This window comes from Leptonychotes weddellii, chromosome 13 (genome assembly GCF_054177405.1).
Source record: "Leptonychotes weddellii isolate Sample4059 chromosome 13, ASM5417740v2, whole genome shotgun sequence".
NCBI lineage: Eukaryota > Metazoa > Chordata > Mammalia > Carnivora > Phocidae > Leptonychotes > Leptonychotes weddellii.
The window spans coordinates 26,473,491-26,545,579 of record NC_138381.1 but is presented as its reverse complement, the minus strand read 5'-3'; positions in this window follow the sequence as shown (position 1 = coordinate 26,545,579).

Genomic DNA, 72,089 nt, shown 5'->3' with positions numbered 1-72,089 from the left:
CACTTTATCTCATGAATGCTGAAGTAGGGTTAAAATTTTAGGAGATGTAATCAGTGTTGTGAAAAGCAAAAAGCCAAGTCACAGGGCAAAATGTGTATCTGCAGAATCTAGAGAATAGCATCAAGGGCTGAGGATAAAAGATTAAGGCAGGAGAGTTCAGTGGAACCTACAGTATGTCACAGCAGCAAAGAGAGGTTCATGGAGCCATTGATCCTTCAGTAACTTCCTAAAGCAAAAAGCCAAACTAATGAGATTGCCTTGACAGGCCCTTACTTCTTACTAAACATAGCTGGTCTACAATCAGGCAAATTCAGCCTCAATATTCATATATGAAGAGGCAAAATATCTCAGAAGGAGTAAGGGCATATTATTAACCAAATTCTCAGAATAGTATCCATCTCTTCAGACAGTTGAATGGATACATGGGTTATAGTGAATATGGCCTTACTGAGTAGGATACAGAAGTGTACTTCCTGGTGATGGTGTCCAAAGAGAAGCCACTAGCACTGGGGAGACAAAACACGGGTACTTCATACAGTTAGGGAATAATACCAATGAGTATCTGAAGCTAATCCAAAATGAGAGACATGATTAGTCAATAATGGGAAAGTTCAGAAACTCAGAGAGGAGGAGGCCAGGTAAGTATGATCAGAAAAGTCTTCAGAGAGAAGGCAGGACTTGAGATAAGAAATGTATTGATACATTGTTTCCATATCTTGGCTATTGTAAATAATGTTGCAATGAACATAGGGGTGCATGTATCTTTGCAAATTTGTATTTCTGTATCTGTGGATAAATACCCAAAGGTGGAATAGCTGGACATAGGATAGTTCTATTCTTAATTTTTTGAGGACTCTCCATACTGTTTTCCACAGTGGCTGCACCAATTTACAATCCTAACAACAGTGTTTGAGGGTTCCCTTTCTTCCACAACCTCTCCAACACTTGTTATTTCTTTTAATTTTTTTCAGTATAGTTGACACACAATGTTACATTAGTCGCAGGTATACAACATAGTGACTTAACTTCTCTAAATGTTATGCTATGCTCACAAGTGTAGCTACCATCTGTCATCCTAAGACCCTATTACAATATCATTGACTATATTCCCTACGCTGTACCTTTTATTCCTGTGACTAATTCATTCCATATCTGGAAGCCTATATCTCCCACTCCCTTTCACCCATTTTTCCTATTTCTCCAACTCCTCTTCTCTCTGGCAATCATCATTTTGTTTTTTCTGTACTGATAGGTCTGACAACCTAAATGTCCATCGATGGATGAATGGATAAAGACACACACACACACACACACAAGTGGAATATTACTCAGCCACAAGAATGAAATCTTGCCATTTGCAACAACACGGAAGGAATTTGAGGATATTATGTTATGAGAAATAGGTTCAGAAGGATAAAAAGAAATACCATATAATTTCCCTTATATGTGGAACCTAAAAAACAAAAACAAATTAACAAACAAAACAAACCCCAAACAAACTCATAGATACAGAGAATAGATTGACAGTTACTAGAGGAGAAGCAGGTTGGGAGGTGGGTAAAAGGGCTAACAGGGTCAATTGTAGGGTGATAGATGGCAACTAGACTTTTGGGAGTCATCACATTGTAGTGTATACAGATGTTGAGTTATAATGTTGTACACCTGAAACATATAAAACAAAAACAATGAGAATAAAAGAAATGGATTGATAAAGTCTTCATTGATTCATTAATCCAACAAATGTTTATGAGATACTAGATATGGCTCTAGACATTGGAAATCTAATAAGGAAGAAAAAATGTCCTCATGGAGTTTCTATTCCAGTGTAGAAAAATAAACAATAAACAAGTTGACAAATAATTTCAGGCAGTTATTAATGCTGCAAAGAAAATTTTAAGACAGCTCTAGGATATGAAGGGACTGGTATGGTATTGAAATCTAGGCACTTCTGAGGCATCTATAACATAAGTGATGGAAAGAATCAGTCAGGTGAAGGTATCAGAAGAAAGCATCTCCGGAAGAAAGAATAGCAGGTGTAAGGAGCAAATGAGCTTCGTGTGTTCAAAAAAGGTTGTGGGAGGAGGGTAGGGCTATGAGATGAGATCAGAGTGGTCACCAAGGAGGGTCCTGAAGCATTTAAAGGCATAGTAAGGATTTGAGTTTTGTCCTATTTTTTTAAGTGGATAGCCATTAGAGTGCTATAGGCAGGAAAGCGATATGATATGAACAATATTTTTAAAAGATCGCACTGCCAGTTATATGGAAAAATGACCTTAAGGACAAAGGATAGATGTAGATAGATCTATCAAAAGATAAACGCAGTATAGCAGGCAAAAGAGTAAAGGAGCTTGAGTTGTGTTTTGATAGTAATGAGTTGCTATAAGATGGGACCATGAAATACAAAATTCTGAATGCCAGCCTCGGGAATTAATTCAATCCCTAAGGAGAGGTTGAGGTTCCTGACCACAGGATTAGTATGATAGCTGAGCAATAATCCATTTGCTTGTTTATTACCTCTTTCCCTCTACTAGAACATAAACTTCATGAGGTATTTTGTCTTATTTTCCAGCACCCCCTCACCATCACTACCATCAACACAAAACTGTAAGCACCTTGAAGGCAGACACCATGCTAATCTGAATTTGAACATAGTTATTAGCACATAGTAGACTCTCAATAAGTGATTAATGAATGCAATGAATGAATAAATGATAGAAGGATGTATTAAACATAACAAACTGGATTTCATGGAGAGATATGGAGATGAGGCAATGAGGTTGCTACAATAATACAGATTTGATGAGTTAAGGCATAAAACTGAGAAAAGAAAAAAAATGGGGTAGAGGACAAGAAAACCATCTATATTTTGAGGAGAATCAACAGAACTTGGTTGGTGGTGACCTGCTGATCATAAAGGATAAACTTAAACAAGAAGTTGCAGAAGACTGTAACAGATATGGCAGATTAGATGTCATATCCATTCCATACATCCCTGCTCCATTCCCTATCCAGTTTGCTATCCTGGTCTACAGAAATGGGAAAACTGAAAGCCACCTTTCCTAGGGACTAGGATTATGGGTGTGATATAGACTTGGCCAATTAGATTCATTTCCATAATATCTGAATGGAGAATTGGAGGCCACATTGTCTGCTTTTGCTATTTTGTTGGCAAGCACAGCCATAAAGGCATTTGTGGGTTTTGTGTCCACATTTAGCAGGGAGATTTCAGAGTCCAGTCACAGCTTCATGTGTGTCTAGATAGTCAGGGAACAGGGCTTCCATTCTGATGTACATTATACCAGGTTCAATTGTGGTCCTAGGGGTGAAAGAGTAATAGCTTCTGAATTATAGCAGTTTGCTGATGATGGCCACTTCCAGGACATGTCAGCATCCAGATTATGGTAGAATTGGCTACTGTGAGGAATCAGCAGCTCCCTCAGTGGGCAGACACAGTATGGTGGCCCTGGGGGCTCTTCCTAAGAGCTTGGCATAGATTTTGTTTCTTCAGCCCTTAGAGGGATTCTGTAAGTCACTCTCATAATAAGACCCTTATTTCTTAAATTAGCTAGAGTGGATTCAGTTTTCTGTAACTGAACTTCAATAAATACAATGACTATTTCTGGATCTGAACCTGGGACACAAGAAAGGAAAAGTCAGGAAGATGAGAAGAGGGTGGAGATAGAAAGGGAAAGAAAGACATTCTCTTGCCTTGGAGGAGTGGAAATAGGCAATAGGACAAGAGAGAAACTGAGCCACAACAGGATAGAAAACCTTGAGCACAGCCACAAAGCAACAAGCAAGGATGAACAAACAAACATCCTGGGAACTGAACACAGGAGTTCTGAGTAGCCCCCACCATCAAGGAGGAGATCTGAAGGCAGGTAGCACCATGCTAGGGGGCAAGAATTTCCAACAGGGTCACTGAAAACAGACTCTTTGGAAAGCCTTTCCATAACTGTTTAGAGGAATTCAAATGGCCTGTGTATATATTTTGAATATTGTCACAAAGAGGAAACATGGGATTGAGCCACTGGATACAGTGCCTGCCTTGCTTGTGAGCCAGGGTCCCAGCGGCTGATGCCAGTGTAATGCAGCAGAAATGCACAGCACACTAGGTACCAACAAAACACAGGTCATCCTGGAGGCTGCCTTTAGATAATAGAAGGATGAAAATCCCTTCCCAACAGAATGTGAATGGTCTAGGGAAATCCCACAGAATGAGCTATTGGAAATTGTTTTCTCAGTGGAACATCAGAATGATTTACAGAGTTATGGAACTCTGGGTTTAGCAACGCCTTGGGTTTCCAGGCTGCTCTTGCCAACTTTTGACCAAGGATTCAACAGGGAAGGATAGGATGGATGTAGAATAGAAGAAAGGCAGAGATGGATATAACTGTGAATATGTGAATGTGTTTTATAAGTGTTCAAGTTTTTTCCTTGTATTAATTTGTTCATGCTTCTGTTGCTGTGTTTTTACCCTGACCCATGTTGCAAAGGACTTAAAGAATTGTGTGACATATTTAGTACTTTTTATACTTTTATTTTTAAAAGTATGTGTTGGTAATCATTATCTTGATAATACGTAGAATCTGTGTCTCCAATCCTGCATCTTTGTCCATTCTCTCTCGGCTGAATTGTAAAGAACTTCTAATAAAAGCAAAAAAAATATGAAAACGTCAACATGATTAACACTCATAGGCATCGTTCTCATATGGAAAATTATTTAAATCACCTATTCCAACATGCTCATTGTGGCAATCATACCACCTCCATAAATGGTATTATAAAAGAGAACACACACACACATACATAGTTGATGTTCCCACTTCCAGTGACTCACAGGCAAAATACAGGCTACAATTTGCTGTCATCTGTTAGGCTCTGAATCTGTTGGGTGGGTTGATTTCACTTGTCCTTTCTAAAGTTGCTGTCTCTGGCATCTTGGGGCTATAGGGACTTCTAAATAGGGGATAACTACAATGCTCTAGAAAGCAAGGGGTGGGGGTGGAGGAGAGAGATGAACTCTTAAAGCTTTCCAATGCATCTTAGCATAAAACCCCAATAGTTCTAACGAGATTTTCAGTTTGGGTGTTATGACACCAAGCCCATAAGCTTCATGTGAACCCTTCCACACTGTGCATCACAGTATTCTATACCATGTGGGTGCTGGTCACCTTATCATAGAAGTTCAGAGCTAAAAGGGACAATAAATGCTTGATAAGGTGTTAACAATCCAGATCTCCACATTTCCTACTTGTGTGGCTCGCCATCAGCATTTCCAAGAAGTAGCTTTTATCTTTCAAAATAAGTCAGCGATGACAAAGGCAGTATGATGGGCTGGTCCATGTCACAATGGAGATCCTATGATTCTCTTCCCTCAGAACCAGAGAGGTCTCCTCAAACCTAGACTCTAGGAGTTAAAGCATCTCTGCAAATCCACTTCTTGCAAAGATGATGATAATGTTATAGGTTGAATTGTACCCACCCCCTAAAATCTGTATGTTAAAGTCCTAACCCTTAGTACCTCACAATGAAACCTTATTTGAAAATAAGATTGTTGGAGATATAATTAGTTAAATTAAGATGATGTCATACTGGAATAGGGTGGGCCCCTAATCCGATATAACTCATATCCTTATAAAAGGAGGAAATTTGAACACACACATGCACACACACAGAGAACATCATATAAAGATGGAGACAAAGATCTACAAGTTAAGGAATACCAAAGATCACCAGCAAGCCAGCCAAAGTTAGGAAAGAAAAATGGTGCAGATTCTCTCTCACAGCCCTCAGAAAGAACCGACCCTGCTGGTTCCTGCATCGTAGACTCCAAGCCTCCAGAACTGTGACACAATAAATTGTTGTTGTTTAAACCCCTAAGTCTGTGGTACTTTGTTATGACAAATATAGGAAACCAATCCAGGAAAGAAGTTAATTATAACCATAAACATCTAATAACATTAACATCATTGTATAGCATTTTGAAGGTTCTTTCTCCAAGTCAAAGAAGAAGCTAGGAGACGTTTTTGTTTTAACTAAACTGATGGAAGTAACAGGACTTTCCCCCAGCTTACATCAAAAGGTCATGGAAGAGCAGAGAACTAAAATTATGAGTTTTCATAACTGACCTTCTAAGGTTCCGTGACCACTGGTAGCCCGACCTATGTTGAGGGAAAGAAGGCAAGGAGGGGAAAAATACAACACCCAGATACCCACTGTTCTCTCAGGTCTACTTTCTAAGGGTAGCTGTTAATCTTCAACAAGAAAATGTTGTAGGAGGTGGATTCTATAAACTCAGAGCTGAGTGGGAACATGGGAGGTGAGCTAACACTGACAATAATATAATAACTCACTGCACAGGTTGAAAAGCACCAGAATAGGAGATTCTTATGGGCCCTCTGGCTTTAGGATTCCATGGATAAACTGGAGACCTGGGGGCTTTGGTCTCCCCAGGGCTCTTGGGCTACACAACATGCCTCTCACACGGGGCTGGCTCTGTCCTGGCTCCTGATGACAGCAGGCCAGAGTTCAAGATCTGCAAGGGGAGTGAGTGCATCACTACAAACTGCAAATGTCAGAACACACTCCAGCTGCCCCATCTTCCCTGGAAATCCCTTCTGGTTTTGTCACCCAGGCATTTATCTAATCTTTCAAAGATTCTTTTACAGTGTTATTGCATATCCTCTCTGGGAATAATAAGCAAAGCAAATTTACTTTTCACTATGTTAAATGTAATGACTATTGATTTATTCTAAAATTGCCTCTTTAGACCATTCCATTTTGCCATCTCAAAGTAATCCCTCTATTTCTTGCATCCCAGATTTGGTGAAAAGTCCTTCTTCCCCATTCCCTAAATGAGTTTGTAATTTGTACCCTTCTTCTGTCAAACTACCCTTCAATACCACAACTACTTGGTCTCTCAATTCTGTTGGCTCGTTAATTCACCAATCAAGTATTGAATACTTTCCTTATGTAAGTCCCTGGCCAAGCCCTGGTGGCACAAAGATAAACAAAACACTATCTGTTCTCAAGTAGTTCACTCTCTAGGGGCAGAATTACAATGGAATGGGAGGCTGAGTGGGCCTGAGCCAAGCCAACCAGAATGTGATTTGGGCTCTAGGAGAACAAGCAGAGCATGTGGGTTTCACTCAAAGGAGGACCTTGTATTGATCAGAGTTCTCTGCAAACAGCAGAAGAAAATTCTGGCTTTTTTAAGCACAGGAGGGAGGGGTTGGATTATTGGAATGGCTTTGGGAAGCTTCGAGAGATCAAAAACAGGCCTCAGAAAACTGGGAGCAAAGTCTGTTCCTGGTATTTGAGGAGCAGGAGTTGTTCTCAGAGTGACTGCTCAGTTATTCCTGGTCCTTGGATCATTCCACTTTAAGACACAGATTCCAAAGAGTCTTGTTTGCTGGACCTCAGTTCACCTCTTTTCCAGTAAGACCAGACCACCTTACAGGCTGGTCCATTAGGGGATAGACAGTTCCTTAAAAATTAAAAAAAAAAAAATCAGGGGGCTGACATTAAAGCAAGAAATCACTGCCAAAAGGGAACATAACAGATGTCCACAAGAGGAACTAGAATAGGCTGGGAGGGTGGAGAAGACTCCTCGGAGGAAATGGACAAGAGCAAAATTTTAAAGAAAAGTAAGAGTGTGGTAGATGTAAGAGAAAAGCGGAAAGGAAGGTGCTCTTAACAGCAGGGATCAAAGCACAAACCAAGCCTTGAGGATAAGCTGGAATACTTTACTGAATGACAAGAAAACAGTGGGGAGGAAAGGGGGGGGAGTATAGTTGGGAGCCAGATTGTGGAAGGGACCCCTTGCCTTTGATGCAATGGCACAGGGCATAGGAAAGATGAGAGAAAACCACACGAAATTAAACATAAGACTCTGTGTGTCAGCAACGTAAGAGGCAGGCAAGAAATAAGGCAGGGGGGATAATAAGCATAAAATGATGTACAGTGCCAAGCACATGATTAATGCTTAATAAGTATTAGTCCCATTATCATGACAATCCGTAAAATGGGATATATCAGTACCTTCTTCATAGGTCTGTCTGAGAACTCAGGGAGCTAGGGATGTGAAGCGGATGACATAGAGCAAGTATGTTTCATTTGTTCCCTACCTCCATTTCCATTCTTGCAGTCATCTCAGTCAAAATGATTGAAAATAGCCACATGACCTAAGGTGATTGTGCTTAGAAAGAAGCAAAGAGAATGGGGGACTAAGGGGAGCAGTTAGCGTAGGGCATGAGAACGGAAGGAGTCTAAAACTCTCCAGGGGTCTGAGGTGGGAGACTGATTAGATACTGGCATTATTCACCAAGACAGGAAAGGTGAAGGCAAGGAGACATGCTTGGTTTGGCATTTGGAGGGTAAACTATGTCAGCTTTGGGTTTCAGATGGCAGAGAACTTCCGTGGGTGGTGGTCCTGCGTGGCTCTGGCCTCTCCTCCGCTACCAGTGTGCATGGAAAGTGAATGGCCAGGGTAGAAACTATTGTACAGGGCACGGAACTTCAAACTCACAATGACGGTACCAAGTTCTGTGACCTGATCTGATATAAACCATGTTTAGCCTTATCCTCAAATCCTTTTATGACACTGCACTTCCGAGGCACGCCATCTCCTCTTCATTTAAATTCCTCTGGAAATCTCCCATTTGATGGTGTCTCTAATAAATAAACTCTTTCCAAAAGGAAAAGAGGAGGAAATTAAAACAAAAACAAACTCAGAGATCTTTTATGTCTAAAAAGAATTTCCCCCTGAATACCTGGGGTTTCTAGTATATAGTTTCCAGTTTCCAAGTCCCTTAAAACTAGTCAGGAGGACCTGGATCCTTCTGTGGCTACAGAACCATGTCCAATCTCAGCATTTGACACACAGTGATGAATCAAAGAATGGAGGGGGAGACAGATTGGAACTGTTACTAAGCCCAAGGAGTAGGTTTTTGTTTTGTGTGTGTGTGTGTGTGTGTGTGTGTGTGTGTGTGTGTGTGTTTAACTTACGATATGTTTCAGATTATACAACATCTGCCTGTTTAAATTTCAGCTGGGGAAATTTTTTTCCTGCTCAAAAGATTTCCTGATTTGTTATAATAGTAACTGATGTTTCCCTGTGCATTCTAACTTTTTTTCCCTGACTAACTTTACATTTGAAACTGGGTGTTACAGAGGCTGAGTGATTTGCCCAAGGACACAGGATGATTGCACAAGTTAGAAGGGACTAAACGCTGGGGCTCTTGACTCCTAGTGCAGTGTGCCTTCCCAAAGCTCTCTTCCCTGTATTTGGTTGGAGCCTTTCCTTCTCAAAGGACAGACCCTCATCAGAGCACACACTCTGCTAACAGGCAGCACAATCAGTGAGGAGGCTCTTCACATCCACCTGCTCACTCATCCAGAGAATATACTGAGCTGTTCAGGCAGTGCTGATTACAAAGGTCAGTAGTCGACACGTGGCTGGAGAGCTTTGCAGAGCGATAATCAGGTGCAGGCTCTTTCTTCCCTCTGAGAACTTCCCAGTTTGATCAGGGTAACACGTTCAAGGGTGTGAGTTGACCTCTTAGAGTACTATAGTTTTGTGTTCACGATATTCATCTTTTAGAAGTATCTGAGAGCCAGAGATAGAGCAAGTGATAGAATTAGAGAGGTTTAGCATTGCAAGATAGCAGAGAAAGAAAGGGGGGAAAAGCAAATCATTTCAATTTATAAGTAAGGACACTTGGATTTAGGCCAATGAAGCTGCAGAGCTGAACAGAGGCAGGTTTGGTAGTAGAATGCAAGCCTCTTGACTCCCTGACCAGTGGTGTTTCCTCACATCGTATGGCATATGGTTGCAAAGGATAAACCAAGTCACTGCATTCATTTCTCACTAATCAAGTCAACAGGAAAACTTAGGTTTAACAAATAACACATTGGAAACAGCCCCTCAAGGCACCACTCCAAAGCTGGTCTGAGAGTCTAGGAGGCTGTGATCCCAAGTTCTGAGTCAAAGCCATCCCGATGACTCACATTTCAATGCTGATCCTCCTGGGCATCTCCTCGTATTTGTAGGAACCATGCCAAACAAACATATGGGCAGGCTCAGTGCAGACCATAAACTAGAAAGCCTGCTTCCGTCAAGCTTATCTGGGGCCTCGGAGAGTAGTTGCCTGTCACAACTGATTAATATATATAAATATGGCCCTTCTATTCACCTGTACCTGCTTTAGAACAAGGCTGAGTAGGCAATTGCCTATCATGGTGTGACTTAAAGAATATACATTCTTGCCCTAACACACACACCCCCACCAGTATCAAATCAAAGTATATCAAAGTTCAAATTAGAAATGTGGTTTCTTTTATTCTTAAAAGGTCTTTGTCTTTTAAGAACCACCTGATGAACAGAGAAGGGAAATAAGATGCATCTAGCAGAGTAGAGGCTTCTGGGCAAAGGGTAGATAGCAATGCAAAGGGACATAGATGAGTACCAAAAACCACATTCATAGGTTTCAACTGTTACTAATTTTTATTAAGCACTTAATATATGCCAGATGCCAAGCTAGCTGCAGGGAAAACAAACATAAATAATGTATAGTCTCCGCTTTCAAGGCTAAAATTCTCACAGCTAAACAGAGGGGAAAGTTGTAAACCTAATAAAGTGTTTTAATGGTTATAAGCTCATAGTGCTACTCAGAGAAAATACATGAGGGCCGCCTAAAAATGCCCAAAGAACAGTTTGTACCTGAGGAAGGGATGCTTGAACTGAGTTTTTTACAAATGAGGAGAAGCTCACCCCAAAACAAGACCAAGAGCACATTTGAGGCTGAAGGAGCAACCTGCACAAAGGCCCAGAGTCAAACTATACACTATATCTTCAGGAATAGCAAGCAATTCTGAATAAGTATAATGACAACATCACACTCATTTTTAGGGTGTTGAATAATCTGGTTTGCCCTGGACTGTGGGAAATCTTGGAGAATGAGACTTTTAGTGCTACAACCAGGAAAGTCCCTGCTAAGCTAGAATAAGTTAGTCACCTTACAGATGATCATGAGAAGAAGGATTCACATGTTGGGGGAAAAGTAGCAAAGCAAATTGCATTGACCAGGAGCCAGAAGCCCTGAGATCAGCCTTGACTCTGCCACTACTAGAAGCCTTCCTGAAATCAGTTTTCTAACCTGAACTGTGGCAAAGGTGCTGTGATATAGTTCAAAAGCTCCATCATTCTGAAAGTCTGAGGAAGTTCCCAAAGAGCAAAGTTAGGTGAGTTCTGTGAGGGCAAACCTACACAGATCCCATGAAGCCTTCTCCGGGAGCAAAAAGAGCCCTCAGGAGATAAAAATCTGAGAGAGAGACCACCTACTGCTACATGGCAACCCATGGTGGCCATGACGATGACTGTCTTCATGCCTCTTGTTCAAAAGTAGCCTCTTGAGGTACTAGTCACTGGTTTGTAGCCACCCATCAAAATGATTTAAAAAGTCATCAGTCCCTGTTTGTCATGACTATTTACGTGTATATTAAATTGTAACGACCTGCAGCTGCCAATCTCCATTGCACTGAATCTTGCCACAAACTTTGTTTATTCACTCATCCATTAAACTAACAGATTATAACACATTTGTTGTTTAGAAAAGAAAATTGCAGTACCTGAGCTATTACCTCATTTAGATGATTAGGTGACTTAGGTGATTACCTCATAGAATTACAAAACTAACCTAAAAACTAGTATTACTTTTGTAGTTTTTATAGACCAGGGCTAGAATTACTGAATAAGCTGCAGACTTCAGTGCAGTTGTACAGACCCTTTATCCATATTAACCCCAAAATTCCAAGAATGAGTTATATCTATACCACAGCTTGACTATAGACAAAACATAAAAAGAGTGACCAAATTCAGTCAGAGAAAAATAAAAACTGTCACTCCTTGGGAGGGTTAGAAGAAGATCCATGGAGTGGAATCATGGGAGCACAATAACTGGCTGGCTAACTAAATTTAGTGCTTCAGGGTCTTATCCAGACAATCTTCTTCTATGTGAATATTAGGAATCCAAAACATAATGTGAGCTTCTAAAACTGCATTTTGTATTTTCTGGATTTTTAAGTTTCTCATATACTTCCACAGTTGGGAGATCAGCCCTGCAATCCTTGCACAAGTTCTAAAAAAATAATCAGTTCCATTTCCAACCCCAATGATTGTTCTCAGCTTCACAGCTTGTAGTCTCTGCCAGGAAACGAAGCAAACGTTTCCTCTTTCAAAGCAGGTGCAGCAGCCTGACAATAATCCAATAAAAAACCTATTAGCTGGGTCTCCATGACACTCCTGGTATCCATGGGACCCACAATATCTTTAATGTAGATAATAAATCCAGACCATTTCCTTCCACAATTGCTCCCAATATGGCTCCACTCCTAGGACTGTTCCACTAACCTTTTGTTTCTATGTTTTCTCATGAATGCTGAATCACTCTCTAATCTTTGCCATGAAACACGTGCAGTCCCACTCAGTGAAACAGATCAATCTGCTTGTGTTAGCCAATTGCAATTGCCTACTGGGCCATATCTGTAGATTGCAAACAGCAGGCCTAATACTGACCAAGTTGTAAATTATCAGTCATGGCTTGGCGGTTAAGTGATGATGGGTAAAGAGAGAACACAGGGGAGGTTTGTGGCCCTTGGAGTCTCTGCATATATCCCTGAGTAACCCCACACATGTAAACTCCAGAACACATCATTATGCTAAATAAAAATTCAAGAAAAAGATGTTCCAATTCATCCCACATAATGCCTTTCCTTCAATATTCCTGTTATCTTATCTCATGTCCATTCAGAAATCTTCTATAGCAGGCTATACTAAAAGACCAAAACTTTCCTCCACTTGGGATTCAAGACTTTCATCCTTAGGACCCTTTCATATATCCAATACCATCTCTTATTGCCTCCATATAAACACTGTTTAAAGAGGCAATGTGCCTCACTGTTGAATATGCATGATGCTTATGGTCTTCTCCCTTCATTTGCTAGACTTAATCTCCATCAAGACAGGAGGCAAGTTTGTCTTGCTAACTCTCATATCCTTAACACCTAGCACAGTTACTGGTATCTAGTACACATTTAGTAAATATTTATTGATACGATAAATTAATTTGCTAATGAGCTTTTTCTCTAAAATAAATGTTCTGTTCCTTATCAATATTAATTTTTCTAGTCCCTAAGACCCTGCTCAAATCTCGACCCCTCCTGAAAGATTATCCTAGGCTATCTTGACTATACTGACCTATTTTCATCAAAGTCCAATTATGCTGCAGAAATCATGTTTAACTCTTGACTTGGAAAATGTTCGAAATTTAGTATTTCCATGGACCAACACTTCATTTTTTATAAATGAGAAATTTAAAGTCCAAGAGAATGCATCACTTGTACAAATTTACATAGTACATCACAATCAAGACATTAATCAGGCATGTGTTTTTGCACAATCTCAACTCTGATCTTGTCTGTACCAGGAGGCCATTATTCCTCAGAGGCTTATTAAGTGTTGACCCCTCCCTGTGCACAGCTGTGGTAGTTTTCATTCAATATATGATAAATATTGTTAAATGGCATATTTGTTCTCAAATATAAAATTGTGAGCTCTAAACAATAGAAGAGTGTGAGGTCAACCCTGGATAATATAAAAAGTTGTTGAGTTTGTCTTTGTTTCATGTTTAATGAAAAATTAAAGTCACCTCAGATTTGTGATGACTTATCTTAAACCAACAAAAACATCTGGGTAGGTATTACATGTCTTGCAAGCTATATCAAATCAACGGCCTCTCAGAATCAATAGTTCTCCTGGGAGACCATGTCCATTCACCAACTCTTCTTCAAAATGTAACTGAAGTATTGTAATAAAAACCTGAATAATGAGGAAGAAGGGAGGAAGGAAAAGGGGGTTCCATTTTATGAGATGAGAAAAACAACCTTCAAAAAACTCTACTGCGCATATCATCTAACCTACTGTTCCCTGGAGGAAGGTGTCAAAAGAGACATAGGAGGTCTTGTCCTCCTCAGTGCATGTTCTCATGGAAAAAGTACTACATAATAAGACTGTGTACCAAATCCTAAACCTAGCTCCATGATAAACAGGTTGGTGGGTAGCCTTATAATGATCTTAGCATTACTGAATGTTTCTGATAAATACAGAAAAGATGGTGGCTGTGCCTATTAACAGCTCACCACTATCCATTTCCTCTCCTCCTGAGGAGGCAGGTAAATTATGTTTCTGAACCTACCTTGCATTTATTAGTGGTAAATTTGACTGAGTTCTATGCCCATGAAATGGAAATAATCTTTGCTACCTCCTATCTAAAATCTAGTCATTGAAAACTGCTTTACATATTCTCTTCTATACTCTTCCCCTCCCGACTGATGGTAACACCAGACCAATCTTAGAAGCTATGGGCTGAAGATGGCAGAGTTGACATTAACCTGAGTCCCTGAATGACAGTGTAGAAAAGAATCACCCTGACAACCTAAACATAGCCTTTAGACAATTATTATTTAATCCACTGAAACTTAGGGGGGCTATTTGTTACTGAAGGTTACTATACCCTAACCAATTAAAAAAAAATCATTCCCATGTTACAAGATTGATGTGAAGCACAAATTTACTTTGAAAATCACACAACTAGGATATACAGATCAGATGGGGTAATTTGTCAAAACTACACATAAATTGTCCTTTACCCTGACTTTGCATGATTTTCAAAAGAAAAAGAAAGGATACCAGTATATTTCTATATTTCTATACTTGCATTACTGTAAAACTCCTTACACTGATACGCAGGAATAGAACTTTTTTAAAAAACATCTAAAAGGTCTTAATGTTAACTATACTGGTATTAAAATAAAAAACTTCATTGAAAAATCTAAAATGTCTCAGGCAGTGCATATAAAATCTTTCATTTCTTAAAAATGACTTCAGGAATAAATCAGATTTTTAAACTGGAATTATATAAGAATTTCTCCAATCTTTATTCTGATTGTCTAGTTTAAATCTGGCCAAAAGAAAGAACTAGGCTGCAAAGATCTAATCAAAGAGTTTGTGCATATAAATGCTTCAAGAAATCATCACCATTCTCTATAGCCACTAGACTTTGACAAGGGAGAAAGAATTCTCAGTTCTTCAGAGAATGTGAGTGCATGAAATAAGACTGACAATATTTTTTTTTCAGTTTATACCCTTACTTGTAAATGAATGATGCATTCCTAATCAGATCCTTCTAGAAGGATCTAGAAGAATAATTTACCAGGCAACACAATGATAGCTCATAGTCTAAAAAACATTCTCAAGTTTTCCGTTTCAGTCAGTGGGCATCACATCACTATCAGGCTTAAAATTTCAATCTAAATCTTGCCAGGCGTTCCTAGCTCTACACTATCTCTGAGTTCCATCATTTATCTTCCATTTTCAATATCCAACACCCCAGATAAACCATTTAAACTCCATTTCTGAATTCCTAAAACTAAATATTCTTATTTGCTCTTAGCTCAAATACTTTCTCTCTAATCCATCTACCAAAGCAGGTGCCCTAAAATACTGTTGTATCATATAAAAAGAGTAAGAATGGGGCACCTGGATGGCTCAGCGGGTTAAGCGTCAGACTTGATTTCAGCTCAGGTCTTGATCTTAAGGTCATGAGTTCAAGCCCCACCCAGTGTGGAGCCCACTTAAAACAATAACTATCTTTTATTAAACACTGAGCACTGGAATCTATGCTAAATACTGTACATGTATTACTTTATCCCTGCAACTACTCTATGTGGGTTATTTTTCATTCCACATAAAAAATGAGGAGACTGTCTTGGAGAGGTTAAGTAACTTGTCTTTCCTTGTAGCCTTTAGTGGTAGGGACAAAATTCAGACCCTGACTTGTCTGACTTGAGAGTCTGAAATTTTGGCCATTATATTATAATGCCTTTAGAATAATAATAAAAAGTCCCTTAATCCACTTGTTGGTCTTTAAGTAAAAACTTCTCTCTCAACTCCATCCTTTCCTGTCTCAGGGAATTCAAAAGAATTCTCTACTATGTGTGGAAACATATTCTCATTCTTTAGCAAAATTCAAACCTGCCCATAGTATGCCCCACAGACATCTCTTTGGTTACACTAAATAGTCATTTCAACGCAACTTTACTACTTTACTATGTGAGTGGGTGGGTGGGCAGATAAGCGGATAGATGGATAACTATTCCCTTATATCCCATACAGCAAGGTTGATCACCTCATGATCTCCTTGTCCAACAATCTTCCTTTTTTTCCTGTCCTTGCAATTTTCTTTCTCCATTCTGCTCAGACCTCAGATTCACACATATACACACTTGCCTGCAAGAGTCCAAAAATATTTATTGAACATCTATCACCTACTATGAGGCAGGGTCTCTTCTAAGCTCTGGAAAAACAGGTGTGGACAAAGCTGAAAGAGTTCCTCCCCCAATGAGCTTTCATTCTGGTAGGACTAACCAGTATCTTGATGTTATTCATAGATAACTTGAAGCTCAGAGAATTTATGTAGTATCTAAAGTAATGGAAATCAAAACCGAAAGATAAGAATATTAGTGATGATTCAAAGACATGTGTATGAGAATTAGCCTTGGATAGGAGGGTACAAGAGAAACTAAAAATCCTTGTAAGCTTTTAATTCTTTGATATTAGAAATTGGGGAGTTGCCATTTATGGGTGAGAGCTAACACTAGTAAAGTAGAGTCTATTCTCCCTTTATTTATTATACATCCTAGATTAATTTTCTGGTGAACTACCATTCTAATAATATTCTTTCTATGCTCAACAAACTTAATTTTACTATATTTTTCTCCAGATGATCATTGTCTGTGTATATCCAATGTACCCTCCAAAAACAATAATTTGCCACTACTGAGAGTAAATTATTGTCTTTTTTCTTTTCTAGTTGAATATTCATGGAGAGTTTGGCTAGCAAACTCAAGTTACAAAATTTTAGTATACATAATTTAGTACAAGGAACAAAAAGAATTATAGGCATTGCCCAGAGTTTGTAAGATTATTGTTGCTGTTTCTATTGTTTTGCAAAAGTGATTACAAGTTTAGAGATTAACTTGTAGCTCATTCTTATTATCATTTTTAAAAACTTTTTGTTTTTGTATACATTTCAGTTTGTAGCATAAATCTGGGCACCTAGTATGTGCTTAATAAGTACTCATCACTGTTGTTTTGGAGAATCTTTACTTCAGTTTATAAATGCAATATTACTTCTTCCTCAAGAAGGGTCGAAGCTTCTTAATAACCACTCTCACTTTACAAACAGAAAATGTGAAAATAATCAATGTACGGTTGGAAACAAATGCACTTTACTGTGTCTCAAATATGTAGTTAAGAATGGAAGATGAAAATCTTGTTATTTTACTCCTATCCACCCACCCTCTAAACCACTTCTTCCTTCGTGGCCCAGAAAGAAAATAAATGCTTCTAGTTGTTTCATGCTTTGTCCAGTTGAGGTTAAATTTCCCTTAAGCATGTATAGTGTTTCATGTGTTCCTATATGGTTTCTTACCTATGACCACATTTTGCTCTTACAGTAGCCCCAGGAGATAAGTAGGCAAGTATTTCTATCCCCATCATGCACAGATAAGTTCCAAGTTCAAGGACCTTGCCCAAAAGCACACAACTGGGTATTGGCAAATCAGGTCTCCGGATATACTACTCATCCATCTTCTTTCTCCTAAACCAGGTAACCTCTGAGGCTGGACTAACATTTTTCTCAATTAAAGCTATCTATATTAATTACAGCTGTTTTCCAAGTACGTGGATGGGATAGTGAACAGCTGTTCTTAACCTTAAAGAGGAACAAGAGCACAACCACGGAGAAGGACAACAGGAAGCATCTTTCAGGCAAATTACAACTTGAGGCCAGGCCTGCATCTGCTGTGACAAATAGAATAGGGGATTGGGTGATTACCTATGATGTTAATCCCTGTAGATGGCCTCTCTCCCTAATCCCCTCAAATCATTTTGTCCTTAAGAACATTTCTTTCCTTCTCTTACCCTCACATTTTCTGGCTAATTATATGGTAAATACTGTGAGGGCAGGGACAGGGTCTTCTATGTCGCACATAACTAGACTGACTGGCTCAATTGGTGCTAATGAGCATAAGGGTGTCATTCAGGGTCACAGAAGGGGAAGAAACCATCGTGGGGCTCTACTGGAATCTGTCCAGGGTTCTGTTTACAAGTGCTACTGGGTAGGTGTGGATGGTCCTTAACATCTTTTCTCAATTTCCTAACAGGCCACATTCAGTCTGTTTTTCAAGGTTCTACTTTCCACCTTCTCCATGAAGTTTTTCCTGAATATGCCAAGTCAATTTCCCACTTTAATTGAATCTCTTAGACTATGAATGACTTTTTAGCTTTAATTCAGATCCTACCCCTTTGCAATGCTAAAGGAAGTCAGGGAAGGTGCTGAGCAATGTGGATTTGAGAAGCCAGACAAGGCCTCATGGCTCACTGGGGACCTGCCATAGACTTTAGTGGATGAGTAAAAGATGCAGAAAGGAGGAGGGAGGAGAATATCATGGAGGACCACTCAAGCAAAGATATTGACCCGACCTCTGTTAGGCATCAACAAAGGGGTTGAGGTCTATTCCACCATCACTACCCTAAATAAATCCAGATAATGTTTATGAACAATCAAGAAATGGTATTCATTTGGTAAAAGTGTTTCAAAGTAAGGATTCCCAGGTCCTCAAGAGCAATGCTGAATGTGATACTAAGTTATGTGGCTTTGGAAAATCAGTTAAACTTTCTAGGCCTCAATTTCATCTTCAAAATTGAAATAATGATGCTTCTCTTTCTGCTTTCTTAGGATGAAGTTGAAGACAAAGGCCAGATGAGGTAATATATGTGAAATACTGCGAAAAAGCACTGGAGCAAATGTAAGGAATTATCTAATTTGGCTACTACATTGAAAGAGGACATAGCTCTCTGAAGATATGTGTGCCATCCATGTGAGTCACTGTTTTCAACCCTCCTTCACCCAGAGCAAAGCTTCTGCATGTAAAATCACCAGGTAGGTGTAATCAGGCATGACTGCAGATGGTTCTCTTCCCCCTTTCTTTCTCTTTCACCTTCTAGGATTTTGTATCTAAGTAATGCTCAGAAGAACCAACTTGAAAATATCTACTTGGAGCCACTCTGTATCTCTTTTCTGATATAAGAAATACATTTTAATTTTCATTGTTTCTCAGTGTCTAACACAGAAAGAAGTGCTGTTTAATAAAATTTGATGAATGAATGAAGTTGCAAACCAGCAAAGACTTAGGATTTATTCATTAATTAATTTGGTAATTTATACCAAGAATGTATCCAGGTCATTTAGGAAATGGCTCCTCTTTCTTGTGATTTAGATCCACTAGTTAATTGGTTTCTCTGCCTGGCTGATTGTCAGCCAACACGCCTACATTGCTTATAACCAGCATGTCCATAAACAGAGCAAAGTTATTAATTTAATCTGCTTCAGTTGGTGGGCAATGTGAGGGAACCAGCCTGTGTGTACACAGTTCCCTTGGGTTGGTTTGTTTGCTGGATTACCACCTCAGAGAAAGCCAGGCTGTGTCTGTCTACACAACACCCACATGACTGTGCTATTTAGGCTATGTAGCCAAACAACTCATTGATTCAGTGGCAAGTATCAATTGCTTGACTGAATTTCTGGTTGTCTAATGGAATGGAATGGTTAATGAACTTCGATTGGTTGATCTAATAATGGTATGGAGACAGATTCTTTTAGTATTTTTGTACAGAAAAAAAATATTTCTCTACTTGAAAAGACTAATGATGTTTTATTCACCTTCACACAAATAATTGGCCAAGGATGATATAAAAATACATTGGCTTAGCAGGCAAGAAATCTGTACTGTCACTGTCCTACATCTACCATTACCTGTTTGACCTTAAATGTATTTCAACCTCATACCTCACCTCCTCTCCTCATCACCATACTCTAACTCACCTCTCACTTCTAGGTTCAATGTTACCTTTTGTGAATAAAAAGCTTAAGTCAGTATGTTTACATTTGGGTTTAATGAACTTCTGATGATATACCCATATTGGCCTTCATCATTACAGAATCTTTGCTTCTGTAGCCTTCAAGTATCTAACTACTTGTGACTTGTCTCGATTATACACTCAATCTATTATGAGATGATCCTATCTCAGAGAAGTGAAAAACACAGGTAACACTTCCCAATGATGTTGACACCTAAGCTTTATATTAGACCCTGGGCAGATATTAGACTGGTGAAGAAGTAGAGGAAAAAGGGGAAGGTTTCAGATAGAGACAGAATTATGAGCAAAGGCATAAAGATGAGTGAAATCAGAATGCTTCCATAGAAGTGGGTGCTGTTCAACTTACCTTAAGTGTAAACTGAGAGATGTGGCAATAGTTAGATCATTAGGCAGTGCCCATGGAGTGGTGGCTCTCATATTTAGTCAACAAATAATAAGTTTTACTATTTTTCAAGACTGTTTTAAGTAATGACAAAGACCCTTACATTCACAAGCCTAGAAGTTCCTGATGACTCTAGGACACGGAATTGGTGCCAATGTGCAATGTGGTTAGAAGGGAAAAGAGGTTTGTGTTAAAGCAGGAATACTAGTTGGGAAGCTGTCATAGGTATCTAGGTGAGAAATGATGAGGGCCTACACTAAAAGGCAGTGAGGGATTATTTTGCTTGGCATAGCCATTACCAGAGAAATCACGGACAAGAACCTCCACCACTCTTTCCACAGGGCGGCACAGTTCGCCCGTGCTAATTTAGGATTGTGGTAACTTAGGGTATATTTTATATTATTTATTTTTTAACCTAGCAGTTACAAAAACATGTCAGAGCTGCACACCAATTAATGAACCCCTGCAGGCTGGGCTGAAGTTTTATTAGAGGCTATAGGAGATCTGATGGCATGGCAGCCAAAGGGAGGCCTCTGGTCCCACAGTGGAGTCCTCAGTGGTCAATGTCCTTGGCAAGCTACTTCCCTTGTTAACACAAGCACGGATCTCAGCTGTGTGTTCCAAGAACTGTCAAGCTGGGGCTGTTCCCCTGGCTTTTACCAGCCATCTACGTGTGTTCTCAAGAGAACCTTCTCAACATGGTACAAAGTCAACAGCAGATCTGGAGGGAGGCAACTTCTGTTTGAGCCTCTCCTGCTCACTGACCAGCCCTATGATGGTGGGTAAAGCCTGGAATCTTTTTACACCTCAGGTCCTTCCTCTATAATACGTATGAAACTCCCACAGCTACTCTACAGAGTTGGAAAATAAAGTTTTCTTCTGGATCTGGGCAAACAAGATTGCATGTGAAAAACCTATTCCAACGATAAAACATTCTACACATGCTCACTTGTAGTATTGTTATATAAGTGCTACACGATGTTTTAGTTCTCTGTTTCTGAACAGACCACCCCAGAATTTAGAGGCTTATACCAACAAAGATTTAGTATCTCTTTCAAATCTGTAGGTTGGCAACCTAGATGATTTTACTTTTGCTGGTTGCGATCAGTTACATGGCTACAATATCTGATGGCTTGTCTGCAAGTTGGTGCCAGGTGCCATCTATCATGCCTCTTCCATCAGACTTCTCACCCTGCAGTAGGAAGGGTTATTCAGAACATGGGGATTTTAGGGCCCCAAGAGGGAAACTGGAAGCTGTGAGGTCTCTTAAGGTTTAGCCTCAGAAGTCATACAACATTACTATGCCATATTCTATTTATCAGTCAAGGCAAAACACAAGGTCAGCCCAGTTTTAAAAGGGAGGGAAAATATATTCTACCTCTCAATGGGAGGAGTGGCAAAGTCATGTTGCAAAGGATCATGGGAAGAACTGCTATAGGCATCTTTGAAAATAATCTACCACATAGGATAAAAGGAACAACATGTTATGGCCAGGACCAAACACACGGCTCAGGGGCAATCACAATCTCAGCCTAGCACCTCATTTTCGGCTTCTTCTTATGACTCTTCAGATCTACAAACACCTAGATTACAAGCCCTCTCCACAAGTCCTTCCAGAAATCCCAGAGTCCTAGATTGGCATTATTTTTTCATCTTTTTAAGATTTTATTTATTTGACAGAGAGAGCGAGAGAGCACAAGCAGGGGGAGCAGTAGAAGGAGAGGGAGAAGCAGGCTCTCAGCTGAGCAGGGAGCCTGATGTGGGGTTCGATCCCAGGACGCTGGAATCATGACCTGAGCTGAAGGCAGACGCTTAACCATCTGAACCACCCAGGCGCCCCACATTTTTTCATCTTACCTAGGAATTTTTAAAGCATAATTTAAATAGAAAAGAACATATAATACAATGGTCTGTCCCCTTGTTTCCATTTCTGACACTACTGAAAATTAATATGAGAACCAGTCAAAGGCATCAAACTTGCCCAAGCTTGAAGTCTTACCCAGAAAATTAAAACTATAATGCCTAAATCAAGAAGAAATCTTTAGGTAATAGTAAAAATAAACTTCCCCTTCTGATCACCAGCCCCAGGAGAATCCTTGACATGCCCATAAGACAACAAGTGCTAAGCTGATTCCCCAAACTCTGCTTGGGTTATTAGTGGGTATCTCCCCTGAGCATACTCCCTCCATCCTCTGCAAACTTCCAAGGTGTCACTCTATGCCTCTCCACTACCCTCCCAGGCACATCTACTGTTGATAGAGAACTCAACTAAATTCAGATATTCCTGGCAAGCCCTTTCAACCCTAACCTCCCACACTATAAAACCTCAGAAAAATGTTATGGTGTGAATGTTCTTGTCCTTTTTCTTCTGGCCTCCTAGCTTTTCAGCTTGTCTTCTATCCCTGGCTGTAGCTAATCTAATAAACTAACCTAGATTAAGAAGTTCCTGGACGATACTAGCTGCAGAAAGCTAGCCTCCTCCAATAGCATTTACTTTTTTTTACTTAGCAGGCTTCAAAGCTCTAAATCAAAGAATGACAGGGACAGAGATTGGGACATCATTGCAGCTGGGATGGGAAGTATTTTGGAGGAAGACACTGTGAACTTTGGTTTATACTTTTTAAACACAAGGAATGCATGGTTTAAAAAAAAAAAGTGTGCTATCCATATAAGAAAAGCATCTTATAAAATATTTTTTGTAGAAGCTAAGACATTTTGCTCTTAATGTTGATATCAGTCAACTTCCTTATAATGAAAACTCAGCTAACCGAAGGCCTCCATGCTCTATAGGAACAGCCACTGAATTCAAACTTAGCACCACACCATTTAAGCCTGACTCAGGATCTGTTGCCATGGATTTGGGCACCTATTAGTTAGCTTTCTGTGAAAGAAGCTAAAGACTAGAAGAGCCACTGGCCTTACCCACATAGGGAGTTTAGTATGTGATGGAGAAGGGAAAGGGAAGGGTGGTGCTCTTCACTTAAGACTTCTTCCACCAACTGCATGCCTCAAAGCCTGTAAACCCTACCACTCAAGATTCATTCTGTTGAGTTTTTAAATTCACTATTTCTCTATTAAAAGGAACCAGGTAGGGGCACCTGGGTGGCTCAGTTGGTTAAGCAGCTGCCTTCGGCTCAGGTCATGATCTCAAAGTCCTGGGATCAAGCCCGCATCAGGCTCCCTGCTCAGTGGGGAGTCTGCTTCTCCCTCTGCCCCTCCCTCCCACCCCGATCATGCTCATGCATGCTTGTGCACCCTCTCTCTCTCTAATATAAATGAAATATTAAAAAAAAAAAAAAAAAAAAAGGAACCAGGTGAAATATGAAGCTATTTCTGATCCACATCTTCAATAGACCGTATTCTATCCAAACCTTCAGCTGGGACCAGGGCTCTATGGTAAAAGGCTGTAATTCAGAGACTCAAGGAACTTTAATTAGCTAAAGGACTTCCAGGGACTGTGGACTCTAGATATAGCCCCAAAACTTCTGTGTCTACACCAAACTCCTTATTTTTGTCTCTGTGGCGACTGATAAGAGACATTTAAACTCATGCCAGTGTGCTTTTCTGGAGGAAAGGCCTCCCCTTTCATCACATTCCTTATCAGGGCCTTGATAAAAAAAAAAAAAAGTTTAAAGTGTTGAAAAGATGCAGGATGGGATAAGGGATACAAAGTGCTTCAGCAGTGGTTGAAGTAGCAGGTGAAGGGAGGGGAGCAAGTCTGAACAGGAAGACAGAGAGCCCTCAAGATTAATTGTCCTGTGGTCACAGCTTGGCTGTAGGCTCAGAGTGGCTTTTAATCCAGACTTTGCTCAGCAGTGATCCAGACCACGTCCCAACCTTGAAGCTTCTCTAAAGTACCCTCAAACCCCTACCCCAAGAGGTATCAGGGCCCTTGCTCCTGGGATACCGTGGCACATGACCTCCCCTAACTTGTTTGCCCACAGTTTAGAGTCTCTCATGAAAAGGCTACACTATGTACTTGGGCAGGGGAATAACTTCATTCCTCATCTACCCCTTCCTCTCTTTACCTGAAGATTCAGGATACAGAAAAGCCTTTTTTATTGCTACATGGACGAGGAAGAGCAAGGATCTGGTTCACGCCTGAGGGAGCCCATGAGCACACTGTTCTAATAGCTTGGCTCTGGCAGGGAGAGGACAAGCAGGGGCTGGGATAGATGGGTTAGACCTAATGACCAGCCTCCCCTGAAGAAACAGCCACAATAAAGCCATGCCATTCACAGGAAATATTTCCTTGCTTATTCCTGTTTTTTGGTTCCTGTGGGTAGGTGCAAAAGTAGCCTCTAGAAGAGTTTAAAACTCATCCACCTCAGGCAATCAGGCACACATCCACATAGACAGAAGTGGTACCTGCAGCCAGATTTATCTTGGCCTTATGCCTCACCCCAGTGCTTCCACCTGCCTCTACCTCATAATCCCATACATAACAAATATCTATATTATACCACTAGAAGTATCTTCCAGTTGTATTTTTCTCCTAATAGTATACAAACTATACACACCACATGCAAACTGCTTGATTCTGTGGCATTTTCTTGGTGGTAGGGACAGATCTTTAAAAGATGCTCAGAAGATAATTAAACAGCCAGGTCAGTGTTCCTTAAAGTGTGTTCGTAGTGCTCTGTGATTTATGACTTCCATGGAATGTTTATTTAAAAAGACTTTATGTTAATAGTGTTATGTGGTCAAACAAGTTTGGGAAGTGCTAGGTTTAGCAAAATTAAATAAGTTTCTTCATCATTGAATCTTCACTATATAACATGCATCATATATTTTCAAGAAGTGAAGCACTTCTCAAATGTATTTTGACCATAGAATTCATCTCACACAGAGCATTCCTTTCACTAATGTGTTTTGAATATTTTAGGAAATGCTTCAACAAAAATCAGGGAAAAGAAATTCTGCAACCAGTTCTGGCTCTAAGACTTATTCAATATTCGACCTTAGTTATCCATTGCTATGTAACAAATTACCCCAACATGTATTGACTTAAAACAGTATTTCTCACCTTGTGGTTTTTGTGTGGATCAGAAATCCAAGAGTACCTTAGCTGGAGGCTAAGGGTATGGGTCTGAGTTTCCCACAGACTGCAATCAGGTGTCAGTCAGGGGGTACAGTCATCTCAAGGCTTGACTGGGAAAGAATCTCTTCTTAGTTGAATTCCTTTGGTTTGTTGGACTGAAGACCTCAGCTTCTCGCTGTCTGTTGGCCAAAACCTGCCCCCAATTCTTTGCCATGTGGGCCTCTGAAGCTTGCTTTATTATAGCAAACACATGAGAAGAGCCAAAGGGAGAACAGGCAAAGGAAAATCACAGTAGTTATAACCTAATCTCAGAAATGGTGCCCTACCATGTTTGCCATATTCTATTTGTCAGAAATAAGTCATTAGGTCCAATTTACATACAGGGAAGAGATTACAGAAGAGTGTGAAAACCAAAAAGCAGGGATCACTTGAGGGCATTTAAGCAGCAGGTAATGACAGCTATTAACAAAGATTATAGGATCTTCAATCTAGAAGAATTTTAGGAGACTGTCTAATTTCCATATTAAAACTAGCACTCAGATCTTCTCAATGTTAGTTTGGTGCTTTTTCCACTACAGCAGGCTGCCTTAGTATCTACATCTGTAAAATGGGATTAGGCAGCCTTTCCCCCTCAACAGATATCTGTGATAAACCAAAGCAATCAAAAAAGTAAAAATGCCTTAAAAAGCATGAAATGGCAGCTACTCAAGGCTACATTTTATCATTTTTTAAAGATTTATTTATTTTAGACAGGAGGGGTGAGGGAGGGACAGAATGAGAGAGAGAGAACATTTCAAGCAGACTCCCCACTGAGCACAGAGCCCGACGTGGGGCTCAATCTCATGACCCCAAGATCATGACCTGAGCTGAAATCAAGAGTCAGACGCCCAACCAAGCCACCCAGGTGCCCCAAAATGACATTTTATCATTATTATTTCTACTAGTAGTACTGTTAATGGTATTTAGGCTCAGGACCAATCAGATTTGTGAGAGAAGATTTCTTTTTACTTCTCCTTTCTCTCTTTGGTGGTGCTTTTACCAGCTTTGGGGAGATGAACATTTCTTTTTCTTTTTTTTTTTTTTTTAAAGATTTTATTTATTTGACACAGAGAGATAGCCAGAGAGAGAACACAAGCAGGGTAAGCGGGAGAGAGAGAGGCAGGCTTCCCGCTGAGCAGGGAGCCCGATGCGGGGCTCGATCCCAGGACCCTGTGATCATGAACTGAGCCAAAGGCAGACGCTTAACGACTGAACTACCCAGGCGCCCCTGAACATTTCCCTTTGAGGGAGCTCACAGAGCCAGACATCCTGTCTCTTTCCCACACACTTGCTTCCAGTGTCACTTACTAAGCATTCCTGTTCCCATTGCACTTGTATCAGAGCCCACTAATCTTGAGTTCCATCCTGTGAGTTTCTCTCAGTGGCAATGCCTGTTCAACCTAAAAGAATTAGGCTTCCTTCCTAAACAGACCCATGTGAAAAGAATAGATCTGGGACCCTACAGAGACCCAAACATCCTGCCATCTCATTCCTCCACATCCTACCTGTCACATGCATTAGAGGAAGAGGTCTGCTGAGTCCTCCACAATCCCCACCCCTGGAGTGTTGTCCCACATACTGAAACCTGACCTCACCTACAATCAGAGATACCATTTTTTGAGGAGCCACTTGGTGCTGGCCATTTCTTTAAGCACTCGATAAGAGCACCTTTGGTTTTCAAACACACATGCTCAAGTTTATAGGTGAGATAAACGAGGCCAGAAAATGTGTAATTCCTTGGCCAACTTCATAACCAAGAGCAGAACAGGAATCAGCCCAAGGTGTGTCTTATTCCAAAGTCCAACCTTATGTTTTTCTCCACATCACTGTGAATTTCCAGGTTCTTTGTTGTATTCTCCAGCAATTTCTAGGCAGCATGGTGGGAAATTTATCTTATCTGTAACCCCAGTGCCTGGCCCAGTATTGGAATTAGTATTAATTAATAACTAATGCACTGCCCATTTCAGGTATATTTATCATTTTATCATTCTAAGATCCTTGAGGGCAACTTCTCACCTTATACTCCCCTCAGTAGCCAAGACCAGTCTTCCAAAGTATTACAAATGTATTGTATATTTCTCCTCATCCTGCCTGACAGGCAATGACCCCTTAAGGCAAAATCATGATATCAGTGACTACATGTAGAAAAGATTATTTTGCTAGCGATTAAACACCTAACCCCAGTCAACCAATAAATGTCTGCCTGGCGATGGCTTCATGTCACACTATTACTGAGAAAAAAACAAAAAAAAATGAACTGAGGGTCCCAGTGAATGTTGTTCTTTGCATACAAAGGATGGTACTCATAATGAGGGCTTCCCTTTAATTTGTTCTAAATTATCTCTTTCACACTTCAAAGAAGGCAACCTGTTCTTTATGTTTCTCATTGAAAGCCAGTTTCTCTACCCATGTGAGGAAAGAAGAGGAAATCAGGAGCTTCTAGATGGTCTTTACATTTTCTCCTGACATATTTTGTCCCAAAATATTTGTTCTTCCAGGAGTCTGACAGAGTACCTATTTAGTCTCCATAAGCTGCCCACATTTTAACCTTATCTCAGCCTTAAACATTACCCTAGCTCAATTGTGTATACAATTAAAGTGTATGTTTATAGAGCTTTCCATCACAAGCACAAAATAATCAGGTATCATTCTGCCAGTTCACATCACCAGCAAAATCTTGATATTTCCCCAAATTTCTTTCACATTCATTCACCTTGTCTCTACTTCTTGGCTCCCTGTTTCCTTCCTTCCTGAAGTAATTGAGAATGGGAATCTGTCAAGTTAGTTCCTCACTCTTTTGCCAAACGTTCTTTATTTCACTTATTTATTGAACTCATGCATGTCCCCAGAGTTTACCTTAATCCAGAGATTCACTGAATTCCAATTTAGTATTTCCTTTGCCATTAAATTCATCTCTCCATTACTGTTCAAGCCTTAACAGTATGCATTGGTGCCAGGAAATATAACATTTATCTTCACAGCTGAGGTGCAAATAGGATATTTCTCAAAATATCTTGCCCTTTATCCAGGAGTTATAAAAGACAAAAAAATATTGTTTAACTTAATGTCAGCCACCTAGCTCCAGCTGTGCAGTCTCCAGTTACAATAACAACTATCATCTGTATGGTTTAAGACTGGTCAAAGATTTACTAAATGCACACATGTTGTGATAATACCTCAATTCTTTTTGTGTAAATTTAAATCATGAGTATGCTAGTCATTTGGGGTAAAATATGAAAAGTGGTTTTACATTTGTCGACATTGCTGTTGAAAAACCCTCAGTGAAAATTACTCAAACACATGGAAAATAGAAGTCATATCACACAAACTCCAAGACAAGAACCAGTCAGAAAACAAGATTAGAATCCTGTACAGTGGATGTAGCAGCCACAGGGTCCCTCCTAGGGGCCTTGGGCTCCTTGTTCAGGGGCAGCTCAGAAGTTCCTTTGGCAGTCTAGTTCCAGTCTCATTCCTCAAGGGAAGATCCTCCCTGCCCCCAGTGCCCACACAAGCCACATCCTCATATTGTGTCTGATAGGCACAGACTCTGAGGGGATGTGAGGCTTGGTCCAGAACTGGACCACTGTGTCCTCATAACACATATCATAATATTTCTTCCCTGAGCCAGATTCTCCTAGCTGGGCTTTTGATCAAAGAGCATCTTCAAGCAGTAGCTAAGCATCTTATATACGAAATATGCCTATATGTATAAAATTTTTTAAAACTGCAAGGATGTAGAAGAAACAAAATTTAAGAACTTGAAAGCTATGAAGAAAATGGGAAATAAGCAATTGTTTCTATTTTCTATGTTTTAATATAAAGTCACTTGCTAAATTTAGAAATGTAAAATTACTAATATAATGTTTAAAATACTTATAAAATTCTCTGGGGTGCCTGGGTGGCTCAGTCATTAAGCGTCTGCCTTTGGCTCAGGTCATGATCCCAGGGTCCTGGGATCAAGCCCCGCACTGGGCTCCCTGCTTAGCAGGAAGCCTGCTTCTCCCTCTCCCACTCCCCCTGCTTGTGTTCCCTCTCTCACTGTGTCTCTGTCAAATAAATAAATAAAATTTAAAAAAATAAAGTACTGGGGCACCTGGGTGGCTCAGTCGTTAAGCGTCTGCCTTCGGCTCAGGTCATGATCCTGGGGTCCTGGGATCAAGCCCCACATCAGGCTCCCTGCTTGGCGGGAAGCCTGCTTCTCCCTCTCCTACTCCCCCTGCTTGTGTTCCCTCTCTCTCTGTGTCAAATAAATAAATAAAATCTTTAAAAAAAAATAAATAAAGTACTTATAAAGTTCTCAATTTTGGTATATTGAATGATGAAAGGTCTTCCCAGTCCCCAGATAGCTTAAGGAAATTAAAATTATTTTTTAGAAGGGGATGGAGAATATGGAGTCTTGGATTTATATACATTATTTATATTTATATATAATTTATATTACATATATTATTTATATATTATATATTTATATATATAAGATGATGAAACATTCTTTGGATGACTTTTATAATTTTACATTTTATTTCTAGGGCTTCATGTCTCCATTAATAACATTCTGTTCAGTCCTTCATAAGGTAATTAATCAGCAAAAAAAAAATCTTCCTTTGTGCTCATTATCTAGCTAACTTTCATATTTCAGGTGGGGTTAAGAGAAAGTGGTACTGATTTATGAAGCAAATAAGTGGAGATTTGAGAAAAAAGCAGTTGACCCATGATGTATGGTTGTGCTCCCAACTGCACAACTTATTAACTGTGTGATATAGGAAAAACACCTCAAACTCTCTGAATTTTTCATCTGAAAAGAATAGCAGTGTATTTCATATCCACCTTACAAGGTTTCTATGAGACTCAAATAGAATGACACAAAAGAACTTCCTAGTAAATAACAGAATCTATTATTTAAATTGTTCATATTCAGATGCCTCGCTAAAATGTTGCTTCTTTATTCATGCTGTCCCTAATAATTAGTGAAGATAGATTTTATTGAATTCGACAAGGTTTGAGCACCTTATTGGGTCTGTCAATACTGACTTCCTTATTTCCATTCTAGGTCTGAGTTGGGAAGGGGGCTTCTAATCACAGCTCCCAATAGCCAGAGGACCACAGCACCAGAACAGATGATAGATTTTTTTTTTTTCATGCAACATCACAACAACTGCAAATAAGAATAGTTTTATATCTTCTTTTCCAGTCTTTTATTTCTTTTTCTTCCCTTATCACACTGGCTAGAACTGTCAGCAAAATATTGAATCAACATATTAATAGAAGGCATCCTTATCTCTTGATATTTCATGAGTCTTAGTTATTTTTCCAATATTTTTGACTACTGCAGAACAAAACACCCCCCAATTTGGGTTGTCTGAGGTCTCTTTTTTATTAAATTTTTATTAATTTTTTAATTAAAATTTTTGGTAAGAATACCCCAGAAATCATATTGAGTTCTCTTCACTACATTATATAAAGAGGTACAAGAAGCTACAAGTAAGATCAATTCTAATCACTTGACTAAGGTGTTATCTGCCTGGTTATTCCACTGTAATCTTTCAAGATCTTATGGAATTTGAGATTATGTAAAAATCCTGTTAATCCTCAATGCTTAACCCACTATTTTAGTCATCCATTGTCATCCATAATTCTAGCCTTAAACAGTTTTATGATAAAAGCTGACAAACAGTGATTTTCTAAATTTTTTCTCTACATTTAAAGATTTGGCTTTCACTCTGGAAAACAGTATGGAGGTTCCTCAAAAAGTTGAAAATAGAGCTACACTACAACCCAGCAATTGCACTACTGGGTATTTACCCCAAAGATACAAATGTAGTGATCCAAAGGGGCACATATACCCCAATGTTTATAGCAGCAATATCCACAATAGCCAAACTATGGAAAGAGCCTAGATGTCCATCAACAGATGAATGGATAAAGAAGATGTGGTATAGGGGCGCCTGGGTGGCTCAGTCGTTGAGCGTCTGCCTTAGGCTCAAGTCAAGATCCCAGGGTCCTGGGATCGAGCCCCGCGTCGGGCTTCCTGCTCGGCGGGGAGCCTGCTTCACCCTCTGCCACTCCCCCTGCTTGTGTTCCCTCTCTCGCTGTGACTCTCTCTGTCAAATAAATAAATAAAATCTTTAAAAAAAAAAAAAAAAAGATGTGGTATATATACAATGGAATATTATGCAGCCCCCCATCAAAAAAATCTTGCCATTTGTAACGACATGGATGGAACTAGAGGGTATTATACTAAGCTAAATAAGTTAGTCCGAGAAAGACAAGTATCCTATGAACTCACTGATAATGAGGAATTTGAGAAACAAGACAGAGGATCATAGGGGAAGGGAGGGAAAAATGAAACAAGACAAAACCAGAGAGGGAGACAAACCATAAGAGACTCTTAATCTCAGGAAACAAACTGAGGGTTGCTGGAGTGGAGGGGGCTGGGAGGGATGGGTGGCTGGGTGATGGACACTGGGGAAGGTATGTGCTATGGTGAGTGCTGTGAATTATGTAAGACTGATGAATCACAGACCTGTACCCCTGAAACAAATAATACATTATATGTTAAAAGAAAAAAAATTAATTAAAAAAAAAAGAGAAAAAAATAAAGGTTTGACTTTCTACTGTAGAGTCTTATCAATATACAGAAATCTCTTGCATTTCTATATACTAATAACAAAGTAGTAGAAAGAAAAATTAAGAAAACAATTCTATTGACTACTGCACCAAAAATAATAAAATACCTAGGAATTAACTAAGGAAGTGAAAGACCTGTACTCTGAAAAGATAGAAAACATTTATGAAGAAATTAAAGAGAACACAGATAAATGGGAAGATATTCCAAGAACAAAGCTGGAGGGTTTCACAATCCCAGGTTTCAAAATACACTACTATATTAATTTTTTTGAGGAACCTCCATACTGTTTTCCACAGTGCCTATACCAGTCTGCATTCCCACCAACAGTCCAGGAGAATTCCTTTTTCTCCATATCCTCACCAACACTTGTTATTTATTGACTTTTTGATACCAGCCAATCTGACAGGTGTCAGATTTGTATTTCTGACAAATTGATTTGTATTTCCCTGATGATTAGTGATGGTGAACATCTTTTCATGTGTCTGCTGGCCATCTATATGTCTTTGGAAAAATATCTATTCATGTCTGCCATTTTTTATCTGGATTATTTGAGAGTTTTCTTGGTGTTAAGTTGCATATGTTTTTTATATATATTTTGGATATTAACTCTATCGGATGTATCATTTATAAATATCTTTTTATAAGCTTTATAAAAAAAAAAGCTTTTTATTTTGGTGTAGACCTCATAGTTTATTTTTGCTCTTGTTTCCCTTGCCTGAGGAGATATCTAGAGATATCTAGAAAAATATTTTGATATCTTAGATACCTAGAATAATATTTCTACAGCCAATATCAAAGTAATTACTGCCTATATCTTCTTCTGGAGTTTTATGGTTTTAGGTCTCACATTTAGGTCTTTAATCCACTTTGAGTTTATTTTTGTGTATAAGAAAGTGGTTCAGTTATCCCAGGACCATTTATTGAAGAGACCATCTTTTCCCCATTGTACATTCTTGCCTCCTTTGTTGTAGATTAACCATGAAAGTGTGGGCTTATTTCTGGGCTCTCTATTCTGTTTCATTGATCTAGGTGTCTATTTTTACGCCAGTACCATCTTGTTTTGATTACTACAGCTTTGTAGTATATTTTGAAATCCAGGATTGTGATACCTCCAGCTTTGTTCTTCTTTCTCAAGATGCTTTGGCTATTTGGGGGTCTTTTGTGGTTCTGTACAAATTTTAGGATTATTTGTTCTAGTTCTGTGGAAAATGCTATGATATTTTGTTAGTGTTTGTATTAAATCTGTAGATTGTTTTGGGTAGTATGGACATTTTAACAATATTAGTTCACCCAATGAGCATGGAATATCTTCTAATTTATCTGTGTCCTCTTCAATTTCTTCATCAATGTTTTCTATCTTTTCAGAGTACAGGTCTTTCACTTCCTTGGTTATATTAACTCAGGTACTTTATTATTTTTGGTGCAGTTATAAATGAGACTTTTTTTATTATTATTTTCAATTAGCCAGCATATAGTACATCATTAGTTTTTGATGTAGTGTTCAACGATTCATTAGTTACATACAACACACAGTGCTCATCACCACACATACCCTCCTTAATACCCATCACCTGGTTATCCATCCCCCACCCTCCTCCCTCTACAACCCTCAGTTTTGTTCCCAGAGTCTCCCATGGTTTGTCTCCCTCTCTGATTTTTTCCCATTCAGTTTTCCCTCCCTTCCCCTGTGGTCCTCCACACTATTCCTTATGTTCCACATATGAGTGAAACCATATGATAATGGTCTTTCTCTGCTTATTTCACTTAGCATAATCCCCTCCAGTCCCAACTGTGTCGATGAAAACGGTAGGTATTCATCCTTTCTGATGGCTGAGTAATATTCCATTATATATATGAACCACATCTTCTTTAAAAAAAAAAAAAAAGATGAATCGATAAAGATTTTATTTATTTATTTATTTGACAGAGACACAGCGAGAGAGGGAACACAAACAGGGGGAGTGGGAGAGGGAAAAGCAGGCTCCCTGCAGAGCAGGGAGCCCGATGCGGGACTCGATCCCAGGACCCTGGGATCATGACCTGAGCTGAAGGCAGTCGCTTAACCAACTGAGCCACCCAGGCGCCCTCGATTCATCTATTGAAGGACATCTTGGCTCCTTCCACAGTTTGACTATTGTGGACATTGCTGCTATGGACATTGGGGTGTATGTGCCCCTTCTTTTCACTACATCTGTATCTTTGGGGTAAATACCTAATAGTGCAATTGCTGGGTCATAGTGTAGCCTTTATTATATTGAGGTTTGTTCTCTCTAAACTTACTTTGTTGAGCGTTTTCATTATAAATAGATGTTGTACTTTGTCAAATGGTTTTTCAACTATTAACATGATCATATGGCTTTTATCCTTTCTCTTGGTTGATGTATCACATTGATTGATTTTTAAATATTGAACCACCCTTGCATCCCTTGGATAAATCCTATTTGATTTCATGGTAAATTATTCTTTTTAATATATTACTTGATTTGATTTGCAAATATTTTGTTGAGAATTTTTGCATGTATGTTCATCAGATATATTGATCTATAGTTTTTTGGGTTTTTTTTGTAGTGTCTTTATCTAGCTTCAGTATCAGGATAATGCTCGCCTCATAGAATGAATTTAGAGCTTTCCTTCCTCTTCTATTTTATGCAATAGTTTCAGAAGAATTAACTCTTCTGAATTAACTCTTCTTTAAATGTCTGGTATAATTAATCTGTGAAGGCATCTTGTCCTGGATTTTTTATTTTGCAAGTTTTTTTTATTACTGATTTAATTGCTAGTAATTAGTCTGTTCAAATTTTCTATTTCTTCCTGATTCACTTTTGGAAGGTTATATGTTTTCATGAATTTATCCATATCTTCTAGGTTTTTTAATTTGTTGGCATATAATTTTTCATGATAGTCTTATACTTTTTTTTCCTGAAGTCTGCTCTACCACCACTTTAAAGGTAACCTGTGTTCAGTCTCTGTTTTGAGATTTTTCTCTTATCTTCAGTTTTCTGCAGTCTTATGATGATATATCAAATACTTTGGGTTGAATTGTGGTCCCCCAAGAAAGATATGTTGAAGTCCCAACCCCTAGTACCTCAGAATGTGACCTCATTTGGAAATAGGGTCTTCATAGGTAATCAAGTTAAAATGAGATCATTACATAGGCCCTAATCCAATATGACTGGTATCCTTCTAAAAAGTGGACATTTAGACACAGAAATGGGTACACACAAGGGATAGATGATATTAAAACACACAGAGAGAATTCTATGTGAAGACAGAGGATTGGAATGCTGCATCACATGCCAAGGAGTAGCTGAAGATACCAGGAAATAGAGAAGCATGAAATAGATCCTTCCCTACCAACATCTTGATTTCAGATTTATGGATCCCAGAAGGGTAGGACAATACATTTCCATTGTCTTAAGTCATCCAGTTTGTTGTACTTTGTTACAGCAGCCCATGGAAACTAATACACCAAGATATGGCTTTCATTACATTTTTCTCAACCTATTATACTGGCCAAAACTGTCAGTGCATCATTAGCACAAACTAATTATCTTACCTGGGGACTATAGCATTTTGGAATCTAGGACTTAATGTCTAAAAATTTCCCCAAAGTTGCTAAAGATCTCTTCATGTATTTCTTCTTTTCTCTTCTGAGATACAGCATATGGTAGATCTCTTCACCATGACCCATTTATCTCTTACACTTTTTTTTTTCTTCTTTCTTCTCTGTGTGCTTCAGCCTGGATATTTTCTAATATCTATTTCTAGTTCACTAATTTTTAAGTCTGTTGTGCTTGCTGGAAAAATATAACGATATATTAAATTCTTAATTTTACTTACTGTATTTTTCAGTTCTAGCATTTCCATTTCATTCCACTTTGTAGATCCCAGTTCTTTGGTTATATTATCTATATTTTTATCTTACATATATTAATCATAATTATTTTAAAATCTATATCTGATAATTCTAACCTACGATTCTCTATTTACTGTCTTTTTTGTTTTGCTTTCCTTTTAGTTTTCAGTCATTTAACCTTGTTTCTTGGCTTACCTGGTAACTTTTGATTGAATGCTGTATATTTCTTATAAAAAAATTATAGTGACTCTATATGATGTTATCTTTCTTCAGATAGAGTATTAGCATATAAGCTTGATCCAATTAGGGCTCACCTATTTCAGATTAGTCTTTACATCTTGAGTATAATCCTTTCAGGTATCTCATCATAAATTTTGGAGTGTTCACCAGAGTGGCTCTTACTTGATGGGCTCTGATTCCCCGGTGTCAAGAAGCTGCCAAATTTTGCTAAATTTTGCTAATTTTTTGGCCTCTTCGCAGCAGCTTTTGCATGCTTTTGGAAAGTACTACCCCCACATGCACTACTTTGGAGTAAGCAAGTGTCTTCAGGGGAAATTTTTCCAAAAGATTCAGGTTCACCTCTCTGTAATTTCCTTTTCTATGATATTTTCCCACTCAAATTATGGCTGTCTTGATAACTCTGGACTCCATGTTTTGTCTCCCTAACACTGTGAGGTTGCCAACAGCTCTAGGCTATTGGCTTTGGTGCCGTGACTGTGAATCACCAAAGACCCTGAGGCAGGGAAAGCAGCCATAAATGTCAAGTTCACTTCAATGCAATTCATTCTTCTTCATAATCTTGGACCTTAATGCCTCGTTGCCTTAGTTCTTTTCTAATGCTTTCAAAGGGCCACTTTGCCCCTCCCCACACACACACACCCATGCCCAAATCTAACTCTTAAATTTCTCAGTAGAGGGTTTCATCTGATACCACTAATAACATCATAGGCAGAAATAGAAGTGTTTCCTTTTCTGTTGTTGTTTCAATACTATAACAAAGGAGATGATAATTTCTGCCTTGCTCACCCCATGGGAAAATAGTAGGAAAGGAAATTAATTTTGTAACTTATTCACCATATCTTCATTGAGACCCAAATTGTCCCAGGCATCCTTAAGCAGAAAAGAAAGCTGCTCTTATGAAACTTTCATTCTATAAATTTAAATAGATTGATACATAAGAAGTTATCAGAAAATGATAACTGCTATGCCGAGAATTAAAATGAGAGAATGATTACTTTAGACTAAGGGGTCAGGGAAAGGCTTTCTGCGGGGAGGGGGCATAATACTGAAATGGAAATCTCAATGACAATTAGATAACAGTCATCTGAAGACAGAAGGGAGTAACATTCCAAACAGAAGGAAGAGCTAATACAAAGGTAAGCCCCAAGGCAGAAATGAGTAAACTGAAATATTAATGCCAACACTCCTGTGTGCAACTTCTCTCTTTCTCTACTTTTGGGTCTTCCCACCATCACTCCTACTGGAGAATCTAAGAGGAGTCTGGCAGGCCATGGAGACTAGAAAAGGTAGTTTGCAGACTCTCATTCCTAGCAGTAAAGAGCAAAGGTACACTTTGGCTGAGAAACAACAGTTAAAAACTAGTGCAGTCCATCCTTTTGGCTACTGATCCCCTTCTACACATATTTAAACTTCTAAAATAGTGACAATAACAATATTTACACTATATGAGATGCAGCCATTCTTTATGCAAATGAAGATAATCTCACCTTCTCAAAAAAAAAAAGTTTGACACAAGGCATCATTCTTATCTTCAGGTGATGTTAATTCTATTTATAGTTAAGTCACAATCCTACCTTATTCTGTAGTCTAAAGACTAAATTTAAAAATTAACCATAATCAATGCATTCTATATAAAAGAGTAGGAAGGGAGAAGAAACAAATATTTAATGCATCTAGAACCAGCAAAGACAATATGTTTAACTGTAACTAGTTATGCAGCCATACTCAGTATCGTAACTTTATGGTTCACTACCTATTCCTGTTTTCTATACCTTAACTAGCACCTGAGTTAATTGGAACTCTTTATTTGAGGGTAAACCAACAGTCATTTCTGAAGGGCCTGAATCTTATCTGTATTTGGTGGTTGAAGGTATCTTAACATTTGGGCATGAAAACACTGAGTGGCACCCCTGCAATCTGAGTTTCAGATATAGTCCCCTCTGTCCTATACCGGGGAAGCAATCATTTTCCTCCTCGGTACTCAGAATCAAATTCATCAGTAAAATAACCCTCTTTTTTTGCCTATTGGTTCTGTGGCATAAATGCCAGTTGTCGGCCTCACCTTCCAGTTCAATCAAATTATTGTTTTCTCTAGCAAAGACATCCTTCCATTGAGAAACAAGGCCTCTAAATCAGTACAGCCCAAAGTTATAAAACCAGGAAGTATTACATCACGTACTATCTGAACGCCCATCCTCTGATAACTGTGTGCCCAGGTGGGTCCAGAGCAGACATAGAGGAATGCAGAAGGGAGGGGGCACTGCCACTCTGGAAAAGCTCTGTGATGTTTGTCCTCTGTAGGCCAGGGATGATGGTGGACATGTTGCCAATGACATGGTCTCCCTATTTCAGCGGGGATAATGGGATCTCAGAAAGGCAGGGCCTACATGCCAACTCTCAACTTCTTGAGACAAAGTGGGCATAACTGTCATAGTGGGTAACAGTAACAAAGTTGTACCCAGAGTGTGTCACACAATTCCTGGAGGACCATTAGGGTGACTAATTAATCATGCTTTAGAAATGGATGGACAGCTTACTGTGGGAGTGCTTTGTCTCTATCTTACAGTGTTTATAAACAATTCCTGAGCCCTAAATGGGAATTCATTATTTAAAGAAAGGTATAAGGAAACCTGAATGGAAAAAAATCAGTAAGGATGGCTGAATTTTAACTGTGACTACACTATTGAATCTGGTGTGATCATGGGAAAAAGACTTCTCTTGGGATCTCATCCTTTGTAATTTTAAAATGAGAATAATAAAATGATTTAAATGATAAAAGCTAGTATATATGGAGCACCTACAAGGTACCACACGGTCTTAAACTATTAACATGTATTATCTCATTTACTCCTATTATGAAATGGGTCATATTATTAAACCCATCTTGCAGATAAAGAGACTGAAACACAGAGGCAAATGATCCATCCAAGCTTCAAAAGCTAGTAAGCAGCAGCCCAGGGTCTTAAACCCGCACTTTAAATGCCACTAAGTCATGGGTGAAGCCCCCCGAACCTTGGTTTCAATCTCAGTGGTTTTCTTTCCCAAGTCTGCCGTATGATCTCACAATGGCCCAAGCTGATCCTCAGGAATGACCAATATGAGGGAAACAGAAACCAGCTTTCTGCAATTACGCTGATTGTGTAACTTAACTCAGGTGGACTAAATTGGCTGTAAATTCTTTTACCAGGCATCCATGCCCCACAGGCTTCTGGGCACTAGAACAAAAATAACTAAGTGCATAATGATCACAACAGGGACAACTTGCCCAAACATATCCATGTGCCAGAGCGCACAGAAGAAGAGAAATAATTTCCTGTCAACACCCCTAATCATTCTGAGAGACTACTTCATGATGATTGCCAAAGCAGAAACAGGGTGACGGGTAGGTGGGAAGGCTGGGGGTGACAGGGCATCTCAGAACAGCTTGGCATCATGGGTTTAGCACTGGCTTAGATAAGGAATACTCATGCTCTAGTCCTACTTTGGACTATAAACTGCTGTACAACATTGAATTTCTTGTCATCATCATGGAATATTAGTGCTAAAGGAATCATCATCGGGTTCAAACTCCTGATTTTACAGAGAATATGGAGGCCTAAAGAAGTTCAATCACACCAGAGCCCAACTGTCCTGAATCCCCAGATTTCCCTGTCGTCCACACTGCACCTCATTGCAGGTGCAAGCCCTCCACCTTTCTGAGTATCAGTTTTCTCACATGTAGAATACAAATAACCTCAGATGCTCTAAGTACCCACTATAGGTGATTTAATAAGATCAAATATTTTGGGATGGGAAAATGTTTTTTAAAGTATATACCACAAAAGTACCACTGCTGAGGGTTTTGGGATATAACATTTTCCCTCTCACTGGGTCACCACTTCCACAGTCTTCAGCAAGAGTGCCCTAAGGATCTCCCAAAACAGACCTGGAGTTTAAAGATAGACACACATCATTTAAGGTCAATCAATAGGTTAGACTTAAGAAGGATGGAATGGAAGTATGGAAACTTTTAAGTAGATGGTGGGGAAAAAAAAAAAAAAAAACTTTTAGAAAGCCATTTGGTAAACCACAAAATATTCTCCCCAAGGACAGATTCACTACTTCATTTCTTGCATCATTTAAATCCACACCAGACCAAGCATTTAGGAACACACCGCAGGGGGTAATCTATCATTAGCAAAGGAAGTAAAGGTGTCCTAGGTGGGCTTTGTTTGCTTTTCAGCTTGGGCACAGTTGCTCCTATAAGGCCTAGTCATCCCTCATGGCTTCAATGAGACACGTTTTAAATAATGGCATGTTTTGCACAGATGTTCTCATTTACTGTACATCTAATTTTCTCTCAGCTTTCCATCAAAATCTATTATCAACCAGAGACTGCACCCAGTGCTTTTTGTGTATTATCTCATTTAACCTTTGCAAAAACCATGATGAAGTAGATGCTGTTGTAGTCCTCACTTAATAGGTGAAAAGCCGGAGGCCCAGGGAGGAAGCAGTTAAGTACAGGAACAAAGATCGAAACCAAGACAGTCAGAACTAGAGTCTGCACTTTGCACACCCCGTCATATTGCCTTCCTGTGTTCTGCCCACTGTTTCATTATCTCAAGCTACAGTTTCAAGACACGTGTTCCAGGGAATGAATCTTTCAAGTCACTTGCCAAGTGTACAATACTATTTTTACAAATATTTAAGAAACTCTCACGTTGATGAGAAATTAAGCTTTCTCTGTATGGCTTTGGAAGGAAAACCCAGGCTCAACGGCTAAAAAACATCAAGAGTCAGATTTCAGCCTAATGTGGGAAAGAACTTGGTATTCATTGGAGTGGTCAAATGAATGAAACTGGCTGTTTTGTTAGTATGGAAAGCAGATGTTATTGTTCAAACAGAGGTTATCGGGGACCATGTGTCATATATTGCTGCCGTGGGGAGGGAGCTTTCTGTCCTGAAGCCCCTCGAGTTATGGCTATTGTGAAGTTTTACAATTTGATAACCAACGGATCTGAGTCAAGGATAAAATGAGAATATCCTTTGTCGAGCATGGACTTTTGCATGGGTAATTCCATGCTGATTGCGACCTAGCCAATTTTCTGAACCTATAGTTTAGAAATGAAATAATTCTCATGTCTTAAGGAAATGAGTTCCTCTTGGGCTTGCTCTTCCTTAAAGCCGTCATGCCATCCCCTATCTGAAATCTTCAAAATTACCAAACTCAAGTGCCCCTTCCTTGTGGCCCATCTCAAATCTCACCTGCTTCAGGAAGCTTCTCTGGGCCATCTCAGGCCTTGACAGTCCCCACTCCTTAAACTCCCGCCACACCTTCTTCTCTGACAATACATTCCTGGTTGCAAGGCAAACACTATAGGAGTAATCTGATTGCAGAAGAGTCAATGACCACACAGAGCAAGGAGAATCAAGACAAAATTTCAGAAAGGAAAATGTGGTCTGAGCTAAATCCTAAAATACTGACTGCCAGTCCAGGAGGGGCGGAAATGCAGAGGTCTGACCATCTGATGGAATCCTGGCAGTTAGCACAGAGGCTGCCAGAACATTGTAGATGCTCAAAAACATTTATCAGAGGAAGGAAGGAGGAAGGGAAGCAGGAACGGGCAGAGGAAGGGAGAGAAGGAAGGAAGGAAGTAAGGAAGGAAACCAAAGTGGGCCAGGCATGTTTGTGTAATGGTCAAGAGACCAGGCTCATGACAACAACGTGCATCTGTGTTAAGCAGTGGGTATTAGAACAAGTGAGCAGTGTAGGTTCAGATTATAAAGAGCCTAGAAAGCCTGGATGAGAACTGGAGACTGGCTACAGAGACATTTATAATGTTCTGAGTAGCCTTAACACTGTTTGTGGCTTCTTTATTACACTGCAAGTCATGTGAGAGCATAGTTCTCCACTTATTCTTGATATCCTCAGCTTATTTAGCTGTGTGTGTGTGTGCGTGCGTGTGCTAATTGCGTGAAGAATAAATAAGCAAATGAATAAACCACTGTCTGCTTCAGTCATTCCAGAGACAAATTGATTTTCTGCTCCTCGCCGACATTCTGGTGTTAGCCACAGTGTTGGCCTCTCTCTTGTGTACAGGATCCAAGATAATGTGAACATTTCCCCAACTTGGGAACTACAAAGTTAAATTTAATGAACTTTCCCCTCCGGAGGGTATTTATCATTAGATCAATTTCACCTCTCCAGTGCTATTCCAAAACCCCCACTCCCAAGCTACACTGTAGCCAATTTCCAAGACTGAGTCATGTTCTTGGATGTGAAAGGAAATGGAAAGCTTAATAATCAGAGAATTTTTCAATGTACACAGTCTCTGACCAATCAGTTTATTAACAATGCTTCAGTTCCTTTTTTTTCTGACTAGAATATCATTAAATCGATTATGTTTCCTTCAGAAGATGTACATACTGAATCTGAGTTTTGTAGAAGAGTAAGAAGGGGTAAGGAGAGAGATTTGGTCAACAGGCGTGAACTCAAACATTGTCCCTGCCACTTACTGACCCTGCAATTTTAAACAAATTGTTTCTAAGTCTGTTCCTTCACCTGTAAAATTATTGTTTTTTTAAGATTTTATTTATTTGACAGAGAGAGACACAGCGAGAGAGGGAACACAAGCAGGGGGAGTGGGAGAGGAAGAAGCAGGCTTCCCACGGAGCAGGGAGCCCGATGTGGGGCTCGATCCCAGGGCCTGAGATCGTGACCTGAACCAAAGGCAGACACTTAATGACTGAGCCACCCAGGTGCCCCGTAAAATTATTTTTTTAAAAGATTTTATTGTCAGAGGTAGGGGGGGAGAGAGAGAGAGAACACAAGCAGGGGGAACGGCAGAGGGAGAAGCAGGCTCCCTGCTGAGCAGAGGGCCTGATGGGACTTGACCCCAGGACCCTGGGATCATGACCAGAGCCGAAGGCAGATGCTCAACCAATTGAGCCACCCAGGCGTCCCTCACCTGTAAAATTGTAAGAACAATTCCTACCCTACATTTCTGTACTTTGTAGTAGCAATATTTTTGTACATTACTTTTGGCTATATATGTACACATATTTTAACCTAAATATTAATAGATTTTAATCAAGAATAACACTGGGGGTTTTTTTCCCTCTATGGAAATAGACCTACCTTCCCCAGGAACGCCTCTAGCCCTGAACATTTCTAATCCTATTCTTCCATTAGAATGTAACTTTCTCCCTTGCCATCCTTTTAGGGTCCAACATTTGGCTAAGATAACTTTTCAGACTAATGTCTTGATAGAACACTTTTGTGATAGAATATTTCTATTTTTAACCACCAAATTCTGGGTATCTTACCCTTAAGAGTATATTTAATCTTAATATTCTTAAACATTATTAAATTGGTAAATCTAAGGCTAGTAGAAAGCTACTAAGAAAGACCCTTTGCACTTGAAAGTGTTTGGGGGTAGCTTTAAATTCCTTAAAATTTCCTCTGCATAAGTAACTAACCGTATGATGGGCTAATTGTGACCTTGTCCCTGGGGCTAAAGCTAGTAAGATGCTATTCAGCAGAACAAGCATAAAACCCTACATTTAGGTTCAAAACATCAATTTTTACAAATACAGGATGGTGCTTGTTTTGGCAATACTCACCTGCAAAAGATGTGACAGTGTTATGTGACCACAAGCTAGAGGTATTTAAAGTGCTAACAAAATTAGGTCAGTCACATTTATACATCTATGAAGCCAATAATGTGATATAATCTAAGCTGACTCTGCTATGATGACTAGACATATTTGGAGTAAGGGTAGAATTTAGGATGCCTTAACTGCCAAAACAAAACAATGGAAGGTCTAAATATTATCTCAAACGTGACCCACCTGATGCAAATAGGGATTTCTAGCCTAGAGAATAGAAGGTTAAAGAAAGACACAAATACTAAAATAGCTCTTAAAAGAAAAAGTGAGAGAGGCATATAGTCTATGACTCCAAAGGACATAACTAAGTTTACTTGTTAGAAACTGTGGACATGCCCAATTTGCTGGATGCAAGAAAGAACTTTCTAATAGACTTATTTCTACAAGTTCTGGTATAGCTCTTTGTACATGATGGAGGGAGGGAGGGAGGGAGGGAGGGAGGGAGGGAAGGAAGGAAGGAAGGAAGGAAGGAAGGAAGGAAGGAAGGAAGGAAGGAAGGAAAGAAAAACATTAGTTGTTCTCTTAGCTGACAGCTGGGGTTGGTCCTTCTACTCTAAATTGATCAGGATTTCTTATCAAAACCACATAATCTGCTCTTTTTTCCAGGAAGTTTCCTCAAACACCACCTGGCTCACCTCTGTTTTAAAGAGACTCTTTCACAATCAAATTCCATTTAGAATTTATTCTATGTCTGGAGAATAGGCCATCACAAAATTGCTCATTTTCCTAACTGGAAAGACAAGTTTGAGATTTCTCATGTATATTATATCTCACATTTTTTTCTAATAGTAATGTTAGACATAACACCATTTCAATTTCTGGTAGCAATATATGTACATACACATACCACCTTCCCATAAAATTTAGCCAAAATAAGAAAAGATGGAGCCATGAAACATAAGGATTTTTAATAGAATATTTTTAAACCTTAAATTCCCCTTCATTTCCAATATTTGATATACCTCTGTTGAGATGCTGAATTTATTTGTGCTTTGGGCTTTTACATGGTATGGTTCTAAGTCTAATCAGAAGTTCCTGTTACATTTAAAAGAATTTTCATGGTATTAACCTATTTCTAAAATTTTAGCCTATTCAAAATACAAAGTGGCCATTCTATAACAGTCTCTTAATTCAACTTGGAAAGTAATAGGTCTTATTACCCAATATCCCTTTTTGGTGGGCCTGATTGATTTGTTTGCTTTACCTAACTGCGGATCTAAGAACAACCTGGAATCTGGAGTCAGGAAATCTGGGTTTGAGTCCCAGGTCCACGGACTTGTGAAGGTGTGACCTTGGGCAATTCTCTGAGCCTGTTTCCTCCTATCTAAAATAGGATGAAACTGTTACCCTTGCCTACCTCTCAGGCTTATTGCAAAATTACCTGATATACCTTACATGAACATGCTTAGTGACCTGTATTTCTAAATAAGCGTAAAGCACCATTATCCTTGCACAACTTCATAGACAAACAAAAAACATCCTCATTCTGTTGTCAAGGAGCAACCCGGGATTGGGTTCCTTCCCAAATTCACAAGGGCTCCAAAGAAACAATTACTGCTGCGACTGCTGAGTAGCCAGGGGTATCCCAGAGAGATGGCAATAGGAGCATGCTCCATTGTTTGATTGAGTAAATAGTCATTAATGAATTGAAGTATTTCCCAATTTGCAATAATATATCTCATACACTTCTGCTTTCTCATATTTTTAATCACTACACACAGTTGGAAGTGTGATTTGTTAATATTGTTCCTATGCGTGCTTTGTACACCCTGGAAATCTGAGAAAGATCCTGAAGTGCAAGGTCAATTTTAATGATCCTGTGCATTGTGGCATCATGGATGAACCAACGGCAAGGGGGTCATGCCACTCTGAGTTCTAATCACAATACCTATGGTAAGCTTAATAAGGACTACCTGAAGATGTTCACATCCTAATCTCCAGAACCTGTGAATAGGTTACCTGCCATGCAAGTGGAATTTTGCAGATATGATTGCATTAAGGATTTTGAGACAGGTAGATGATCCTAGATTTTTCCAGGGAGGCCCAAGGTAATCATCAACATCTTTATAAGAGGGAGGCAGGAGAATCAGAGGTGTAATGGAGATTACAACTGAAGCAGAGGTCAGAGGGACATGGGGCTATGAGCCAAGGAATGTGGACAGCCTCTGGAAGCTGAAAAAGGTGAAGAAACAGATTCTCCCCTAGAGCCTCCAGAAGGAACAGAGCCAGTCCTGCTGACACCTTGATTTTTGGCTCACTGAGCCTAATTTTGGATTTCTGACCTCCAGAACTATAAGAAAATAAATTTATGTTGTTTTTAAACCACTAAATGTGTGGTAATTTGTGGCAATAGGAAACATATACTAGCTTTAGAAAAATGTTTTTATCTCTAAAATAAAATAATTGAGTTAGATGTTCTCAAAGGTCCTTTTCAATTCTGACATCTTACAGATAGATACCATCTACCCAGGTCTGTTTTTTATTGTAATAAAGTTAGCAATTACATAATTAGTGCCATGCTGCTTCTAGAAATGGGCTTATGTCTTTAAGTTGTCTGTTTTGCTTCTAGTTTGTTGTATTTGTATATGGAGGAAAATAATACATGCTTACGTTTCTTTCTGGGATAAGACAAGGATGAAATGAATGAATAAATGGAAGAAAAGAGAGTTGGCCTCAAAGTCAGACATTTGATCTCTAGAATTGCCTTTGCTAAAGAGGATCTCACTTCACACTTCTCTCTCTCTCTCCCCCATTAATTTCTTAGCACTGCCATAAACTGGTGGCTTCAAACAATAGAAATTTATTCTCCCACAACTCAGGACAGTAGAAGTCCAAAATCATGATACCAGCAACACCAGTTCCTTTTGGAATCTTGGGAGGAGAATCTGTTCCACGCTTCTTTCTAGTCTCTGGTAGTTGCTAGCGAGTGATCCTTGACCTTCCTTGGCTTGTTGCTGCATCATTCCAGTCTCTGTCCCTCTTCCATCACATGGCCTTTTTCCCCAGTTTGTTTTCTCCATGTCTTTGTTTTCCCTTCTTAGACGGACAGCAGTTATTAGATTTAAGGCCCACCTTAATCCACTGTAACCTCCATACTAGACAGGATTCTTCAGAGAAATAGAATCAGTAGGTTGTATATAAATATACAAAGATTTATTATAAGGAATTGGTTGATGTGATCATGGACACTCACAAGTTCTGAGATCTGTAGTTGGAAGCTGGAGGTACAGGAGAAATGTTTGCTATAGTTCTAGGCCAAAGACCAGCAGGCTACCAATCCAGGAAAAGTCAAAGTTTCAGTTCAAGTCTGAGGCAGAAAAAAAAAGGATGCCAAACGTAGAAGCTAGTCGGGTAGAAGGAATTCCCCCTTATTCAGGGGAGGGTCAGCCTTTTTGTTCTATTCAGGCCTTCAATTGATTGGATGAGGTCCACCCATATTAAGAAGGGCAATCTACTTTACTTGGCCTATTTAAATATTAAATTTATCCTAAAACACCCTCATAGAAACACCCAGAATAATGTTTGACCAAGTACCTGTGCATCCCATGGCCCAGTCAAGGTGACACCTAAAATTAACCCTCACACTTCATTTTAACTAATTACATCTACAAATACCCTATTTGCAAAGAAGATCACATGCTGAGGTTCTAGGTGGACATGAATTTCAGGAAGACACTATTCAGCCCACCATACTCTCTCCATGTCCCAATCTGTGAAGTGAGGGCCTGGTCCCTGAGCAGAGCTTCCCATCCTGCAGTTCAATCAGAGAATTCTTCTAGAGGTTTGATGCAGGTCCTCCATGCAAGGAAGAAATGTTGGAAGATGCTCCCATGAATGGCACTGGACAGCTTTCCTTACCACTGACCCTCACTGTGGCTTCCCTTCAGGAAGGAGTATCATGAGTCTTCAAGAGGAGACACAGCTCTGCTTTTCCACAGCTTATTTGATCACAGGAACCACCCCCCTTTATTTTTCTTGGCATACCTATGAACATCTCCCAACTCAGAATTCCCTGAAACCCAGTATCAGAAACACTGGACAACAATCTCCAAGGACTCTTCAATTTCCAATAATCTGTGGTTTTATCAATCATTATTTCTCCAACTTCCTTTTAAAAACTAAATTCCTCTTGGACTACCAGTGTTGGTTGAAGCTAGATTTATTATAATGTTACTTAAATATAAATAAAATAAAACTACCTATAAATCCCTTATGCTTCTGACTCTTAAAGAATTGTAAAACCCAAATATGCAAACTGATTTCAAAGAAAACCAATAAAGTCAAAATTAACATTAATTTAACATGATATTGTTTGGATGGAATTTTATCACTGCTCACAACGCATATACAGTATGTTCTGTTCTGGTGTGCTTCCACAAATCTATGAGAACATGCCACAGTGATCTCATCCTCCCACCAGTTTTTTTCTATGCAAATTCCAGAAATTCTGTATTTACACAGCTCCCAGTAATGCCGTTTACCTTCTTACGAAGGGAACACACCACTTATATATTTCTTATATCTCTGTTCTTATTACTGGTAAGCATTAGATAGTTCTTCATATCAATGCAATAATAAACACAAATAGACACAGTTGTAAAAACTGTGGGTAGATTACAAGGTAGCGAAAAGATCCAGAGTGTCTGTCTTTTCTTTAGGTTATCATCATTAGACTAGGATAGAAAATATATCTATATACACATATGTTTTATATATATATACTTTTATACATATAGTATATACATAGTATAGTATATATAGTGAACAAATGTAATATAGTAAACAAATGCAATAAAGAACTTGCAAACACGAGATTGTTTACAGACCTAATTCCTTAGAATCTAATTTAAAAGTGCTAACTATAGATGCTTGTGGTTCTCTCCCAACAACCTCAAACTCCTTCAACAGAGATCTGCTCTGCTCTTTGCTTTCATTCTCTTCCTAGGGACCAGGAAGTCAAACATGCATGAAGGTGATGCTCAATCACAGGCCCTTGTCTCTAGTCAGATCATCATGTCCATGAACTTTCAACTTAATGTAGAAATCTGTGTACAACTAAAAGTGCTGTATGACTTCTGCTAACTCAAAATTTAACCTTCAGAAAGAAAGGAATGAAGCCTGATGATCTCCCCAGTTGACTCTTGGAGGATGCCCTAACCATAAACAAATTTCATTAATTCAAACTAACTGGGCTATGAAGAGGCTAGTATGAATTACAGAAGTCTGAATTAAATTTTCTTTTTACTAGCAAGGAACAGAACAACTCAAACTAGCGTAACAAAGTGTTAAGAGGCAGAGGTCCTTAATAGGCTGCTTTAATGAACAGGTAAAAACAGTTTAAAATTAGCACAATGATTGTTTTCTTGCAAATTGATTCTCTATTCTATTAAGCATTTTAATTCTCTGCAATCTTGTTTACCCCAGTAATTTGCTAAGAAAACCCTTTCTTTCATAGCTAGAGTAGAAGCAACATTTAGCTCAGGCCGGTCCAAATGAGCAAGAGTTTCAAATTAGTAGCATCTGATTTAATTAGGTTTTACTAATAGCAAGTCAGGAAAATGCATTAACTGGCTTAGCCCACTAGGGGTTCTCTTTGTGTGCTGACGTTAATTGCTGCCGTTTACTTCATTGCCTGTTGCTTCCCTCCCCACTGCCTTCTTGTTGACAACAGTGTGGGGGGACTTTGTGACAAACCTCACTCAACAGCACCAGGATTCTCAGCTCTGCAGATGGTGTATGAATGGTGATTTAGCTGTCAGTCTGCATGATGAGATTAGAGGGTCACCAAAAGGCCACTCTGGCCAAAATCATTGCTACCTTTTTGTACCTTCAGCAAGTGCTGAAAGAGCCATCAAATAGAGATAGCCAACTTGAACATTACTTCTTGAGGACTTTTAAAGATGTTGTGCTCTTTTGATAACATCATAGGACTTTTCCTCTCCTCCAGCCATTAGCCACACATTTAATGTACATGAGCTTGGTCTGTACTACTTGTTTATATTCAAGTTCATAAAGGCATGCTTTGTCTTTTCAACAAGAAGTAACTGAGGACAGAGACTATTTTTCCTCATATTTTTGCCCAACCCTCACCTCCATTTCAATTCCTTAGCACAGTTCTGTGCAAATAATAATAAACACTAAAAATCCACTGATGGGTAGGCAATAACAATCTACATACTTCAACTTTAAACAAGTCAAAATGAATTGTTCATTAGCAGTTTTTGTCACCCAATAGACAGTGAGGTCCTGAGGGAACAGGATACGGGACAGGAAAGTTTTGAAGGGATGTAAAGTTTTCTGGAATATGAAAGGTGTAAATGAGCATTTAGGAGCCAGGAGAAAGGAGATTTGATTTGGAAAGAAAGAATAACATTCCCCTAATTCCCATTTTGCTTCTGGCTAGAACTACTCAGATGCCATGGCTTATCAGACCAAGGCAAAATGTCTGAACAAACTCAACTCTTGTTTTCTGTTTTTTGTTTTTTTCCCCCCACCACCAATTACTCTCTGAGAATACAAGGAGGAATTTCTCAGTTTAAAAGAAATGTTTGTAGTACCCAGGCCTGGGTATGAGGCAAAACACATCAAATAACATCAAATAAAACTCAGGAAGTGATTTCAAAAAAAGAGGATGCAAGCGAAACATCTGTTTCAACCCTATTGGCAGGTAATGGCCAGGCAACTTAATGAGAAATTATTGTCTTGGGGTATACCAGTCATTCTCATTCCTCAGCTCAATAATTAAATGTTCAAGGAAACACTATTGACCAAATATAACTTGTCAACAAGCTCCCCTGCATTTTTATAGAGGAGAAAATGGTTTCTTGGTTGGAATTATTTGATCAATTGAGGAATTTTTAAAATAATGAGTCTATTTCCCGGAAACAAAAGTTTAAGGACTTGAGAATCACTCTAAATTTTGTTTTGTTCACTGAAATCCCAGAACATGGAGAAATAACTGGGACAATAAGAGAATGTGGACAGGTGGCAGTTTTCCTAGAAACAGGGGAGGGATCTTCCCCAAGCTCCTCCCCTCTGCCTGCACATCCATTAGCCTGAAAAGAGGGTACCACAGCAGAAGCCATCGCCCCCTCAAGAGGACCTGGAATGTGTTGCTGGGAGCCTGGGTCATGTTCAGTGGAAGACTTGGATCCTTAGCCTCTAAATACCACACATGTAACTTTAGAAAAACTATTTAGCCTTGCCACCTCTATTATGGGGTAAATGCTTATATCCCACAAAAATCTGAATGTTAAAAGTCCTAACCTCCAATGTGGTGAAGGTGGTGTCTTTGAGAGATAATTAGGTTTAGGTGAAGTCATGAGAGTGGAACTCTTATTGTGGAATTAGTACCCTCATAAGAAGAGGAAGAGACACCAGAGCACGCACGCGTCTCTCGCTCTCTCTCCACATATACACACTAAGGAAAGGTCACGTGAGCACACGGCAAGAAGGCCGCTGTTTTAACTTCTGTTATCAGGACACTTATTTTCTGATTACCCACTCACTCTACCATCATGTTCTGTGCTCCTACCAGGTGCCAGCTCCTATGCTATGGAGAAGGTGATGTAACAGTGAGAAATAATGTTCCTACTCTCAAGCAGCTTTCAGTTGGCAAAACCGTGTCCTGCAGCTATAATAAAGTGAGCTCACTGAGCTCCCTAATCTGAGAAATCTTTTTAAAATGGGGGAGTGGTTCATGAATGTATAGTATTATGATATGATGTATAGTATTATCTTGCAGAAAATCAAATTATTGGAAAAACGTATATTAGGAGAAGTTATTCCAACCAATCACCAAAAAGGCATCTCCTCCTGAACATAACAGTAATAATCTTTAGTAGACCTAAAGTAATGTTTATTTTATTTTCCTCTGGTTCTAAAAGTACGCAGTGGTCTGAAAGCCAAAGTCCAGTTTGTGGATTTTCACAGCTGAATCACATCCATTTCCTCCCCATTGGATACTAGTGGGCACTGCCATCATTGCTCAACAGTCACCCCAGTCAAACCGGACAGCTCCCCCGGGGAGAGCCAGGAGGGTTAGGTTCTATTTATAGCAAGCCTGAAAAAGAGCACCTCTGAAGTAGAAGGTATTCAATGAAAAGACAGAAAGTTGGAGTAGAGGACCGACCGTGAAGGCTCTTTCCAATCCCAGATTCCATCATTCTTGGAGACTTTTGGCTCATGAAATGTAACAGACATCCTAGCTAGGCTGTGAATAGAAGCCAGGTGTTCTCATTTCCAACTTGAGATTTTGTAAAGCAGGCAATGGTGGGTCTGGTATATAGCTCAAGAAATAAAATACTATTGTCTTTTAGTTCAGGGAAAGAGTTTATAAGGCAAACAGATATACAGGTTAGCAAACTATTTTACCTAACTCTGCAAAGCCTCCTCTAAGCCTCAACTTATAGGATACAGATATACACAAAAAATGTAGAGGCAGTCGTCACAAGAAAGCTAATGACAAACCCTTGAGAGAAGATTGGGTCCTTAGAAAACACCATTCCCTTCCAGTTAGGGGGCATGGGAGAGGGAAAGACAGCAACAACCTCCCCTAACCTCTTTGGGCTTTGGACAGAGACTAAATAGAGACATGGGACAGTTTTAAAGCTGACTGGATGATGGCCTTTCTGTGATTAGAATGTTCACAGGAGAAAACTTTAAAAAAAGGCATAGTGGCATGACAATCTAAGAGCCAGTTAAGAGGTATTCTAAATCTTGATGATCCAAAGAATAGGCGCAAGTTCAAAGGACATACTTGCAACCGTTGAGGATATTGGGGCTCAAAAGAATAAGACCTCTCCAGCTAATCTCTGACCAGGACAAGAACCAAGAAATATACTGCTTATGGTTGTGCTTTATGAACAATTCATAGTTTCCTAAGGGAATTCATATTACATGGAGGTTAAGAGCATGAGACTTGAAATCAAAACGGAATATAACTCTCTATTAGCTGTGTGCCCTTGTCTCATTGAGACTCTCTTGGGCTTAGTTTTCTCATTTTTATAAGAGATCAATAGAGTCTTCAGAATATTGTTGTAAGATAAAGTGAGATAATATATGCAGAACTCTTAGCATAAATTTAGGTACTTATAAATACAGATCTGGATTTTTACATTAATTTGAAATAATAATAATATAGAAAACAATTTTAATTCAAACCTCTTATACATGAATAAACCATGATTAAAAGAGGACAACTTGTTCAAGAGGACATAGCTAACACAGCAACGGAAAGAATCAACAAAATGAAAAGACAACTTCTGAATGGGAGAAAATGCTTGCAAATGCATTTGCAAATATATCATATATCTGATAAGGGATTAATATCCAAAAATACAAAGAACTCATACAACTGAATGGTTAAACACACACACATACACACACACACACACACACCTGATTTAAAAATGGACAGGATAGGGGCGCCTGGGTGGCTCAGTCGTTAAGCGTCTGCCTTTGGCTCAGGTCATGATCCCAGGGTCCTGGGATCGAGCCCTGCATCGGGCTTCCTGCTCCGCGGGAAGCCTGCTTCTCCCTCTCCCACTCCCCCTGCTTGTGTTCCCTCTCTCACTGTGTCTCTCTCTGTCAAATAAATAAAATCTTTTAAAAAAATTTTATTTTAATTTTTTTAAATGGACAGAATAGACACTTTTCCAAAAATGACCTACAGATGGCCAACAGGTACATGAAAAAAATGCTCAACCTCACTACTCACCAAGGAGATGCAAATCAAAACCACAATGAGATATCCTATCACACCTACTAGAATGGCTGTTATCAAAAAGACAAGATGTAAATATTGGTGAGGATGTGGAGAAAAGGGAATCCTCATGTACTGTTCATGGGAATGTAAACTGGTAAAGCCATTATGGAAAATAGTAAAGAGGTTCCTCAAAAAATTAAAAATAGAGTTACCATATGATCCAGCAATTCCACTTCTAAGTTCTTACCTAAAGAATACAAAAACTCTAATTTGAAAAGCTATATGCACCCTTAGGTTTACTGCAACACTATTTACAATACCCAAGATACAGAAACAACCTAGGTGCCTATCAATGGATAAATGGATAAAGAAAATATAGTACATATGTGTGTATATATGTGTATGTATGTGTGTATATATGTGTATGTATATATATGCAATGGATATAGATTCATATATATGAATGTATATACATGTAATGGAATATTATTCAGCCATAAAAAAGAATGAAATCTTGCCATTTACAACTACATAGAAAGAACTCAAGGGCATTATGCTAAATGAAATAAGTCAGACAGAGAAAGACAAATACGGTATGTTCTTATATGTGGAATCTAAAAACAAAAACAAAGAAACACAACAACAACAAATCCCCCAAAAACCATGCTCATAGATACAGAGAACAGATTGGTGGTTGCCAGGGGGGAGAGAGAGTGGTGGTGAGGGGTGAGCAAAATGGGTGAAGGGCATCAAGAGGTACAAACTTTGTTATAAAATAAATAGGTTGTATGTACAGCATGGTTACTATAGTTAATACTGTATTGCATATTTGAAAGTTGTTAAAAGATTTTTTAAAAGTTCTCATAAAAATGTGTAACTATGTAAGGTAAGGGATGTTAACTAGAATATTGTGATCATTTTTCCATGTATGTAAATATTGGATCATGTTATATACCTGAAACTAATATTATATGTCAATTATATGTCAGTAAAAAGCAAATTAAAAAAAGTAACACAGCTAAGAAGTCTCAGAGACAGGACCATAAGTCTTTTAATTTGGGGCCAGTGTTTTTTTGGGCACCATCCTCACATATGTTGGGGTTACTTACACATCTTAAACATCCTTTATTTTCCTTGGATCTATTCCCATAGCTTGTTCTTTCCCTGAAGGAACAAGTTCCCAAAATGTGCTACCACTCTACAAAATAAGACTTCTGTCAAGAGTAAGTTCTAATTCTCCAAGACTCTGGGGCACCTGGGTGGCTCAGTCCGTTGAGCGGCTGCCTTCGGCTCGGGTCATGATCCCAGAGTCCTGGGATCGAGCCCCACATCGGGCTCCCTGCTCAGTGGAGAGCCTGCTTCTCCCTCTCCCTCTGCCTGCCTCTCTGCCTACTTGTGCTTTCTCTCTCTGTCAAATAAATAAATAAAATCTTAAAAAAAAAAAAAAACAACTAATTCTCCAAGACTCTGTGATCTCTTAGCCTGTTTCATCATTTGACCCCTAAGATCAAATGTGTGTGTTCTAGCTTAAGCTTTCCCTTATTATCCTATAAACAAACAATGGTCATTCAGTACAACTTTAGATGAGTGCTTTCATATTTATCTATTGGTATTATCTTTTCTAGTATTAATAACTAAGGCTTTTAATCCCTAGCCCCATCAAGCTATGATCATGAAACGATAGAACCATGTGAAGATAGCCCTTCACACTCCATATCACACTCCCAGGGAATATATCAATGGATCAATTAATCCAGGACCTTGGATGAGTCAATAGAAATTCTTGAGTTAGAATCTAAATAGGAAATTTTATGTTTTTAAATTATTTTTCTTGTGAATTTTTTTTGTTAGGATTTTATTTATTAGAGAGAGCACAAGTAGGCAGAGCGGCAGGCAGATGGAGAGGGAGAAGCAGGCTCTCCACTGAGCAGAGAGCCCAGTGCAGGGCCCAATCCCAGGACCCTGGGATCATGACCTGAGCCGAAGGCAGACGCTTAACCTACTGAACCAACCAGGTGCCCTGTAAATTTGTTTTTATTGAGATAGGTGATGGGTTGGGAAATGTCACATGAGTTATGCCCACCAGGTAAATGCCCAAAGAATAGGAAATTTTAAATGGGAGGGATGCCTAGGGATGTTGGGTACCTGTCTCTTCTATCTTTATGGGACCAGATGACTGAAGTGTCAAGAACTCTATGCTCTGAGCCAAGCTGAAGAGCTGGGCAGGCAGAGGAAGAAGAAAAATTTCACTCCCAGAGGAGGGAAAGGTTCAACCTCCTAAGAATTTTTGATGGTTTAATACCTTGGAACACAGGAGTTCTTTGGCCCCAGTTGTTTGCCAACTTATTATCCCATAGAAGTCCTATAACTATACTAACTCTATGTAACAAGGACTATCCCCTTTACATCAAGCTTCAAGATAAGGAACTGTCTTGGGTCTCAAATAGGAAAGAAAATTAAGCCATTTGAATTCTGAATTACTTATGCAACACTATAACAATGAACTTGACATCCAAACCACTCAAAGATAAAAATACTTTTTTTTCAGTATACCTTGGCTTGTGAATTAATGAAGTCTTGCTCATTGTCCTCATTAATACCAAACTTTACAGAGATTAGTATCTGGTTCAATGATTCTAAAGATAAGATTCATACCATTCATTGCATCTCTTTCTGAATCAGACATATATGAGCCTATGCTTACAATGATCAATTCCAATGAACCACACTTCATTTCTATGTGACTGTGTCCTAAGCCGCATCTGCAGCCTTGGGTCATCTTGAGTGCCAGTGTCCTATTTCCAACTGTGCATTAAGCCATTGAGGATAATCTGTTGTCACCCAAAACTAATATATTTAATATTAAATTTTATTTCATTTTCCAAATCACTTCATATCTTACAGTAGGCACTATACAAATACTTGTTGGCTAAAACCATAAAATTCTTCCTCTTGATCTTGATATTACCATTTATTGCTTCATCATTCCCCCAGTTCACAAACCTCATGCAAGTCATTTTCTTTGACTCTGCCCTTTCCACGAACCCTCAAATCCAATCAGTCACCAGTTTGTCAAATATTTCTTTGAGACACATCTACTTTTGTCAACACCCATTCAGGGATCTTATTATTTTATGCCTCTTTATTGAACTCCCTACTCTGTTTTCCCCCCACATTTTCTTTAATCAATCTTTTTAATCTATAGTTGCCAACCATGGTTTTGACAGCAGACTTCCCTTTTCCCTAATACTTAAATGTACTTACATGTAGTGAGTTAGAGAGACAGAGTGGGAATTCCACCAAGCAGAAAGGCTTCAGGACTCCTTCATCCCTTCTTCCACCAGAGATGACTTTTCTTCTATTTTACATGTTGGGATCTACATGAGTTTGCTTTAAAATTTTATCTACTGGCAAAAACAAGTTAGGAATCAATGGCCCATGTGTAAAAGGCAACACTCCTTAGCCTGGCATTTAAGGCTCTCCCAGTCTAGCCCCACACAACTGTTCAATTATAACTCATTTTATTTCTCTTTGAGTTTTCTCTTTAATTCTCTCATTAGGTCTTAGGTCTTCCCACCTTGCTCGCTCATGTCTCTTACCTAAATGCTGTCCATCTGTGGTAATCATTAGTAGTACTACCATATATTTCTACTTCCCTACTCCTCCAATGCAAGACAGAATTGCTTTTCTGAGGTTCACATGAGGATCTGGCCAAAGACAGTGTAAGTCACAAGTCAGTTACAGAACAGAGCATTAATTGCCTGTTTTGGACCTTCTGAAAGTCTACCTTGCTCCTGGTACTGCAACTAGTTATACTCCAGATAGTGGTTGTACCAGCAGCCTGGGTCCAAGAGCGAGGGAGAGATTGAGCAGATCTTCCAGCAATGCAGAGTGAGTGAGAACTAAACGTTGTCTTACGCCACTAAGATTTTGAGATTATATTGTGTTGTTATGAGCTTTCCTAAGCAATACACTATCCTTCTTCAAGGACGGACTAAAATAAAATCCTTTACAAGGTGATCTAAACCATTTTATTATTGACTCTGCACTGTCTACTTCTGCCAAGGAAAAATGCTTCTCAACGAATTATATCAGTGGCATATTAAGTAGCCACTCCGTAGGAACTACAAAAACCTGTATAATTATTTGTACACGTTCGGCATGTAAAAAATAGGCTGCCCCACATTGTTATGCTATAAATGTATGTGCATAACTATCTCCCACATTCACCATAAGCTCTTTGATTTGAATACACCCTAATATGTCTCAGGATGGAAAGAGTATTGCTCTCTGTGCTTCTTCCCTATCCCACCCAACCCCAGTATATTTATCCAGATGGAATTTGTTTAAATTAATACCAATGAAATTGCTGAAAAGAAAGGTAATCTCATAAAACTACAAGTAAGAAAAAAAAAAATGTGCAGCCTAAGAATTAAGTATGTGTGGGTGTGAGAAGCCTAAGAGCCTCAAAGACTTTACATACTCACTATTTATTTGTTCACCACTGGCCACCTCATCCTCTCCTGTCTATAACCTCCTTGACTTGAGACTAACCGACTGCATTTTAAGGTCCACTAAAATATGGAGTAGAGGATGGTGACCCCACTTTGCCATCTCACATACCCACTGTCTGAGTCCAAGGCTGTGTCAACTTCCTTTGTTATATAGCTCCCAAGGATGCTTAGCAAGCATTTACTTCTGGATTGTTGGAGTTTTTTCAATACCCACAGGTATCAAGTTGAAAGAGAAAATTGGTCACTGCCCAGAATTACTAACATGAGTTGCTAGTAGTTGATACTTACTTTGTACTTTCAGTGTGCCTGGCATTGCTGCAAGCATTTTGCATGTGTTAATTTAGTCTAGCATGGTGGTGGGTCAGACTGCCAGCACTTGAGTCCTTGCTTTTTAATTACTACCTGTGTGACCCTGGGAAGACAACCTCTCTGTGTCTCAGTGGTTATATATATGAGGTGATCATAATCGTACCTACCTCACAAGGTTGCTGTGGGACTTAATGCAAGTAGTACATGCCTAGATCTTAAAGCACTGTCCAGGACACAGTGTTAAGCTCAGCACATGCAGGCTATTTTTGCTGCAGTGGGCCAGTCAGAATGTATACCCAGGCCTAAAAAATGTTGCAGGTGGAAGTCACAAATGTTAACATCAAACATTGCAGCTCTTAATATGTCAAAAGGGCTATCAGGAATTGGCTATTGGTGCCCATTGAGATGGGGGAACTGGTTCCTGACAGATTCCTGCTGCCTGGCTATTATGCTGCTCCTGTTTTGCATTAGAGTTGTCCCCCCCACACACACACACACACACTCAAGAGATAACAGGATATATTTAACATGTCAAAGTCTCTCATCCGGGACATTGTGGAATATGAGGACCGCTGTCCTAGCATTTGTTCCCCACCAACAGAGGCTAGGCCACCCCAGATAGAGCTTTATGGGAATGTCCTACCACTGTTAAACAGCATAAGAACTAATATAGTTCTCTAGAGAAGAAGAGATGATGGGAGTCTGACCTGCAATAATTGTTTCTAGAGCATAAGCTATCGTGAGATAGAAAAGACAGACTGTGTGGCAGGTCTGGGCTCTGGAATCCTGCTAGGATATACTCCCAGGTTGCTGTGTCATCCAGCTCTGTGGCCACAGCTTGTCAGTGTTTCACTTCTCAGAACATCCATAGGAGGCAAATCAGAAGTGATCAGTCCAACTTGGACAGGTGGGTTGCAGACTTTGTCCATGCAAATCTGATCATGGCAACCTACCAAAGACTGGCCTGGGAGGGAGGGAGAGAGGGAAGAAAAGCCATCTCCCCTCCTTCTGAAAGACCCAGCTTGGAAGCTTGCTTCTCCTTCTGCATCACTGCCAGGAAGGTGTGTGAGGGGTTCTCTGAATGCTAAACGGTAGACTTAATAACCAACTTGGGGAGTTTGCAGTAAGAAAGCAGGAAATATTTTTGCAGTGCTTCAACATAATATTTATATTGTCAGTTTAACCATATTATCACTGTGAAAAAAATCTAGAATACATAAAAAATAAAAATATTTGTAATCTTGACTTATAACCTCAGTTTTTCAATTGCCATTCCATGTTATTTTTCCCCAAATATTTTTCTATGTAATATCTTATCTAAGATTATAACGTTATTTAACCTCTGCTCCCCATGCTTGAATGATTAGATTGCTTCTAATTTCTTAAAATTGCAAAGACAGAGAAATATATTTGAACGTAAATCTTTATTGTAATTTCTGCCTATTTGCTTAACGTAGATTTCCAGAAGATTTTGAGTCAAACAGTATGAGTATTTTAAAAAAATTTATATATTTTTTATATTTTATATTCATATTTATATTATACATATATATAGCCCCATATTTTTGTATTCCTTTTTCAGGAAGGGATTTTATATTTCTACAACTGTGTGAAAGAGGCTAGCTCTTCCTAACCTCTTAGCCTTAGTTATAGGTAGGTAGGCAGAGATATTCGTTGACTTAATATAGGTTTTTAAAATCTTAAGCTAAATTTAAAAGTAGTTGAAGATTCATCCATATGGAACAATATCATTCATGGCAAAATGCCATAAAGCTTTAAACAGACTCTAAGTGATATTGGAATTGAGGGGGATAGAAAAAAAATCAATGAAACGAAAAATAGGGAAGACTTCAAGAAACAGCTAGTCTTAAGCTGAATCTAAAATATTTGTTCAGATACATAGAATATATGCATACTTGGGGAGGGGGTACACTTAGACAAAGAAGCTAAAACAAGCAAGAAATATTGGCAGCGGGGCAGGGGAGTGTTGTCCTTACAAACATTTATTTCCACAATTGTCATTCAAGTAATATTTACTTGATGCATATTAGGTACCTGGCAGTGTGCTACACGTTGAAATCGCAACATGAATAAAACACAGCTTTGGTCTCTGAGTGAAAGAGCCCCTAACTGTCCTCCCTGCCTCCAAGTTCATTCCACCCCAACCTATCACTAACACTACCATCAAAGTATCCTCCAAACTATAAACCTGTTTATATTATACCCTGCTTTTAATCCCCAGATCATTTTTATAGGGTTGGAAAACTTCAGTGGCTTAGGCACACTTTAGAATAAACTCCAAAGAACTTAGTGGAGTTTTCACGGCTTTTCTCCATCTGGAGGCTTCCTACTTCCCCTCCTAACATCTAGCCTCTCTCCCTCTCTTTCCAGAAATAAGCTTCTTTCAGTTTGGTGAACTGGTCAGATACAAACTCTTTACACAATGTCTAGACTCCTGGGATTCACACATACTGTTCCTCATCTGAAACATCTCCCCCTCTACCACACACTTTTGCTCCAAAACTTTCCACTTAGCTAACTCCTGTTCATCTTTTAGCTGTCAGCTTCAGGAAGGCTTACGTTGGCCTTGAGTATGGGTTAAATTGCCCTGCTATGTATCCACTTCCCCTGGTATAACTTTCATCACGTTTTATTGGCATAACTTCTTTTCTCATGGCTTCCTCAAGACTCTGGGTTCTGTAAATGTCAAAACTTTGTCCTTCACATTCACCCCTAAGTTCCTATACATAGTAGTTCCTCAGTAAGTATTTGTTGAACTATTTTGAAGTGAATCTAGTTGCAGGGGGCTGGGTTGCTGCTATCATTCAGCCTGAAGATTTAGACTATTGAATCATGGAGTCCAGCAGAACCAGCATAAACCCTAAACAGAAGAGAACTCAGGCTCAGGTGACTGAACAGTGGCATGTCAATATAATAATAATCTACAAGATTTGAGTTTTCAGTTATCTTACATTAAGTAAGTCCCTACTGTGTTATCGCAGACTAGGAATCAGGAGACAAGATTTAAACTGGGAGGCTTGGAAGTCAGGTAAATTTAGATCCATTGCTTCTCTCTACCACTTTCTATGGGAGTTTGAGCAAATTTCTTAGCCTCTCTGCTCCTGAATCCCCTCTTTTGTAATGGAGAAGCTAATGTCTCTTTCCAAGGATCATGAGATCAAATGTATAGAAAACTGAATACAACTCCCAAACTCTCATATCCACTAAATATTCATTTCTTCCCTCTCGTTCTCAGCTCTTCCTCTTACTCTCTGAAGAAACTTGGACAAATCACTTCTTCCAGGGTCTTCATGCTCTCTGCTGTAAAACTAAGGGATTATGAGAAAGCAGTGGTTCCCCAAACTGGTCAAACTCAAGCATCATCAAGAGAGCTTTGGCTGAAAAACTCCAAGAGTGGACCCAGAAGTCAGTTTCTTTCCTTATAAAGTTCCCCAGGTGATCCTGCAGCAGCCAGCCCAGCCCAGAACTGCAGTCCAGTATCATGGAAACGCTAGCCTTTTCCAGCTTGAATAGGCAATAGTTTCATTTTTCTTCCTACTTCTCACATGGAAAATGTTTATGTAATAAATGAGAATAGGACTCACCTGGCTGGCATTTTTTTGTTCCACCAGACCAAAACTGGGCCGTAATTGGCAATGAAGATCGGCTCTACGTGTGTGCATGTCTGTTTGCATGCATGTTTGCATGTTGGAGGCAGAGAAAGGAGAAGTATACAAAATTTTTTACTTGCCTCAAACACTTCCTTTGTTGACTGGCATGAGCTAGACCTCCCAACAACGGAGGCACAGCAGGATGGAGCAGTGAACTGCCTACAGAAGGCTGTTCTTAAGTTGGAGAGAAAGTAAAGGAACCTTTAGCCTTCTGCTATTATTTTACTACACTGGCAGCTTGACCAATGATCATTGCCTTGTTAAGTCAACACCAGAAGATATGGTCATTATGGACTCACAGAACCAAGAAAAGACAAAAATCAAGACCAGTTCAGAGGCTGGTTGTTAATTTAACAGAGAGTATGAATGGAACCAAAGCCCTTGAAGAAAAAAAGGAAGTTGGGTATCCACCAGATAAAACAACAGAAAACACAAAAACTGAATGAGGCATGCAAGTGATTCAAAGCCTGTAGAAAAATCTGAACTCTAAGCCAGCTGAGTTATATAGCAAATTCCATAAACATTTCGTGAGCCCAGATGTTATGATAAATTGATGAAAATCTATTAAGACATAGTCTATCCCTTTGAAGAACTTTCACCCTATAAAGAAACCTGAGAAGAATGGTAATTAAGGACACACTCTGTGCTACCTGCATTACCCATGAAATCTTAACTTCTTAACAGCCCTGCATTGTGGATATCATCAGACAGGTTCAATGGCTTGCCCGATATTCAGAAGTAGTATGAAGAAAGCTGGACTACCTCTTTATTAATAGATGGACTGTTTAGAAACATCATATGTTATACAGAAGATATGTCTAAACATTTCTTTCTAGTGAATAATCAGAGTTCAAACACTCACCAAAGGACTATTTCATTAAGAATCACTAAGCCTGATGAGTTTCTCTGTGACAGCACAGAAACTTAATGGTAACTGGAGTTTTAAGGTCAAAGATTTTGATTCTTGAAATGCCATTGCCATTTGGGTATTAACCCTAGAATTAGTCCCTGCCAGCCACATGAATCTGTTCTTCCCTCTTCACTGAGCCAGAATAAGCAAAGAACTTTCCCCTTATTTACACCCACATGTTGGGTAAAATGACAGTCCAAACTCCAAAGAGTCATATGAAATGCTAGCTGGGCATTGGTGGGCAAAGGCTCATGCCAAAAGTGCTGGAGCACTGGAGACAAAATTCACCCAGTGGCTCCAAGAACAAAAATCCACATATTTTCTTTCTTCCTTTACCAACAAAAAAAACTATCCCAAAATAAACAGTCTATCTAGGCTAATAATGGACAACCAAGTATTCACTACTCCCCCAAACCCTTTTTAAAAGTCTCATTGCTAGAGCTGGAAAGAAATAGAAATAATCTTTGTGTCTGATTGAAAACAGGTTTCCTGATTCTCTTGGGCTTCCACGTTTAACAGCTCATTCCACAAAAACAATCTCCCTTCTCTGCTTGGCCTAGAAAGTTTCTGACTTTACTGGTGCATTTTAACACACAGACTGTCCCCCTCCAATGTGACCTGTCATCATTGAACTTTGAATATACAAATCCCAACCATCCACTCCCCCAAATTAGCAGAACACATCTCTCTGTTTTGTCTCGCATTAGATGGTCGCTACTGAACTTGAAAAGGTTGCGTCTCACTTCCTGGCATCGTTGGACAGGTTGCAAATCATAACCACGCTAATTAGCACATAGATTTCTGGGTTTTAAGTATGCCAGGCAAAGGGAGATGTAAGGTAGAAAGAGAAGGGAGAGGAAAGGGTCACTCAGGGGAGAAAATGGAAGGGAGGGAGCGTGTACAAAAGGAATTTGAGTGACGTTGTTTTATTCTCCAAAGCAGATACCCCAGGGAGGATTAGCTTCAGGGAAAATCCTTCACTGTTATCCTTACTTATTTGTTACACAGGAATAAATATTCTCATTCTTTCTTATTAGATCCTCTTTTCCTCTTCTTCTGGATCATGGAAACACAACAGGTTTGGGTAGGTACTGAATTAAATTATCTCTGGCCTTGCTATCAACTGCAATCAAGTCAACTGCAATCCTATCCATTACATAAATGAACTAGAAAAAGTAGGTCTTTAGAAAGTTTTGGAGCTAAGTTTTACATTTGTAGCAAAAAAAAAATAGAACACTACCATATTTTTTTAAGTATACAAAGGTGTGCATATACACACACATATAATGTGTATATACATATATATACACACATATAATACACCTATGTATACATATATAGATATATGCACATAAATGTATACATAGAGATATGAAATGCTTCCAGTCCCCCAACAAATAAAAAGGGGCTTTGTTAGAGAAAAAAAAAATTCCCCACAGCAGTCCTTGAAAGTGAAGGCTTATTTCCTTGTGCCACCAACTCCTTCCTCCCTAAAGCCTCAGGCTAATGCATTCTCTAATTCAGAATATGCACGCATTTATCAGAAAAAGCAGACTGTATGTCTTGTTTTCAAACTTTGTCTCTTTGCTTTCTCTGTCCTCCTCCACTACCCCCCTCCTCCAGCCCTTCAAATAGCTCTGTCCTAAATGAACCTTCCAGGCCGGTCTGATGTTAAAAGGGAAATGTTTATCTTGGAGTGTAAAGATAATTGACAATTAGAAAAGAGGACGCTTTTAGCTCTTGGTCAGGGCACTGCGCTCCTGGACAAAGTGCTCTTTTCTTTGAGGCAGGGTGGAGTGCTGAGTGACTCAGGCAACGATCTGTGCATGTTTACACTTAGGGCCTACCAGAGTCAAGGACTGGAGCTTTCTGGGGACAGATTTCCCTACCAACTGGTTTCAAATAATATAACTCCTAAAGGGCAAGATCAAATTGTTCCAACTCCTCCTGGTGAGGAGTTCTAACTTTTCCTCCCATGTGCTGGTTTATGGAAATTGACTTGCAGAGTTGAACCCACACATGACCCAGGTTTTTGTTTTCACCACCCACCAGAAGAACATGCTATAGAAAGAACCAGCTTTCTCCCTGATTCTAATCTGAAGAGTTAGAAAATTGAGGGCATTTAAAAACAAAACCAAAAACTATTATTACACGATTATCTCAAATGTGGTTTGTTCCTTTATAAATACATTTTTATTTTATACAATTTTTATACTACTTTCTTTACAAAATCCACAGCCATTACTCTTCCCAATAAGTGTACTATTCTAATGTGTTTAATAAGCTTGTTTTTAGTTTTTATGTGTTCTTAAAATCAGGTACATTTTATATAAATACATGTATTTTAAATTTTCTATAAAAGTTATTAAATTACATATCTCTGCTTTTTTCTCACTGTATTTTTAAGGTCCATTTATGACATTTTGTGTACATGTAATCTATTGCTTCTGTCTACCAGCTTATATCTCAAATGCTCTATGTTGCCCAAGTCCAGAAATGACTGAATCTACCTTTCAAAAGAAAATTAAAAAATGGTGATTTGCTCTATCATATATTAAGACATACTACAAACCCATAATAAAAAAGTACATTTAGTGGTCAAGAACAGACATATAAATCAATAGAAATCCAAGAGACAAATGCCTACATATATAGATATGTGTGATATATCATAAGGAGTGCACCATAAACAATGGGATAAGGGGAGATTGTTGAATAGGTGATGGTGGGAAAACTTGCTCACTATATATGTAGAAATAACTTGGTATTTAACACCACACTCAAGATGGACTACAGATGAATTAAAGGCCTCCTTGTGAAAGGTTAAAACTATAAAGTTCTAATATGGAAATATGAATAACTTTGTAACTTAGGAAACCCTTTTAAAAGAAAATCTCAAAAGTGGAAATGAAGACCAAAAAATGTGATTTATAAATAATTAAGAATTTCTGTTCAATGAAAACCACAAGTGACAAAGCAAATTTTGAATTTAATAATTGGGTAGTAAGAAATTGTTATTGCTTCTTTTCACTTGACCTACTCCAAAGTCCAAAGAATACTCATTCACCCATTCTGTTCAAAATTAATGAACATATCAGCCTTCATTCTCTCCAAGCTCTGCATGGTTTTAAAGATAGTGACTGAAACACCTTATCTTTTCAATCTAACCCAACTAGTAGCCCCAAAAGGGAAAAGGGAGTCTTGGAGAGTTTCCTGATTATTAAGCAAAAATGTGTGCATAGAGATATTTTACTTGTTTCAAAGCATCAGAACACATAAACTCATTTCTTCCCCTTCTGTCTCAGGCCTGATACTAAGCATGCATGGAATTCCTTAGATAGTTCCTCTGAAAGAATTCTGAGCTTGCAGAACTAACAGAGGTTAGGAGTGTGTTGGCAGGGGAGAAATGGCTAAATTTAAGACCAGTTTTGTCCACACTTTCAAAACAAGGATGCAGGAAAAAGTGCATATTTGCTATTTAAGGTAGCAACTTCTTTCCAAGCTTCCTTAGTGGCACTTGTAAAATAAGAATGTGTTCAATTATAGGCATTGAAAGCTAGAAGGGAGCATGAAAGACCATTGATTACAACAAGGGAACTGTGGTGAAGAGTACTCAAATGACTAGTTAACTGAGCTAGGCCCAGGACTCACAGTTGACTCTTTGCCCTGTTCCATGATTCTCTGACTGTATTAGTGGGGGGGATTCAAAGTGCCATGGTGACCTCACAGTGTTGCGGTCAAACATTTCAAATTCTTAAGGGAAACAGCAATTGTTGACATCTGTCAGAAACTACAAAAACTACTAGGCTCAATGCAGTTCAGTTTCATGTGTTTTACTCTTCTTGAAGGCACCGTATCTTAGCGAAGCTGGATTTTCATCTGTTCCTGTGATTAATAGCAAGTACCACACAAAGTCAATGTGAAACAGGAAATAAAGGTGACAGCATCTGATTCCAAGGTTCGAGAATTTTGCAAAGCCCAGCAAGTCATTATAGTTATTTAAGAATGAAATTAAAATTTTTAATATATATATATGAAAAATATATATAACTATTATATATATAGTAGTTTCTCAAATGGCTATTAAGTTGTTAGGACATAAGTTGTATTAAGTTGCTTGGACCTAACTACTTAATAAACAGAAGCTTTAGCTCTTTCCTTTGGCCAAGGACACTGTGTTGGGCTGGGTTGGGTGGGTGGGGGGGATTGCTGAGACACAGAGAACAAAAATCAAAAATGTTTTGCCTTATTCTTTAGTCTGTCAGAAGGGTAACCTACTCTATAGTTGCAATGGTGCCTCTTCAGAGCCCCTTGAGACTTGGGATGGGGGATCCTGAGGACTCCCATCTGAAATTCAACAAAGAAGGTTCTTATCTACCTGTTTAACACTTTGCACATATCCATAGCCTTTTATTTGGAGAAAAGTTTGAGGAGCTGGAGACAAATAGATAGAATCCACACGTATGGTAGACAGACTGAATTGGGATTAGGAGATGAATAAATTCCTCTTATTAAAAATGTCAGAGTAAAGCATGATAAATTTACTCCTGATCAAGAAGAGGATGCTAAAAACACAACACCAAGGAGTACAAGAGGGATCATTAAAAATAACCCTTAGTAGCTTCAATGGAAACCTTCCCAGGCTTAGCTTCAACTTCTAATTTAGTCCAAGTTTAAAAGTATCTTTTGTTTTAGGGGCCCCTGGGTGGCTCAGTTGGTTGAGCCTCCAACTCCTGGTTTTAGCTCAGGTCATAATCTCATGGGTCGTGAGATGGAGCCCTCAGTCGGACTCCACGCTCAGCTCAGATTGAAGCTTGAAGACTCTCTTCCCTCCACCCCTTCCCCCACTTGAGCACACACATGCTCTCACTCGCTCTCTAAATTTTTTTTTAAGGTATCTTTAGTTTTATCCTAAATAGAAATGATTTAGATTCAAACTCACTAGCCCTTATTGACCCACAGTGTGATGTGTTAGTCATTTCTGTGGCTGGTATTAACTTGTTCGAAGTCACCTAGACTTGAAACTTAGAATTATTTTTGCCTCCTCCCTCTGTCTTACTCTCCATCATTACTTCAGGCTCTAAATCCTATATGTTTTATCTAAACAGTCCCTCTCTCATCCACCCTCACCCTGCTTCTTTTCATGGTGAGACAGTTAGCTGAAGTAAGGATGTGGTGCTAATTTTTTTTTTTAAGATTATTTATTTGACAAAGAGAGACACAGCAAGAGAGGGAACACAAGCAGGGTGAGTGGGAGAGGGAGAAGCAGGCTTCCCGCTGAGCAGGGAGCCCGATGTGGGGCTTGATCCCAAGACTCTGGGATCGTGACCTGAGCCGAAGGCAGACGCTTAACGACTGAGCCACCCAGGTGCCCAAGGATGTGGTGCTAATTTAGCCAAATAAAATTACGGCTTTTCTGAAGGGCAGGTAGATAGTTATAGTAGTGGAGTAAAGGAAGAAGCTATGGGTGCCATCTCCATGCAAGCGGTATTTGGGGCAGCAAAAGAAAAGGTCAAAAAGAGAACTCAGGAGAATACATATAACAGCATGAGAAATAGTGACCCCATCAGGAGAGACAGAAAACCAGTCACCCAGAAAAAAACTATCATAGTTTAGGATCATAGAAACCAAAGGAAGAAAAGGATTGACTTAAGTTTCACACTGTATTCATAGATCATGGCAGTCAAGGAGAAAAGGAAAATACAGAGAAATAGAATTTCTGGTCTAAAACTACCATCCCATTGAGGATAGAACATAGTCACAGAACAATTTAAGAGTAATGCAGGAGCAATATCATCTTAAAGGCAAAATATCTATACATTGGGGCCAACAGCAGGGATGAACAAAAAGGTACAATTTAAGGTTTCTATTATTTCTACATTCTTTTAAAGCGTATTACTTGAGCTCCTTTGAAGCTATTTATAAGGTGTTTAAGATATGTATTTTGATGATGAGGAGGTCTATGGAAGCTTACCATACATTTATACAGTGGAGTTATAAGAAGGCTTATGGAGTCATGGAATGTTAACACGCACCAGTTCTCCCAAGATTTTTGTCATCCAGACACTGCAAACTGGTAACTTACAAGCTATTTCTAGGCCACAGACATTGTTCTTTCACTCAAGATTGTGTTGTTTATTATTTTGATCCTTCTACCAACAATTAAAAATAAAGAGATTTTACATTAAATTCTTTATTTCTAACTTCTTTTAAACAATCAGAAGGTGCCTCTGTTGTGGACCAGCCTACCGACATGGCAGCAATCAGCAGCAGATGAATCATAGTTGCCCCGGCTGAAGGGGGCCCAATCTGGCCTGATTCCTCATTGGCACTCCTGGCCTGGTTCTTATAGATATTCTGGTTTGCAAGCCTGCTACAGTGCGATCCGCACATTATACAGATGAGGAACATCGTGGAATCCAGAGTAACAAAAGAATCAAACAAAAGAAAAGACACTTGCTCAAAACCCATGGCTTACTAGAGGCAGAAATTGCCCCAACCTAGAATCTCCCCACTCCTACTTGGGGATTTATGGAACTAAGACATTGTACAATGTGACACACTAGGAAAAGTCCTAGAAGAGAAATCATTCCATTCCCAGGTCTATTGCTTATCTTTGGGTGGGTGACCTTTGACAAGTCTGCCCAAGTTCCCTCATCTATACAACAATGGTAATGGCATGTGCCCTCCTTCACTGTACTTACAAGAGAATAAAATATTTTTAAAATGTTCTCTAAAAATAAGGAAAACAGTAATTTTTACAACACTGGAATTAGCCAAAAGTCATAGGTTCTAGGGCTAGTTCCTCCACAAGCTAGTTGTATGACCTTTTACAAGGATTCAAATGCAAATATTTTATTTTCCAAGATCTTTGCCAGACTAATCTCATTCATCATTTTTTAAAAGGTTTCTCTTGAACTAAAACCTTTACTACTTGGGCCAAACCCAAATGTGAATTAAACTAATAGAGAATAAAAATGGGCTATTGAGCTGGGTCTACTTTATGGGCATGTCAGAAGCACACAGAGATGTTGATAAGGTACTGTCATTTGAAACCTCAGCATCTCCCACCTTGGCACAAAGCAGACCTCATCAAGAGTAGAGATCCAGGGCAGAGGTTGGAGAAGAAAAAGAGCGAGAAATGACTGGAGAAGTGCTTCCAGGGTGCTGAGTCAGCCAGAAAAGAGCATCCAGCTGAGCTCAATGGATCTTTTCTCAGTTACCTGGAGTGTTGGCTGGAGCCTGCTTGGCAGTGCCTCCTGGGAAGACAATTTTTAGTCCATCGATTCATATCAGCTGGGCAGTTTGCACTGGTACTTAGGCACTCAGACAAAAATGCCCTTAATCACTGGCAAACTCTGGGACGTAGAGAGGGCCAGTGACTCAATCAGCACCCCAGGTCTGCCTGAAGGAGAAGGATGGTCTAGAAAGCTCAGAGTGTCAGTCACTGAGAATTCACAGGAACTAAGCCTTGACTTTTCAGGCCAAAACTTTAAATAATCCCTAATTTTAGGGTCAGGAACATTCTACCTTAAGAGCACTGAACTTTTTCTTTTACCCTCGGTCAAAGCAAGAGCAGCTGGGGAGCGGGTTTTCAGGGCACTGCTCACGCGGTACCCTGGGCATATCCCTGTGATCTCTTCTAGGCTGACTACTACTTATCCCAGGGTGTGCATCCTCTAGGGAGCTTTTCCTGGCCTCCTCCTCTCTATTGGGATCCAGCCCCTACCCTGTCCCTCCTCAAAATTTCGCTTATTTTCCACTATTGTATCACCTTCACAGCATATTGTAACTGCTGCTTCTCTTATTTACCTCCTCGATAAGATTCTTTGAGACAAAGGTTCTATTTGATGATCCATCTATAGCGTCTAGCATATGAAATCCCATTAAATCCTGAAATGCTTATGGAGGGAAGGAGGTATAGGTGACTGTTATGATGAAAGTGAGCCATGTTTTGACTGAGGGAACAAAATGGTGTAACCAAGCTGGTGACCAAAGTCCCCAAAAGCAGTACTAATAGCAGAATCCAGTGTCTGCAGGATCAATACAGTTGGAGGAAAAACTAGTCCTAGAAAAGAGAATTAAAAGGCCTTTGGTCTTACTTTCGACCCCATCACACAGTAACTGCCTAGTTCAGGGCCAGACAACATGTGCTAGGCTTCAGCTTCTTCATCTGAAAGTCTTCAGAGGACAGGCGAGATCATTAATGTACAGGTATTTTGAAAGCTTAAAACGTCCTATGAATACAAAGGATTATTAAAGTCTCTATCCCCACTGTGAAGGAATTAGAACTACTTCCTCTCATCGATGTGTGGCTCCTGAAGCCCTTTGATCAAATAAGGGAAAAAAAAAAAAAAAGAATTATCTGCTCCTTGCTTATGAAAATGCTTTTATAAGATTTGTTCATGAAGTTCATGAAACACAGAGATTGTATCACATTTTCATAATCATCAGGATGCCTTAAGCAGAGAACATCATAGAGTCCTCAAAACATAATCATGTTGGCTTTTTAGGAGAACTTCAGAAAGGCCAGATAGGATAACCCTAATTTACAGATGGTTAAACTGAAATTCACTGAGGTTAAGTGACTTGCTCAAGACTGTATACTTGGTAAACATCTAGAATAATGCTAAGCACAAGTTCAAAAACATTTATAGAAATATGGTGCTGGAAAGGGTCTAAAAAGTAAACAATTCCATTTCTGTACATACTTAAGGAAACCTTTCTGACAGAGGGTACATGTAACAGCTGACAATCACTTAAACACCCTTTATTTTCCAGAAACAAAATGCTGTCCCTTTAATCTTTCATCTCGGGAGCCAGTTTACTCATGGTATAAAAAGAAAATAATTAAAATATATTCTATAGGTTTTTAAAGGATGAAAATAGATAATGTGTATGAAGTGCTTAGCAAGGACAATTCCTGGCACATAGTAAATATTCAATAAATGTGCGTTCTTCCTTATTACTCTTACTCATAATTTTCTTTAATCTGCTTGTGTTTCTGATTTGCTTTTTCTGGATTCTCTCCAGCCACTTGCATCATTTTGTTTCAGATTCTTTGACTGTTTCAGGTGACTAGAG